This window comes from Lissotriton helveticus, chromosome 6 (genome assembly GCF_964261635.1).
Source record: "Lissotriton helveticus chromosome 6, aLisHel1.1, whole genome shotgun sequence".
Lineage (NCBI taxonomy): Eukaryota > Metazoa > Chordata > Amphibia > Caudata > Salamandridae > Lissotriton > Lissotriton helveticus.
The window spans coordinates 1,839,832,854-1,839,904,942 of NC_136067.1; the positions used below are offsets into that span (position 1 = coordinate 1,839,832,854).

General features: G+C 44.7%; 2 protein-coding genes across 3 annotated transcripts; both read left to right on the forward strand.

Moving 5' to 3' along the window:
• Nucleotides 1–6,018: 6,018 nt before the first annotated feature.
• Nucleotides 6,019–21,074, forward strand: ATF3 (activating transcription factor 3). 2 transcript variants are annotated; one of them, XM_078649750.1, is made up of 4 exons: nt 6,019–6,214; nt 14,481–14,724; nt 17,133–17,240; nt 18,729–21,074. In XM_078649750.1, the coding sequence occupies exons 2-4, from the start codon at nt 14,485–14,487 to the stop codon at nt 18,924–18,926; spliced, it is 546 nt and encodes a 181-aa protein (XP_078505876.1). In that variant the 5' UTR covers nt 6,019–6,214; nt 14,481–14,484; the 3' UTR covers nt 18,927–21,074. The 2 variants fall into 2 exon arrangements, with proteins under 2 accessions (XP_078505876.1, XP_078505877.1); XM_078649751.1 differs by having other exon boundaries at nt 14,481–14,604.
• A 10,677-nt stretch (nt 21,075–31,751) lies between these two features.
• LOC144763805 (uncharacterized) lies at nt 31,752–38,168 on the forward strand. Its single transcript, XM_078649752.1, has one exon. It carries the CDS (start codon nt 32,600–32,602, stop codon nt 36,608–36,610), a length of 4,011 nt encoding a protein of 1,336 aa, XP_078505878.1. The 5' UTR covers nt 31,752–32,599; the 3' UTR covers nt 36,611–38,168.
• Nucleotides 38,169–72,089: the final 33,921 nt, after the last annotated feature.

Here is a 72,089-nt window from a genome sequence, read left to right on the forward strand (position 1 = left end):
CCCTCTCTAAACCCCTCCTTACTCTTCACTAAACCAATCCCATTTAGTGGTAAGTGTGACTCTTTTTCCAGCCACTCCTCTTGGTCCTTTCAACACGTACTACTAAGTAACTTACTTGTGTGAGGAGCTCCCCACTGTAGAGTGGCAGAATAGGGGGTGTACCCACTCCAGGGCAGGGACCCCTTGGTCCCTGCCCTGTACCTACCTGTAACACCCCTAAATTTAGTATTTAGGGGCACCCTGAACCTTCCTTCCTCAGATCCAGCAACAACAAGAAAAGAAGAAAAGAAGGACGAGAAGCCTTGCAGAGCTAACAAGAGGATGACGCCCACTGACTTGGTCACAGCCCTACAGGCCTGTCTCCCCTCGAACCTGCTCCTGCGAAAAATCCGGCATGTCCAGCAGCCAGAAACCTCACAAACCCCGGAGGACTTGCCTGCCTTCACTTTCCAGACTGTTTCTCCCGAGAACACCGGACGTGTTTAAACTGCAGCTTCTGGTGCCAGCCAGACACCGCAAATCCAGCCCACTCTGCACCTGCAGAATCTGGCCCGAGCTCGAGTTGAAAAACACTACGAGGTCCCCCCGACGATCCTGACCCGAGATCCGGCGACCCATGACTTGCCTCAAGCATCCTGACAACGCCTGCAGACTCAATCCACAGTACCCCTCCGCGACCAGAGCGGGTAAGAAAATCCGACGTCCAAAGGCACCCCGGCACCCAACGCCCCACATCCTTGTGTGCCCCCAGGAGTGCCTAACCAACCCTCAACATCCCAACTTACTCCTCGAAGTGTCGAAGTGGTGGTCGCTCCTTGAAGATCCTTGTCCTTGAGCCTGCAGCGTTTATTTGTCCCGGAGAATCTCTATTAAAATCAACAGACCACCCGACCTCAAAACAGCCCCCTGCACCCGGCCATTCTAGTGCCGCTGAAGGTGCACCATTGGTGCTACTTTGGTCCCCAACTTGCCCTGAGCTAAACCCTACGACCTTTGCTCCCACAACCCTGTGGCCTGCTTGCCAGCAGCCACCAACCGGAGCCCCCTATCCTCTATAGGATAACACTGGGCCTCAACATTCTGCACCCGGCTGCCCTAGTGCCGCTGAGGGTGCAACAACAGTGCATCACTGACCCTGGGAGACCCCTGAATCAAACACCAGAACCCTAACTCCAAAGACCGAGTACTTACCTCGAGTACTTACCTCGAAACTGATAACCTATTTTTCCACATAGGATAACATTGACACTTTTTCTCCCAAAAAGTTTCTGTTGACTTTAGAAAATTAAGAATATTCTTTAAAATTCGCACAAATAACCTAAACGAATTTTCTCAACTATTTGCAGGAAAGGTTCCAGTGCTGAATCTAAGTATCCAGCACTGAGTAGGAAAAGTAACGTAAAAGTAACTTACCTGTGAATTGAATTTCCTTACATAGGATAACATTGGTGGTTCTTTGTGAAAAAGTTTCCAAGTGTCAACTTTTGAAATTCAAGAATATTCTTTAAAAATCGTACATCTAACTAAAACGCATTTCGCAACTGTTTTCAGGAAATATCCCAGTGCTGAATCATCACAGTGGCGGGCACATCCTGCATTTTTAGCATTGTGGCGGGCGGTGCAGAGAGCACCGCCCGCCACAATGCTAAAAATGCATTGATGCATTTGTTAATGCAAATATAGGGTGGTACCACAGGTACCCCCCGTGTGCACCCCCCACCCCTCCTTCACTCTGGGGGCCCGCAGGGGGCCCCTAGAGTGAAGACCGCATGCCTTTCCATGGCGGCAGTGCCACCGCGGAAAGGCACCTAAAGACGCCCATCATAAAATGGCTGGCGGTGTCTGATAGACACCGCCACCATATTATTCCTTTTCTGCCCCGGCCGCAAGGCGACCGGGGCGGAAAAGCAGAGGACGGTCTTTCCGTCCGCCGAGGTCCCCCCCGCCATACTAATATGGCAGGGGGGAAAACGAGTGTGGATGTCGGGTGGATTGCCCCCGCCAGGCTGGCGGTGGCTACCGCCAGCCTGGCGGGGGCAATCCGCCCGACATCATAATGGGCCCCAGAGTGTATGGTTCGATGGTGTTGGAGGAAAATACTCATAACCTATTGTCCGCCTTGCCAGAGAATGAAAATGAAAGTTTTCTGTCAGATGGTGATAAGGTAAACATGTCCAGTGATCCAGATATAGTACCAGGTATCCCATGGACTAAACTTGCCTTAGAAATAATTGGCCTTTTACACCAGTTAGGAGCCCAAATGAAATTCATGTTCTTGCTCGTCGATTACACTTCCAAGTGGATCAAGTACAAATTTGTATCTGATGCCACTACTGGCAACCTCATTGAATGTTTGAACGATTGTTTCACTTGTGAAGGGGTGCCAGAAACCATTGTCACTGAGAACAATGTGATTTTCTCTTCTAGCGAAGTGGGAGGGTTCATGGATAATTTAGGGATCAAACATGAAATAGCCAACAGGTGCTCCTCCATAGCCAAGGAGCTAATTGACAAGTCAACCCAAATAGTTATCAAACATATTTGTTTGGCTCTTGACAACAAGCTAGATGTGGATAAAACTATAAAGGATGGTTTATGGACATATCACACATCTCCCATTGAGGGAATGACAATCTCCCCTTTTTCCTCCATCAGAAGGAGAGATCCATGGTATCACAACAATCTTCTTGGCACAACTCCGTGTTAGTCCCCGGTTCCCTGCCAGGAGGGTGTTGTTATGGTTTTCCTTTGTTCATAGGGATGTTACAGACACTGTACATTATTTATTATTTCCTCGTCATTTAGGGTTAAGTTGTAAACCTTTTTTTTGCACCACCATTATAGGGTTATACATGTATCACATGACTTGTTTAATTTCTTTTCTATGCTGGTCGAAGGGAGATGTGTTGTAATCATCCTTCCTCTTGTTTTCCTCCACCCCTTTGGTATGTTCCTCACTGTTTCCCCCCTCCCCTAATGGGATGTTCCATTGGAGCTCACCTTAGAATGTTGGCATCCCTCAGTCAGTCTTGGAGAGTGGGTGACGGAATAAAGACTACTTCTCAACTTCTCTGCCTCAGACTTTTGTTCTTCACAACAGTTATGTTATGTTATGTTAGTAGAAATTTTTAAAGCGCCCGGTCACCAGGAAGTTTCATAGCGCTGATCAAGGCAAATGTCAAGACGGAGGCAGATTACGCATGTGCTTGCTCGAACAACCAGGTCTTAAGCAACTTTCTAAACCCCAGTAAGTTGTCACACATCCGAATTGCTAATGGTAGGGAATTCCAGAATTTTGGGGCAAGGTGGAAAAACCTGCACCCTCCCTGGCGTTTGAGATTAAAGGTGAGGATAGTCAGTAACTGAAGATGAGTGGATCGTAGGTTGCGGAGTGGAGCATGCCTTACTATCAAGCAGCTAATGAAATTGGGGCTCCTGCTGTGCATAGCTTTAAAAATTAAACACCCTGTCTTGAAGGCAGCACGTTGGGCAATAGGTAGCCGGTGAAGTTTGTCTAGCAAAGGTCTGGCAGACTGCCATCTAGGGTTGCTTCTGTAGGAATAGTGGTAGGCTGAGGTAGATAGAGTTGGAAACGTTGAGGCGAGAAAGTACCAGAGCTATCACAACCTGTATGAGGGCTGAGTGGGTCAGCAGGTGGGCAATTTTCCTGATCCTGCGTAGTTGGAAAAAACAGGTTGAGATCACTGCCCCCACTTGGCGTCTGAGTGGTAGATCTGTATTTATGATGACCGCAAGACTTTTCACAGAGGGAGAGGGAGTGGGGGAAAGTCCTAGTTCCCCTGGCCAGTAGTGTGGGCCCCAGGAAATCTCGCTCTTCCCTGCAGGATTAGTTCAGTCTTGCCTGGGTTGAGCTTGAGATGATTAAAGTCCATCCAACGCTGGATGTGTAGCATGGTAGCTTGAAATTGATGGACAGAGTCAGAGGAGTTGTCCAAGGTGAAGATGAGCTGAAGGTCTTCTGCATAATTGAAGGTGGTAACCTTCCTGTCTTTTAAGGAGTGGATCAAGGGCAGGAGGTAAAGATTGAACAGAAGTGGAGATAGGGACGAGCCCTGTCGGACTCCGCATTTAGTGGCGATCTTAGGGGCGGTGAAAGGAGCGAGTTGTACTGCTTAGGTTCGTCCTTCTAAAAAGGATTTGATCCAGTTGTAAGCGGAGCCCTGTATGCAGGCCTGCTAGACGGTCCAACAGAAATTTATGGTCGACCGTGTCGAAAGCAGCTGACAAATCCAGGAGCACCAAGGCCTGAGAGACATCCTTAGCATTTGCTCTCATAGTGTCCAATACCGCCCAAATTACAGACTCGGTAGAGTGGGCGGGCCAGAAGCCCGCCTGGTGCGGCTCTAGATATTCTGACTGTTCGATAAAGTTAGATAGACTCTTAGTGACGTGGACCTCTAAAACCTTAGCCAAGAAAGGGAGGAGGGAAATAGGCTAATTAGAAAGATTCACAGGGTCAGCCCCCGGTTTCTTTAGTAGAGGGACCACTATTGCGTTCTTAAAAGTGCTAGGGACCTTAACCTGCGTGAGACTCATTTAGGAAGGGAAGCACGCTATGTGGTAAGACAGAGAAAGCGTCCCTCATGATGTGCGGAGGGCAGCAATCATTAGGGGAACCGGATTTGACGCGAGTCAATAAGTCTGATAAAGTTTGAGGGCAGATGATATATATATATATATATATATGCACAATTGCAGTAAAAATAAAAAATGGCCCACTAACACCTTATTTGGATCAACTGCAGTAATACAAACACATTATTGTTACGGTGTTAAAATCTAGTTTGACTTTCTTTACAATACAGCAAACTGAACATGAGAAAATCACTTTTATTGATTCAACAATTGCATTTAAAAATTACTTTACACAAGGAAACAAATTACAAGATTTCTTCGGTGTGATTTTACCTCTTGCATCCTAGTTTTGGTTAAATACAGCTTGTTAAAAACAAGTACACATGAAAAATACCATAGAAAATCCATGTGCTGCAGATGAGCAGAATATGAAACGTTATTCCTTACCATTATTGAGCGAGGGGAAGGACATAATGACTCACTGTACACTTTGGTGAATCATGGCCCTTCGCACACTGAACAATAATAGTACTTAATGGCTTTATTTTAGCTTTCTCTCACCTGAAATTGCGGTTGCTTCAATAGAAGTCAATGGGGAATACAGTTCCCCCGATTTCTTTTTCAAAATCACCCACTTCCCAGTTCTAAAATGTTGCCACGTATGATTTTTGCAGGTCACCATTATAGCAAGAATATATATTAATCATTAAAACGAGCTGATATTCGCGAGCGTGGCTTCAGGTGGTATTCTTAGAATGTGGTTTTAAATTTCCTTGGTTTTTCCAGAGAACATTTTACATTGTTCGATGTGCAATGCCCGACATGCTGCAACTGCAGCCGGTAGAACCTGTTTGTAACTTCCACTTCATTACAAGTAACAGGTATCCAGTGGTAGTGTTTATTGCGTGTATTCTAGGTATCTAGAAGCTGTGTATGTCAAGTAGAACAATGGATTTCGTGAAGAAAAGCGGTTCGGACACGGTCAGTAGGGGTAGTGGTGGACCAGGATATATTTTTAGGAGGATGAGTTATAGAGGAAGACTCGGGGCGCGGAACGGGAGTGGGGCTGCATCAGCCAGGTGGGTACCCTACCAGTCCGGCCCGCGCGCGCTCCCCAACGGTCAGCGGGCGCCCCGGCAGGGCCTCTAGTGCCAGCTCTAATACGGTCATGGTCCCAACCGTCAACGCTGCCGCCTCAGAGCGTGGCCACGCAGGCCACGCCCCCCTCAGCCGTGCCCTCGTGCGCCTGTTATGGGGCGGGAGGCGGGGCGGGGCGCCCTTGCATCATCACCAGCAGCGGCCCCGCCCACGCCGGCTATTATTAGAATTACGTCAATGTTGAAAGTCTCATAGCGATCATTCCAGCAGTGGCCGCTCCGCCCCGCCCGGTATAAAAGGGGTGATGCAACCCGGGCAGGAAGCAAGTACGGCACAGACAGCAGGGGCAGCGCAGGGCACGAAGCGCAGAGCGGAGCCGGCAGCACAGAGCCCGCCGGGGAGGGAGAGCAGGGCACAGGCGGCAGCGCCCGGACGGCACACAGACGTCCCCCGCTTCCCGAGAGTTGCTGCTCACTTTCTCGTCGGTTTCAGCACGGAGTCCGCATTCCAGCGGCAGGAGGTGAGTGTCACGCGGCGCTGTAGTATACATTATCAAAGGTGGAGGGTGAGGATGCGCCGCTCTGGTCTCCGGGACAGGGGGACCCGGCGCGCGAGGGGCAGGAGGGATGGCTCTTATTTATTTTATTTATTTAATGCTTTTTTATATAGCGCGGACTTTACCCGAAGGTGTCAGAGCGCTTCACAATAGGAACAGTAGTGATACATAAGGACAACATTACAAGTGAGCATGTTACAAAAGCAAACGTTACGTTACATAAGGCAAAAGTGACAATTGTGCAAGGCTCTGTGCAACTCTGCTGTCACGGAGTCGCGGTGCACACTGGCATGCTCCGAGGAAGCTCTGGCCATTCATTACTTTTTGAACTCCAGAGTATTCCCGCTCCCAGCGGCGCTGCGAGGTCTATAATGCGAGCGCACCAGCAGCTCTCAGCAGCAAACTCTAAGCCGTCGGAATTCGTGTGTACTAACACTTTCTCATCATATAGTGATGTGATCGGAGTTGACAGGACACACACCCTCTGGTGTAGGGACATGTCCTGGAGATGATGTACTCCCTTTGTAGTAAAAGTAATTTAAGGGAAGTAATGTACGAAGAGACGCTGACTTTCTTGTGGGGTTTCTAAGGTCTCATGAGGCTGTGAGGTACTAATTGTTGCTATTAACAAAGTCTGATCGTCCTAGGGGGGCACCCGCGCTGTAACTGCCAGGCTCTCTCGTATGGCTGTGGGATTTTAGTTTGTTTATGTTTTATTTTATACGTTTTTATATAGCGCGGACTTTACCCGAAGGTGTCAGAGCGCTTCACAATGGGAACAGTAATGATACATGAGGAGAAAATGACAAGTGGGCATGTTACAAAAGCAAACAAAATACAAGAAGAGGGATACACACTGGTACTTCACGGGGGCTGTCAGCGGTACTTTGAAGGGTCCTGGAGATGGGTGGCGGGCGGTGCTCCCCACCATTTGTTAGCAGTAAATACTCCGGGCAGACGAGCGACCCCCAACATCCTCCATCACCCGGGACATCTCCGGGCACTGACCCCCGCCTCAGGAGCCAGAGCGGGCTCGGAGACCCGTGGTGCTGCTGTCAGCCGCCCCCGCTCCAGCGCCGGTCTGGAGGCGGCGGGGGCGGCTGATGAAACTGCTTAGTAACACTTCCTTCGAACTATTCATCCTGATCCCGGGTGGGGGCGCGGAGAGGAGGGCCGCCCTGACCCCTCCCGGAGGTGGGCTCCGTTGGCATACGTGACAGCAGCTTGCCCTTTATTTACTTCTTTCGGCTGCAGTTTTTGCCACATGGTAACTTTAGAAATAACACGTGCTACGCTCGCATGCCCAGCGTTGTGGTAGTCACAGCCGCCTTGGAAGGATGAAAAGCGGAGTCTCGCGACCCAGCAGCGAGGACCTAACTCACCGAGATATCTTATGCCTCTTCTGTTTCCAACTTTTAACCGTTCTTATTTTTGTATTGGGGGTATTTGGGGGGAAGGGTGCACTATTTATTGCGGAGATTTTATTGTTGGTACCCCCAGTCTAGAAGTAGTCTCCTCTGGTGACGCCACCGCCTCATCATTTTCTTTACCCGCCCAACGCCGCGTGCATCTCTGAGGATCCACGGTATGTTTTGTTTTGTAAAAGCTTTTAGCGTTGAGAGGCCAGGGGTAGGGTTCGGCCCTACTCCCAGCTCTTCCCTCTCCGTATTGTCCTGTCACGCAGTTTTCCCTTCAGTGCCAAGCTCGGCGAGCGCTGTTGCTAAATCATTGCCCAACGGAGCCGCTGACGCCAGAGTTAGTTCTCCCGCTGCACTTCCTGAAGGGGCCCCGAGGACTCCGAGAAGCGGGGCTCTGAACTCTCACCACACAGGGATATAGAGTCCGTGTTTAACCGAAGGTGGGCTCCAAAACCCGCTGCAGTACATGAACCGAAACAGGGTTCTGTGACCTCTCACCTGAGGGTCACGAACCTACAAGCCAGTGTCAGTAGGGCTTTGTGACTCCACCCAAGTAGGTATGAAGGGTGGAACGAGGGCACTCTGACATCCCAGGGCTTATGAAATCATTGACTCTCCGGGGCCATGAATACACAATCCAGAGTGAGACGGACTTTGTGTCCTCTGACCTCTACCCTCATGCACAATGGCACCAAAGTAAAGTAGGGCACTGTGACCTCCTCTCTGGGGTCCATGAACTCGTTGAACAGTGTGAAGTGGGATACTGCCACTTCACACACAGGCTCATGAACTCATTGATCTGAATACAGCCCAGCTCCCTGTCCTCTTAACCAGAAATAGCACTTGCATAAATGCTAGGGGTCTGCGAATATGATTTAGGAACTCAGACAATATGGCTTTTTAGATACAAGAGTTTTATTTATGTACATGACAGTTTTTAAATGAGTATATTTTTTTGTATTGCAATGGTTTTAATTCACTATGCAAATAAATTAAACTTGAAACTAGAAACTGTCCTCTTAACTCAGGATCATTAGTTCACAGATCGGGTTGAAGCCCAGTTCTTGTACCGCTGGCCCCAGGGTCCATGAACTCACTGCCAGAGTGAAGTAGTGGTCTTTGGCTCTCGCCCGGGGGCCATGAACCCGTAAACCAGTGTGAGGAGGGCTTTGTGATCTTTCACCCTTAAAACCATGATCGATTGAACCAGAGTGAATTAGGGCTCTGTGACCTCTGTCTAGGGCCCACCAACTGGGTCACCACTGTGAAGTCGAGTGCTGTCACCTCTCAACTCAGGGTAACAAAACTATTGACCTGAAAGTAGCACACCAGTGTCCCCTCAACTCGTTGTCATGAATTCATAAACCAGGTTGAAGCAGGGTCCTCATTCCTCTGCATCAAAGAGTCAATGGGGTCACTGGCTAGACCGAAACTGGGCTCGGTTATCCCTCCGCCCAGGGTCAAGTCCTCATTCCCCAGCAAGGAGCCTCCTGGCGCTACAGTAGAGATATGGTAATGTTCAAGGTGCAGGTTAACTTGTTCCTTGAACAGCCAGATGTTGAGCACTTTACTAAACTTTAACAGCAGAGGGATGCCCTGGTCTCAAGTGGGATAGAATTCCACAGATTGACCCCCAGGACGCCAAAAGCTCTTCCCCCTTATTTAGCAAGTTTAAGAGGAACCACCAACGTGACTTTAGAGCCGGATCTCAGAGAGAAACTATGTATTATCAGTGTGTGTCTCTGCAACTTGCAGCTCCTCTTGGTCAAGCATCACAAATAGTGTAGGTGAAATCAAACCTTTTCCTCATATGTGCCAAGAATGATCAACCACTCTCTACATCACACACTCACTGCATCACTCGAGCATTTAGGAATGCCCGTAAGCCCATTTGACCCACCTTCAAACGTAAGGACTGATCTCTTCTCCCAACCTTGACCGCACTTCTGTTCGTAACCTCACTGCTGCACCGATGACTTTCAAATGCAGTACTCTGGGACACTGTGCATGTACTAACCGGGAGACCTTTAGAGTGGTTTTACAGTGTTTTTGGCCGACTATGGCATGTGTTTCAGTCTACAAAGCAATACATCAAAAGGCGATGAGAAGAATGCTTGTGATAAGTCTAATCACTGGCAATAGCTTGGGGGAAAAACTCTTTATGATCCCGGGGTTGGGGGGGGGGGGATAATGTGTTCTGCTCCCCCCCCTGCACGAGACTAGTTAGCTGACAGGCAACTTACAGGACTGCATGGTAGGAGTTGGTTTAGAGTTGAGTTGCATCACTGGCAGAAGTCTTTGTCGGCCAGAGCATCCTTCGGTACTCTGTATGGCCAAACACTGGGCATGTTGCTGTTTTTATGTCTTCTCCTAGCCACTCCCCCATTCTAACTGTTGACTGATGTTTCAGCTACACAGGCGGTCTCTGTCATACCTGACCAGGAACTCCTCAATGACAAGTTCTGGCAAGAGACGCATCAATTCTCCATCCTCTAGTGCCGTCTGTCTAGACAAATAGCCTGTCTCCATCTTTTGGTTCGGCCAGCTGTCCATTTCTGAATTTTACTTGTTTGTATCAAACACACACAAAAGGTGATGAGAGGAATGCTTGCATAACTTTGCTGCACTGTCCCCCCGCAATTGTTTATGAGCGCCATGAAACCGTCTGGTGACCGAGCGCGGTATAGATATTTTTAACATAACATACGTCTGACTACTGGTAATCATTCGGGGTAGCATTCAAACCCATTGTTCTTTTGCCCACTATACCACCTTAGTTTGGGCCCAGCCATATTCGAATCAGTTCTTGACGCTGCTCCAATAGGGGACTTCAGCTCGAAGTGTCAGATCCGACATGCGTCCAATGCTCACTGTGCCACCGGTCCCAAGCTACACCCAACTGAAGATCCCCAGTCAGGGTGAAACCGGTCTTGGGGTGTGCTTGGTCTGACAGTTTAGGCTTGACTGTTCCTTCTGGAACAAGGTCGAGACTGTTTGCAAATGGCTGATCCAAACTAAGACGACTTGGTGGGCAAAGGAATGAAGTGCAAGAGTTTTTCCCCGAGCTATTGCCAGTGATTAGACTTATCACAAGCATTCTTCTCATCGCCTTTTGAGGTATTGCTTTGTAGACTGAAACACATGCCATGGTCGGTCTTAAACACTGTAAAACCACTCTAAAGGTCTCCCCAGTTACAACATGCACAGTGTCCCAGAGTACTGCGCTTGAAAGTCATCGGTGCAGCAGTGAGGTTGCAAACAGAAGCACGGTCGAGGTTGGGAGAAGAGATCAGTCTTTAGATTTGAAGGTGGCTCAAATGGGCTAAGGGGCATTCCTAAATGCTTGAGGGATGCAGTGAGTCTGTGATGTAGAGAGTGGTTGGTCAGTCTTGGCACATATGAGGAAAAGGTTTGATTTCATCTACAACCCCTTTTGATGCTTGGGGAAACCTGACCAAAAGGAGCTGCAATTTGCACAGACACACACTGATAATACATAGGTGCTCTCTGAGATCCGGCTCTAAAGTCACGTTGGTGGTTCCTCTTAAACTTTCTAAATAAGGGGGAAGAGCTTTCGGTGTCCTGGTGTTCATTCTGCAGAATTCTATCCCACTTGAGACCAGGGCATCCCTCTGCTGTTAAAGTTCAGGAAAGTGTTCAAAATGTGGCTGTTCAAGGAATAAGCTAACCTGCACCTTGAACATTACCATATCTCTACTGTAGTGCCAAGAGGCTCCTTTAGAGTGATAGTTGCACTCTAGAAATGCCCTAGAATAATGCAATGTTGTTGACAAGGTAATATAGCTTGTGTGAGGGTGGGTTCTTTTTCTGATATATGGACTACTCGACTCCATGACATGTAGACGGGTAGAAGGAAATTGCTTTCTCTGTCCGCCTAGAACCTTGTTCACTCGCTAGTAAGTGCTTTATGATTCATTCATTCACTCCACACCCATCCTTAACCAGCAGTAATCCTGTCAGATGGGGGTACAAAAGAATATCATATGCTGTTAGTTTTGGACTAACATTGCAAAATGCTGCAATCAAATCATCCAGATTAGAGTCTTAACATGAGAAGGTTGACTGTCCAAGCTCCAAAAAGAGTTAAAGAGGTTGTGCTTACCTTGTAAGTGTGTGATGCATGTTGAATCCATCCCTGATATGACAGAAAGGTGGCGGTTCTCTCACACCAGAGTCAATCTCTTTCCAGACTTGCACAGTGATGGGCAACGTTCCTCACACCACAGTGGAATTGGCATACCTGTGAATTCGGCACCTGAGTAACGTGAACTTTACCGTGTGGTTTAGTGGTATTGCAGAGAAAGTGGCATTGGAAACGTCCACCTGCCCCTAGCAATATTTTTAAGCCTGGGCGGAGTTCGCAGAGTTCCGTGTAAAAAAACTCTGCCGCGCTACACAGAGCTCCACAGGCAGCAGAGTGGGTTAGATGCATGCCGTTTGCAGTGATTTTCAGGGCCTGGTGTTTGCCCGCACTGTGCAATCATTGCGAACGGCACCATGCACAGCACAAGCAGGCGCTGCTTCCTTTCTGCCGCTCGAGTAGATGGATACTCGAGTGGCAGCTTTCTCAACGCGAACGGACGGTTTCTCAATGCGAGCGGTTGCGAGCATACGCGACCACTTGCAATGAGAACTGACCGCCCGCATTGAAAAATGTCGCCGGGAGGTGTATTTTCCTCACTAGCTAACTTGACGTTGACGACCGCGAGCAAGTACAAAAACTCAGCTCTGTGTAGCTGAGTTTTCTGGAACTCCGCAGAGTGTGGAAAACTCTGCAAACTCTGTGAGCGGAGTTCACCGCCCAGGGTTCAATTTTTGAGTTAGAGTCCATGGCAGCAAAAAGTGTGCTGTTGAGTGCAGGTGGGTTTTTTGGTCCACTCTAGAAGCTAATGATTCCCTTGCGAGATATTGTAAAAGCTTCCAACAAAACCTGAAATGGAAGTTGTGCTTGTGATTATTTCACGCCTATGTTGGTTTTAACACAGTGGCATCTGCTGAGTCACTTACCAATGGAAAGGCAACTTTACCAACCTTTGGCGTTCACAAACTTTTACTAACTTCAGGTGTCCACGATGCCTCTGCTCGTGGAGACTGTGACCTGTGACAAATAATTGTACCCAACCCTATGTGAGTTAATGGAATGGTGCCATCCAGCCTTAATACACTTGGATTGTCCAACACTTGCATAAGTGCACACTGCAGTTAGACACCGCTTGAATGCTTAGAAGTCCTTTTCTATGTTCCCTACAGCATACCATGGCGCTCCTAAATTAACCACAACAGTCACGTATCCACACATCAACAAACTGACCCGTCACACTTTCCCTGAAGGTGGCTTGCCTGTGTTTTTATGCCATTGAGCGCTCTACAAGAGAGTACATCAAATCTAATTTCTAACGGTAATGCAGGCAGTGCTTCTCTGTGAATGCAACCTATGTATGTGCACCTCAGTTACTACATGCCATGGATTAGGGCCGTCATAAGCTAGCTAGCAGGACCCCTCCCCCCTTCCCGTTCTGTAAAGGTAGAGTCCAGATTGAACCTAGCATGCACCCAGCAACAAAGTAAGGGTCATTCCTGGGGCAGGGGAGCCATCAGAAGTTCAGAGCACCATTTCGACATGTAAAAGCATGTCCTGCCTGCGAGTGCGGCTAGTCATGATGAAACCGACCGTCAAGTTGCGGTGAGTCACCGCCACGTGCGCACCCTTTCTGCTGACTCACTCGCGGGGTAAACATGCAGAGTCACCGCCGCCGTCTCCCGCAGCTGACCGAGGCCCGCACCTTCCAGAGGGAAACTCCACGCTGTCTGGGGCAGGGGAGAGGGTGATTCCAGGGCGGGGTGAGTCACAGCACGGCTGCGGGGCGCCCACAGAAACACTACCTGTCTACAGGCATGGCAGGCTGGAGCGTGAGCTCTGCTTGCCCCTACTCTCACCACAGTGGTTGTAATCTGTCTGTGGTGTTGCCCCGAGGATCCGAGCTGCCTCACAGTGCGATGCCACCACCGATAAAAGCTGAGCGCAGCTTTCACGGCCTACATCAACGATTAGCCGTACTCCAATCATTGCACCAAGCCAGACCCATTCCCTAAATCATAACTATCTCTCTCCTTACTCCTGCCATTGACCCCAGAACAAGCCCTTTGAAGCACCATGGACCTATTTATTTGTTTCTTTTTTTTAAAACTAATTTCGAAATAAAAAACTTTGTGTAATGTGTTTTGGTTTTCGTTGCCGCTAACATGTATTTATTTATTTATAAATTGTAGCAAAACAAAAACGTTACTAGCTTAAATGGAGCAAAGGTTAACTGGTCCCCATTCAGCTACAGGTTGCTTTATTCAAGTGTTTAACTGGTACTGTTTTTTTAACAGAATAATGTTGACGTGTGTTAAAATGGCATAAGTGTGAAATTATACTGCCACAGATTGTGTTCCATTGTGCGGTATATATGCCTTTTATTTCCACATAATATGATCCTCCATTGCCACATTATTCCACTTTCACATTTCATTGTCTGGCATCAAGGGTCTTTACTGCCTGAGAGTGCGTTGCCATTTGGGCATTATATTTCGGGGGGCATACGGTATATTGGTACAATGTGCCCTTTTGTGTGGACAGGCATGTCTGTCTCTTTCTAGCCCCTTGCTCAGTCCTTAGTGTAGTCTTTTAATTGGTTTCACTTCTCCACTGGAAGGAATGCCACAGACACTCCTCCTCAGCAAGTGAACAGATTGCAAATAAATCTACATGGAGGGCTTTCATTTACATTGTGTTTTTTGTCTTGCAGCAAAATGATGCTCCAGCATCCTGGCCAGAGTTCTGCAGCAGAAGTCAGTGCATCCGCCCTTGTGCCTTGTTTATCCCCCACCATGTCGTTTGGATTTGAGGATTTTACCAATCTAACACCCTTGGTAAGGGAAGAGCTGAGATTTGCAATCCAAAACCGGTGTCTGTACACTAGAGTCGAGTCCGCCCTGGATACGGTGACGGTATCAGAAAGCTCGATGGACACGCCCTTTCTAAAAACAGAGGTACATCAACACTCCTCATTGTGTCTGAATGATAAGAGATGTGGATTAGATTAGGCGTATTTGATTTATCTGACTCTAATCACCTGTTTCTTCTAAGCTTACTTCTTTAATGACCTTGAATATCTGTAGTGCACTGGATGGCACCTTTCAATAGAAGATCATTAACTTTTTTTTTTTTTTTTTTTAAACAAAAAGAGACTCGAGTGCTGGTGGAATAATTGGTTCACATTTCCCCAAGACCAAGAATCCTTTTGGATTCTCAGTCCCTAAATAGGATACATTTCCCCGAAGCACATGCGCTGTTTTGAGGAAAGTAGCATCTTGGGCTACCATTTCCTATGAGATGAAGAAGAGCCAATGACGGCAAAGTCCTCAGAAGGGCTGTATGCTATTGGGCCAGGATGGAAAATGTTGGGATTTGCCATCCTCTGAGATTCAGTAGAATCTTGAATTCGGATTCCCTTTGGGGTTCATTAGAATACTGTGCTTGACATGCCCAAGTTGTCTGGAATCTTCACCTATGGTATGCGGTGAGATTCAGAAGAATCCTGGGTTGTGCATGGCATCCCCTTGACTAGAAGCTTCAGACACATCATCTCCTGAGGGTCAGTAAAAACTTGACCCAGGATTTCCCAACAACCATTAGGATATTGGCTAATAAGTCCCAGCAATACATTAAAACTTTGCACTGCAAATTCCCCTGAGATGTAGTAACATATTGGGCTATAAAGCCCCCTGGTGTACACCAGAGCCTTGCATTAAGATTTTTCCAGAAGGTTCTGAACGTTAGACAAGGTTTAAGATTAGGTAGGATCTTGGTCAAGGTTCTTATATAATAGTAAATTGAAAAAGAACGTTGGTAATTGTACTTTTCCAAGTAGTGATAATTGGTGCTACTGCAACCCAGAACTTTCAAAGAAAGACCACCATATATAAATTAATATTACAAATTGCTTATTTCTCCAGTGTATTTTGTGAAGCCTGATGTAAACTCAGGAAAGCGATTTTTAGAAGGCCGCATCACAGGGGCTACGTTTTTAGAGACCTTCTCTCTACTTCTCAAATTGTGTATCAAACACATCAGTTGACTTAGCCCCCTCACTAACACAACTGTTTATTTCCTTCTACAAGAGAAAACATAACTGGTTCCTGAGTTTCAATGCTTCCCACCACTTAGCCCTTGTGGTACAATTTTCTGCGGGTAAAATGGATGCCAAAGCACATAGTCAGCAAAGGGACATAGAGATGGTGTCATCTTAATGAAACTAGGGGTCTATATGAAATATCACATATCTCCAGAGTAAGGATGGCGCTAGGAAATAAGAGGTCCAAAGGTTTGCATAATTAGGAACTACTGCCCTTATTTCGATGGCAGACGGACGAGCATCTGACTGCCATTGCCGCTGACAGGTGTCCGTCCGACAATAAGTTGGCAGTCCCATCTGCCCAATTATGATCGGACCATCCTGCACTCCTACTACGGCTTGCGCTGCGGCCCAGGAAAAGGGACGCAGCACAAACTGCAGTAGGAAAAGTCACTTTGTTCATATCCATGCACTGTGTGCCAGGTATGTGGTGCTTGGCACACAGTGCATGGATATGTGTGTGGGGCACTACATGTAGCCCATGGTGGACGGTGCTCCTGCTTGGGGCCCCTAAAGTCCCTTTCCGGATGCCTTTCCATGGTGGAGGGACCGCCATGAAAAGGCAGTTGGAAAGGGACATCCTAATCCCTACGAACCTCATGTTAGGGATCCTTGATCCTGTCAGAGGAGGCGGTCCGTCCCCTAGATCTCTGCGGTCCAACCCCAAGACCTCTGCGGTCCAACTATCCATATCATTTTGCTGTGTTCGAAGCAATGGCCTGGATGTTGGTGGGACAGCCATCGGCCTATCATTGGTGGTACCACCAACATCCAAATGAGGCTCTACATTTTAGATCAACTCCACAAGTGTTTAAAGGGTGCAGATTGTCTACTTGTTTACTAGCAAGACCTAAAGCTCTGTCCTAAGCAAAGTACCTGCTACTTGAATTTAAACTACTTTCTTAGATTAGATGAACTGTAATCTAGGAGCTTACTGTAATGAGTGAGCAAAAATTCCTATAGAGCATGAGTGTCTTACCTAGATTCGAGACATCTGTTTCCTTGCCAGAGGTTCAAGATATCCACATACAATATATGTATATACAGTTAATCTAAATAGAACTCATTTACATAGTGATTATCCTGAAGATCTGATATTGATCCAGCACTCCTAAGCTAATGATGGACTTTGCTGTACCACACAATAACCGTAGCCATTGTGGAGATTGGACATACTTAAAGAAGCATTAAAATACATTTTAACACAAGACAACCTGCAGTTTGAATTATACATATTAATATAATGTACATTCTTTCTGACAGTATGTGCCTGTAGAAGATGACAGGAAGAGGAGAAGACGAGAGAGGAACAAGGTGGCAGCTGCAAAATGCAGAAACAAAAAGAAAGAAAAGACGGACTGTTTGCAGAAAGTAAGTATCTGCTGTGAAATGCTCCTTTCCTATACTTTTCCTAGAATCAAGAGATCCCCAGCCATTGCTGGGTCCTTTTGACCCGTGCACCGGGCTTAACATAGGTGCAAATCGTATTTGCACCTCTTTCAACACTAGCGCCCATTTGAAGATGTTGGTAATTTTGCTCACTTATGTGTTTCCCTGGAAAATATCAGCCAGGTTCCACCTTGTAGTACTGATCATGCTGGGGTTACTAAAAGTCCCTTTTTGTTAAGTCTTCTAACCTTTACTTTGGACAGCCTGATGCAGTACAACTTTTCTGTAATGCCCTTCAGAGTCAAGGCATTTGCATCTGTAGGGACAGAGGATGAGTTTTTTTCATTGCTGTCAATAAAAGATCCAGTGATCAATGCTCAGTATGGCCCAGAGGATGGCAGAATAATAGAATAAACCTCATGGTATCTGAGTATCTAATAATAAAATAAACCTCACACTATTCGAGAAGACCTGAGATGAGCAAGGCTGCTGTGTCTTGCCTCAGAGAGAGCATCTGCTGATGTTGACTGCCTGAGCTCTACGCTTGATGCCATGGATGGCGTTTTACTTCAGTTTTTTGGGACATCCTCTGTGGTACAGCCCATGTCAATCGAGTGGGTGTGTAGTTAATCTATTGCAGTAACCCTAATTTCAAAAATATTAGTGAGAAGATAATGCTTGTCATCATGCCACATGTTTGTGTCTAACACTCCTGCTGGGGTATCGATTCAAAGTTTGCAAGGCCATATTGATGCTCCTTAGTGGCATGTTTATGGGGCGGAATAGGCTAGATCTCACCCTGGGAGGAAAACTTGAATACTCATGGACTTGATGCAGGTACAGCCTGCTGTCCCACTCTTAAACAGGTGTCCAAACCCTGCTCAGTGTACAGAAATTACATCTTCCTATCTATTTAAAGTAGATTAGGAAGTGTGGAATATCTTGGCTTTGTTATACTTTGGCACCAAGAATATGTGGGGTGGACTGGGGGTGTGTACAGACACCCAGTCCACCACACATATTCTCAACGCCCTCACATAAATACCTCTCATCATACGGCAAACAAAAAGATCTCTGCTACTAAACGATTCATGGGACCATATGGCATTGCAGCGCTGGCCCTACAAGGAGCATGTCCGATGATGAAGCATGACATCCCCAGGGATGTGTGAGGGCACCGAGAAATAATCCTTGGGATTTCCATTTCTCCATCCTCCCTGTTCTCTCTGCTTTCTGAGAGGATCAGTACCTCCACTGCTTGTTTTACACAAGATTGTACCTAGGCCAGGTTGCATGTGTTGGGGTTCATATATAGTAGAGCCACAAAGATTAAAAATGTTTTCCACAAAAATTGTCATGTAACAGAAGGGGAAGGTGAGCCGAGCTTTCCGACTAGGCATGAATTGAGTTGATTGTTGGATCATGCTAAACATACCTCTGAACTAAAATTCACTCTTCTTTGCCCAACAGGAGTCTGAAAAACTGGAATCCATCAATGCCGAATTGAAAGCCCAAATCGAAGAGTTAAAGAATGAGAAACAACATCTCATATACATGCTTAATCTTCACCGACCTACGTGCATTGTTCGCGCCCAGAACGGGCGGACACCGGAGGATGAGCGAAATCTTTTCATCCAGCAGATTAAAGAAGGCACATTGCAGAGTTAATCTGAAGGCTAGGAGAGTTTCTCAAAGTCCACTGTATGAAATGCACCAAAAAAGGGGCCTAGAGTCCTTAGGGTTGTGACTTGTAAGTGCAGCCTCCGCGCACTGCTTGTGGTGTAACATAGGACAGAGGAGCATCCATCGGGCATTCTAGATTGCCCTTGCTTGGAATTGACTTTGGAGCCCAACTGTTTGAACATCAAGCAGAAGTCCTTTTCCACTGGCACATGGTGGAGTAGATGTGCTTCTCTTGTTATCCACTGCCCAGGCTTTGGTTTAGGTCTTTACTTGTAAACTTCTACTGGTTGGGCCGTCTGTAGAAACACTGAGACTTACTTATGTACAGTTGACAAATGAGTGTGCCACGAGGCTTGGGAACCTTCGTAGGAGGCGAAAGCACACGGATGACGGTGTTTGATGCCACGTGTGTGGCAGAGAGGAGCGGCCTGGCAGAAACCTACTAATGCATTGCCAGGCATGTAGAGTACCACAAAACGCCTTTTCCTTAAAGTTATTCATTTTATGTGGTTTTAGAAATAGCCCACCTTGAGTCGTGAGTCCAGAAAGTTTTTGTTGGAGTAACATAAAGGCACATACCTTGATTGGTATTGCTGAGGACACACTGTGCTAAGAAAGTGCCATTTACCACGATGAAAAACACCTCTGTCTCCGCGTCTCTTTTATATACATGGACTACATGTAGTATAGACAATTGTGATTTGATGTGAACATTTATCACCAGTCTGTTTTTGAGCGACTGTGGTGTCTGAGGTTCCCTTTAAGGTTTTTCCCTCTGTAGATGTGTAGTCTGTAGGGGTTTCATAATGAAGGATGAAACATGCACTTAGCAAATGTGGATCGTGTAAACCACCAGTTTATCCGCCAAACACATTTTGAACACAGGTAACATTTATATGGCAAGAACTTCGACTGTTTAAATATTGATGTTTCTGTGAAATCCTCAGATTGCCAAGACATATACAAAGGTTTTTTTTAGTTTAGTTTTTTTTTACAGTTGTCTGTAAAAAAACAAATTTTCACTTAGATTCCAAAGAAGGTAGCTCAATAACTAATTGTGCAACCCAGAAAGCTGAAACTTTCATTTTTATTTTCCAGTGTTTGAATAATGGTATTAATCGTACGTCCTAAGCTACATTTCTTATGTTCTATTTAAATCGTAGACTTTAAACCTGGCTGCATCAGGCTCTGGTTCTCAGCAGTGTCTATATTATTCACTCTCCATGAGCAGGGACTCAGAATGTGAATAGACGTTTGTAATATATTGCACCTGCAAAGCAGTGCTTTACAATGCAATACAAGACTAAGGATTAAGCCAGAATTTACCTCAGAAAATGTATTATTTATTGTGCAAATACCAGAACAGTGTACCAACCAGGTATCTATGTAACCCAGTCCAATCTTTTAAAATTTTATATTCTGCAACAGAACATTCAAAATAGCCTTTTCACTGGGTCTGGATATGTGTGTGTGTGTGTTTTTTGTTGCCAGGCTAAAGTAACATTTGCTTCATGTTCTGGGGCCAGTGGCTCCCTGAATATATGATGATGCCTCGTGTTTTTCTGTAGGGGCCATAGGAATGTATAGTAAAATGGCACCGAATGCTGGTTGGTCTTTGTTTCATTTTGTCATTTTCCTGGTATCATGAATTACAGCCAAATCCCAGTTTCCTGGAATTGAACGCTGTCCTCTGGAACAAATACACTAGACATTGTTGCTGAACGCTAAGGGCACTGAAATGCCGGTTTCTGTTTCAAGTTAAATATATACTTGCATGATTGCCAATTAAATGTGTTTCTGGTGACGCAGGCGTCATTCAGTATGTGCTTTATTTTTTAGTCCAGAGTTATATATATGTTATTCACTAGCAGGCAAATGTCCATTGCCGTACTGCTACGGCTGCTGCGTGGCAGGGACCTGCTGGTTGGGTTCCTGCGTGAGTGTATGTGTGGGGGAAGTGTTTGTGCCGGGAGCTTCTCTTCCAGACCTACAGAGAGACGACAGTACTGTGAGGAACGCAGCGAGCTGCGTTTATATTTTCAAAGAAAGTTCTGCGAGTCGGAGAAAAGCCTTTGTGTTTTTTTAAATGCAACTTTATTATGTTTTTGATACTTTAATAAACATGTAAACTTATTCCTCAAGTTGTTTCATTTGTTCAATTAAAGCACTGACATAATCCTATGGTGATTCCAGGATGCAACACGTGTTCCAAAAAATCACGGTTCCCCGTGAACTTGGGGGAAATGGGACCGGCACAGACCACTGACACCAAAATAGTGTGTAAAAGGCTGCTTTTATTGAAACAGGTGCACATCACAATTAAAAGGCCCTTGGCCTAATGCCTTACAAAACTACAACCTCACTATACAAGCTGTTACCTATGTTACGCTACCCGCACCCCTAAGGTTCCCCCACACAACATTTAAAACCTGCAATTCAGTACCACCTACTGTGACCTTTTAGCTTTTGAACTTTTACCTTGAACTTTACCCGTTTACCCTTGGTGTGACCTTTTAACCTTTGCCTTTGAACTTTCAACCTTAACCTTTACGACTATTAACCTGTCACTAACCTATCTTCCTAAAGCACTTTAAATATCCTACCTCGTGAACTTGTCTACCCGTTCCCTTTCAGCCTGGATTGCCTCTGTCAATAACGAATAAACTTGGCTAAAACATGCCAACTTGACTGCCAATGGCCACCCAGAAAAAGGGGGGGGGGGTGAACTACCCCTTTTCTGCCCCCCAAAAACCTGGGTACCGACAGGGCTAGTGCACGCCGCCAATAATTCTGGGACTTCAAAATTGTTTTTCCAAACAAAGTCGTAGAATTTTGAGTGAAAAAGGGCAGCGATTGTGGTTTGGAAAAGATTGCATGAAGACATTTAGATGTCGCATAAGAGCGACAGAACATGGATGGCCCATCCATCCAATCAGGCTACTCCAGAGACATGTTAAGGTATGGGCAAAGTGGACAATTCCCCCGGCTAGACATTCTGGGGCCCACAACCTTCTAAGGGCCCTCCGTGGGAGAGGGAACTCTCTATCTCACCTCTGTATGTGAACCTTTCGACTCTCTATATCTCTGCTTCTATGTCCAATGAATTTTAAGGATTTTTTTAGCCCTAGCCTGGCTAGGCATATTTTAGCATTTTTTTGATTCCTCACCCCAATTTCTGAAAGTTATTTTTGCACCATACAGGCTAGAGTTAGCAGAAAATGAGTTATAAAATGCAAAGTAGTTTCAAACAAGGGTCTCCAAAATGTCTTGCCCAGAACCCCAAAAATGCTTAATATGACATTGCCACTGCAGGTTTTTAGATTGCACTAAAGGCTGAGTGGGGACATACTCCTGAAGGGTCAGGGCCTCGTCACTGTACGTGTTCCTATTCCTTCTCATTGTAATCTCTAAAGGTAAAAACCTCTTGCAATGCTGCGTTGTACAGGAAATCTTCCATGCTGCAGCAAACTCCCTCATAGGCACCTTCGCAGCTCTCGTTAAGTGTGCAGGGCAGTTGCCCTCTCAAACCATTGGTCGATTGAACTGCCATTCACAGTTTTCTTCAATCCACCACAGCATGGAGTAATTGGTTACCTTACATATTAGCTGTCTCGCACTGCGAGTGATCAAATATTTTACATCACATGCAAAGTTTTTTTTTTTATTTACAATTTATTATTTCACGCTGCACCACATTCAGACAGCAATGGTTTCTTACTCTGATTTTTATTTTTGTAGCATATGCTTGTAATAAAAAAAAGTACAATCCGCCATCACATTAGTTTGCAAAGGCGAAGGCGAGAGCTATGGCTTTGCTAGTGGGTATGCAAAACCAGTGAGAATTTGAGAGATTGTGTGATGGTTTTACTGAGTTCCCCTGTAATAAACATTGTAAACTGGACAATAACACGGAAAACCCCTATATTCACCCCACCACACACACACACACACACACACCCGCCCAACACCATAAAAATGGCAAATTAAAGGAATTTTTGGGAATAAAATCAATGAATTGCCTTTAAACCTGCTCGTGGTCTGCTATTTTTAAAGAGTTTGAATGAGAAATGTTAAGTGATTGTTACTATAGCTAGAAAGCAGTCAATAGGGCGACTGCATGGTCGTCGCAAGGTTACAAGCGCAAGAGGGCGGAGTCAATAGGAAGGAAAGTGAGCTCGACTCCGACGTCACATAAAATGAAGACATTTAGGAGAAAATGCCATAACGCATGACTGCTGAAGGAAATGCATTGAAGGCACCATCCAGCAGTTATTTGTTTCTTGGTATTGAGTAAACTACCCTTCTGAGCATGTTATGTGCAACAGAAATATAGCAATGGGACAGAAAAATAGCTTCGATCCATACAAAGTACCATACAGTGTTAGCACTAAAATAGTCACATTCGATTGTTAAACACAAGGAGCATCACAGGCGCAGTGTAGGAGAATACAAGCTGGAATTTGACCGATGTGTGGTTAGGCTAGAGGAATTACTTGAAGTGGTTGACTTAAGATGTGTTTCAGTCTGAGGAAAAGCTTGATGTGTGCCAGGTCATCTTTCCAAAATCCATGGTCAGGGAGAGGTTGATAATGCCTGCCTTTGTAAAGTGAGGGGTTTCCATACATATACTCCATTGCTTAACTGTCAGCTCTCACATGGACAGCTTTGTATCTGGCAGAATTGACCAGTGCAAATATTAAGCAATCTTCAGGCATCCCTTTTCCAAGTTCTCTTGACGTGCTCATGGTTCAAGAAGATTAGACGCACAAGAGTGAAGAACGCTGGAAGGAGAAATGCAATGCGAACAACCGCCAAGCTTCAAGCAGATCACAACTGGAAAACAACAACCAAAGTGTGGTAAGTGAGGAAGTCCTCAGGTAAGTATCCCTCACGTTTATTCAGGTGCGATATCTATAAGACCATAGATGATGAAAGCTTTCTCCATGCTCCTGTCGCTCTTCTTGCTTCCTCACACAACGGACAGTTCTTCACCTCAATCCTAAATGGCCTGAAACATCAATGGGGTAGTAAGGGAAGAACCAATGCAGGGAGAATGGGGAGGGAGAGACCGGAAGCAGGGAAAGTGGGAGAAGACAAATACTACCCAAGGCAATCTAACACATCTGGGAATCTGCAGATATTATACAGTCAGTCAGTCAGTCTAACCACTTTTATTCGATTATTTAAAATCACAAAAAGTACAATACACATTTAAAAATTAGCACAATCATATCAAATATATAAAACATAATGGGCGTAAGTAAATATTTCATTACAGTTAAAAACAGTCAAGTACATATCAAATTCAATCTGTGGAAAAATAAATGATTTCAAACAGGATTTATCAGAGAAAGTCTCTTTTTTTACAGATATTATACATTGGATAAGTATTGTTCCAGACTGCAATATACATATTTTCTGAGAGAAATATGAAATGCAATGGAAAAAAAATCTGAATTCAAGTCTGCAACACCTTTATGAGTAGGAGCAAGAGATTAACCAGTCCTGAGATAGGAGCAATAGTGCAGCTGAGCACACAAGACAACCGTAGTCTCATTACAAAGAGGCGGAGACATTAACACTGTGTACCTCCTTCGGACCGCCTTAGCACGATTATAACCCTCCCTTGTTTAGTTCACTTATTGTCCAAACTCTTTCTAGTTCTCCCTCTCTTACACTCAACAGTGAGCCAACAGATACCATTTATCCCATTTGAAAGGGTCACTATTGTCCCTTGTTAAATCTGATGTCTACCCTTGCATGTTTGTATATTGTAGCAATACACTCTCTAGTCTCACATGCCAATTTTACTATAAACATTTATTACAAATATGTTATTTCTCATAATAAATACATATAGAAAACCGTTTTTGAAACCAAGTCACTCATTTTTATATATATTTACATATATATATATTCTCAACTGTAGTCATTGTTCTAAACCATTCCTTGTCTAACTCATCCTGCCTCTCATGTCTGTTTCAGAATTGAACACACTCGTTATAATCACTGAAACAAAATGAACATTAGTTTAATGTAACAAAAATAGTTCAGGTCGCACATGTATCACTCACAATAGATAATGTCCTGGCAGTATTTTTTCTTTAAGTAACTTATGTAAGACTTTTATTATACAGTAACATGCTCAGTAACTTTAAGTAGTTTTAAGACATCATAATTCTCTTCTGTACATCTCAAGTTACTTTAAAGCTCTTCTGGACTCAGCAAGGGGAGTGTCTCATGGAGTCAGGTGGCCTTTGCAGATGGTGTAAGCTAGGGGAATAGCTAGGAAAATAAATGTCCCCTCATTTTGACCCATATTGCAAAAAACACTGAGCAAGCAATTGATGTCAGCGTTGCCTGGCACTGGTTTGTGGTGTTGCTTCCCCATAAGTACATCTGAAAACAATGTCACCAAATGGTGCTCTGCACCTCAATTCTCAAATTTGATCATAAGGTAGAGCATTTCCAGGAAAATCTGTATGGATACGCATTACATGATCTAGTGGAGAAAGACTGCATCAGACCTTCCCAAGAGATTTTGAATTGGTCAGTACTGCCACAGCAACTTTGGAAAAATGGGGCCATAGTTTTCATTTTATGGAACAATTTTCCAATAAATTGGCCAAAAAGCTACTAACAGGATTTCCAGGCAGTTGTGAAGCTGCTCTCATGCCAACGACACAGCTTATAATATTCACTCCAGTGATCTAGAGTAGTAAGTCGGGATACCACTCATCAAAAATTCCTGGTCGCAAAAGTGACATGTCTGGTCGCAAAAGGCTGGTCGCAATTTTGACAGCTTTTGACATGTCTGGTCTTAAACTCCTGGTCTCAATTTTGACAGTTTAAGACCAGGACTGTTTAAGACCAGGGTTTGATCTGGCCTTAAACAGTCTGGTCTTAAACTTCTGGCCTTAAATTTAACAGCTAGGGCAGCAAAAACATGTGGTAATTGTGTATGTGTTTAAAAGTGCATAGAAAAACTGCCTGGTTGCAGGCTGGAATGTCTGGGCACTTTTAAAACTGGGGGTTTGCAGCCTGCTGCTGTTTGAACAGCTGCTGGGGCAGGCCTGAGTTCCCCAGCCCAGGGCCTGGGAAGAAGAATGTGTCATGTAGGTGTCAAAGCTGTAAAGGGTCCTCACAGTCTTAAACTCCTGGTCTCAATTTTGACAGTTTAAGACCAGGACTGTTTAAGACCAGGGTTTGATCTGGCCTTAAACAGTCCTGGCCTTAAACTTATGGCCTTAAATTTAACAGCTAGGGCAGCAAAAACATGTGGTAATTGTGTATGTGTTTAAAAGTGCATAGAAAAAAACTGCATGGTTGTAGGCTGGAAATGTCTGTGCATTTTTTAAACTGGGGGTTTGCAGCCAGCTGATGTTTGAACAGCTGCTAGGGTAGTCCTGAGTTCCCCAGCCCAGGGCCTGGGAAGAAGAATGTGTCATGTAGGTGTCAAAGCTGTAAAGGGTCCTCACAAACCTACCTGTGGTTATTCTCTCTAAAACCCACACAGCCACCCCTGAGCTTTGAGATAAGATAAAAGACAGGAGACCTGTAGATCAAAGCTTCCAATGAGACCCTGAAACAGGGTGTCAGCTGTTAGGATGTAATAAACACATCACAAAGCCTCTGGTCCCAAATTTTGGCAGGTTAGTTCCAACTTGACGTGGCTGGCAGGAAATTTGACATATGAGTCCCAAGGTAGATTCTGTTCCCGGGCTCCCTAATTCCCAGGAGAAGGGGTCACGTAGGGGTGAAGAGTTTTACACCGGCCCCCATTGTCTAACCCCACTCTTCCCAGGATAGGCCTTGAGTTTGAGTAACAGGTGTCAAAGTAAACAATGTTGTACTGTTTATACTGTACAAGGATAGAAAAAAAAGGTTCCCATCCAAAGGCCACCATGACATTGTTCTAAACACCCCTCAAGTCATAAAGGGGTGTGGGGGGCTTCTAATTAGCATGCTAGGACAGGTATAAAAAGGCCCCTCATGGAACACTGCCAAACACCCATTCAAAAAACCCCCTTTGAGGAGCGACTGGCGTGGATTGTTCTGCTGTACCTGGAGGACTCCTGCATCTACAACCCAGTCAGAAAACCTTTGTGGATTTCTACACCATCAAGCCCTTCAAAACCTTGGGGAGTGACTGGCCTGGATTGTTTTGGAGCCAACCCAAGGAACTTAAGGCAAGAATGGACCGGAGCAACTTTTCCCAGATTGACACCGCCTGTCAACATGTAGAGAAGGTAAATAATGGATGGCGCAATGGTGTATTAGGGTGTACATGTAGTTTGGAAAAAAGTTGCACTTTTAAAAAATAGTACTATGTAGTGTGGATTGTAAACTGTTAATCTTTAAGGCGATGTGCTGTGTTTAATGTGAATAAAGGTTTTGTTGAAGGATGGAGTTTAAAAAGACCTGAATTGTAATGTAAAGGTGTTTAAAATGAATAAAGGTTTTGTTGAGTTTAAAAAGCTATGTGTGTAGGTATTTAGTGTTAATGGGGTGGTGACGTAGGGTAGAGTTTGCAGGCTATGTATTTAAGGGGCATAATGTTGTAGGCCTTAGGAGGGTACATGCAGAGTGGAACAGGGTATTTTACAGCTCATAGAAACATTTAACTACACTGTAACGGTACCATAGGGGCTTTAAATAATATACATGGCATATAATAAAAAAATTAATAATGCCTGGTTGCACTCACCAAACCGCTGTAGAGAGTTGGAGGGGTCCATGGAGGGCTCCGGGGTCCTTGCTGCTCCTTGGGGGGTCCTGAGGGCCTTGTATTTAAAAAATAAATAAACCCTGGGGCCAGTTGTCCAGGGGGGCTCCTGGTGGGGCGCCATAGTCCCTTGGGGTGTCCTGGGGGCTCTGGGTCCCTAGTGCAGCGTTATTTTTAAAAATATGCCCCCAGAGCCCGCTTGCCTCGGGCGCTGCTCGGGGGGGTGGGGGTCTCGGTGTCTCTGGGCCTCCGCGGCCGTTCCTTGTGTAAATAAAATGCCCCCAGAGCCCGCTTGCCTCGGGCGCTGCTCTGGGGGTGGGGGTCGCGGTGTCTCTGGGCCTCCGCGGCCGTTCCTTGTGTAAATAAAATGCCCCCAGAGCCCGCTTGCCTCGGGCGCTGCTCTGGGGGTGGGGGTCGCGGTGTCTCTGGGCCTCCGCGGCCGTTCCTTGTGTAAATAAAATGCCCCCAGAGCCCGCTTGCCTCGGGCGCTGCTCTGGGGGTGGGGGTCGCGGTGTCTCTGGGCCTCCGCGGCCGTTCCTTGTGTAAATAAAATGCCCCCAGAGCCCGCTTGCCTCGGGCGCTGCTCTGGGGGTGGGGGTCGCGGTGTCTCTGGGCCTCCGCGGCCGTTCCTTGTGTAAATAAAATGCCCCCAGAGCCCGCTTGCCTCGGGCGCTGCTCTGGGGGTGGGGGTCGCGGTGTCTCTGGGCCTCCGCGGCCGTTCCTTGTGTAAATAAAATGCCCCCAGAGCCCGCTTGCCTCGGGCGCTGCTCTGGGGGTGGGGGTCGCGGTGTCTCTGGGCCTCCGCGGCCGTTCTTTTTAAAAAATAATCCCCCACGAGCCCGCTTGCCTCGGGCGCTGCCCTGGGGCTCTGGTGCAGGACTCCGGTGTCCTTGGGAGCTGTGAGGGTTCTGGGGGCAATTCCCCACGGCTCCACGTGGATCCAGCAGCAGGCAGCATGGCGGCTTGAGCTTCTCCGGGGTTGCAGCAGGGTTAGGGCCGCCCCCACCAGTGATGAGCTGGTGACATCACTGAAGGGGCTGGCCAAGCCCCTGCAGGCCCGGTGTGTGTGTTTTTTTTTTTTTTTAAATTTATTGAGAGATAGCGCGAACACGAAGGTGTCCGGGCGCTTCACAATAGGAACAGAACTGATACATGAGAACATTACAAAAGAACAGATTACAAAAGCATACGTTACAATAATGAAGCAAAATTACAATTGTGCGCCAACAAAGTATAAGAGGTAGTAAACGGTGCATTACAAAAGTGACAATCGTGAGTCAACAAAATACAAGAGGTAGCAAACGATGCATTGCAGGAGGAAAAAGTGACGTGTGCAGGTTACAAAAAGCGTACAAAATAAATATAGAGGTATAATACTGCAATATATGTGAGACTGAGAGTTAGCGCTGGAATGTGTCAAAGCGCTTTACACAAGAGCCTTATGCAAAACATAAGGTCTAAGAATTACAGGTGTTACATAAAAGATACAAACTGAAAAAATACTGGTTGTTAGCGCAAATTACAAGAGCAGGCGATAAGTTACATGGGCAAAAATCTCAATGGTGAGCAAAGTACAACAGCATACGTTAAGTTACATGAGGAAAAAAGTGCAATGTGTGCAGGTTACAGGTAGAGGTAAAATACTGCAATACATGGTAGACAATGGGAGGCAATACAAGAGGTAGCAAACTGTGTTTTACAAGAGAAAACAAAGTACAGTTAGAGCTATAATACTGTAATATAAGGCAGACACTCAAGCACAAGAATAAGCTTTATGTAGGCAATTGTGGCAATGGCGCAACTATTTAAAGCACTCAAAATGTGAGAGTTATTAAACAATGTGTTACAAGAGAAAAGTGGCATGTACATGTTACAAAAGAGTAACCGGTATATAGGGTAGTGGTTAAATGTCAGAAGGGCCAGGTGTACCTAAAGTGGTTTACCCCATAAGCAAAGGATATGGCGCAGGTTGTTTTTTAACATATGTTTTAGCGCGGCACATGCAAAGCTTTTTTAAAAATGTGTGTTGGTGCACCCCGCTTATCAGGTTTTAAATGTATACAGGAATTGTTTGAAGTTGTGATACTTTTGTTTAAGAAAGGCGTTTACTAAAACCGCTGCTTTTTTTTTTTTTTTTTAATGTTTAATACAGGTGCAAGACCCTGCAAATGCAACCGTCACCAATGTGTCCCCTGCGCTGGCCCCAGCTGTAATAAATAGCAACGCTGGGCACTTGTCAGCCCCGCAGCCAGGTATATATATATATTTAGAGTTATGTAGTTCTACGTAGTTTTGTACACCAGTCTCTCAGAAGTTCTCTTTTTTCTAATGGGCTCTCATGTATGTATGCTTTTACAGCTTATGACCCTGACCTACAACAAGCTTTTGACGATTTTATGGAGTACATCGAGGCTCAAGACGCTCTGAACACTGTGCAAAACACTTCAGTTCCTACAGGTAAATAAAAAGACAGCTGTTATTTAAACTGTCTAAGACGCTGGGTAGTTGGTGGGGTAGGCCAGAGTCCTGACCCTGAGGATGTATAGAGGTAATCATCAGAAAAGATGTCTAATGTTGGGTATTATTTTTTCTTTACAGATGTCCCTACGTTATGCCAGGACGTCGTCAAGGTCCAAGAGGCGGCGCAAGTTTCAAAAGAAATCCCTTTGAAGAGGAAAGCTTCAACTTCTAAAGTGGGACCATTGTCAAAGAAAGGAGCTGCAAAAAGACCTCTTTCAGGTGTGTTTTTTTTTTACAAAAGGGTGTGAGAAGTACTAGAGGTGTTACAGACTCTCAAGCAGAAGGCTACAGCTGGTTGTAGCAAAGCCTATATCAAAAAAAGGTGGCTGTGTAGGACGTAGCCCGATGGTGCTTGTATGTGTATTTTTTTTTAATGCTTTCTCTAATATATATATTTTCTGTTTATATTTTAGAAGCGGCTCAGAAACATGCTGCTGAAGAGAGGTCGGTGGCGCCCTTAACGGACATAACAACATCCGTCCAGAACAACGGAAGCGGCGCGAAAGGCGTGAGTAGGCGTGTACGCCAGGAAAAACTCTCTACCTACTACACACCAACCAACACGCTGAACAACCAACTACAGCAATCTATTCTGCACAGGGGTGGGGTCAACACTGGAGGCCTGCCTACAAACCAGGCCTCCCTTAAGAAGAAACAGCGGGACTCAGAGAACCTCCCCAACCCTTTAAAACGTGTGAAGGCCTGTAAGGTATTCACAGATCCCCAAACAGAACAGTTAAACATGAAGAAGAAGACACCGGAGGTGCTCCAAGAGGGTCAGGCAAAGCTCTTAAGTCCTGAGAAGAAAAGCCCTAGCACCCCTGAGCCCCAAGCTAGCCCCTTAGATTTATCTATAAAAAAGGATGCTAAGCCCTTGAATGAGACCTATACAACCTTGAGCCCCAAGGAGGTGTTAGTTGCACCTGTGGGTGTAGAAGAGGCGTCGCCACCACAACCCCCTAAAACATCGCGCCTCTCAAGGAAACATCTGAAGCTGAAACCGGGGGTCCCTAAGCTACAGTTAGCAGAGACCCTCAGCAACCCTAAGGCAACGCCGGATCCACCAAGCGTCCTGAAACCCCAGACAGTGCCAAATAGAATAACTGTACATGTAGAGGTGCACGCCCCTGAACAGCCCCCAAAACCGGTTGTAAGTGTTCAGGCACAGCCTAGGGTCTCAACAGGTGATACTGCGCAACCCCTAGAAGGTCCTTCTACCACGATTAGCAACTCTCTTGAGGCGTTGAGGGGGTTGGTAGACAACATAGGTAGAACCCCAGAAGCGGTGTACCAAGGGTCTTTGAGCACAGAGGGTTTACAGAACACAGGTAACCAGGCACCACACCCTACCACCGACATTTCAACTAGGCCCCAGGATTACAACGACACCTCCTCACAATCCTCATACCCTTTGTCCCCGAGTACCCCTCCAGGAGCATACGACCCTACCAGCCCCACGGCCATTCACATGTACACCCCCGTGTCCAGCCCCTCTGCCAACCCCGTGTACAGTCCTGTGTCCAGCCCAGCTGCCAATCCCATGTACAGTCCTGTGTCCAGTCCCATGGCCAGCACCTCTGCCAACCCTGTGTACAGTCCCGTGTCCAGCCCCGTGGCCAGCACCTCTGCCAATCCTGTGTACAGTACCGTGTCCAAACCCGAGGCCAGCACCTCTGCCAGCCGCGTGTACAGGTCCGTGTCCATCCCATGGGACATGCCCGTGTACAGACCCGTGTCCAACCCCGCCTTTGAGGGTTGCAGTATAGATGGGACTGGGGGGTTGCCTCCATTTATAAGACCTCGCAAGGTGTGCCCCCCTAAGCAGGAACAAGATGGGTCTGTAAACACAGAAGATGTATTGAAGACACACGTAAGAGAGATACAGATGGCGGTTCGAAAATTAAAACGGCAGGCGAACCGTGCACTCATAAGAATGGATATGGGGTATTCCAATCTCATCAACAAGAGGGAGGCCCAACATCTGGTCGTGGCCAGGGTTGGGGTTTGTAAAAAAGACATCATACAGATGTGTCAGGCGGCTGTGGCCGACATACAAGGTACACATTCATGACTATGTAAGCACCAACCCCTAAAGACCCCCACAACCACTGGTGCTCATAAGAGACCCTCAAAATATAGCCGTACGGTCCAGAGGTTAGTGACAAAGTCTGGACGCTTTTTAAAACTGCTCAAGCAACGCCCAGTTGGTACCCCACAAACCTTCAAACAAGACCCCAATGTTTCCATAGAACCCTTCAAACAAGACACCCCTGTTTCCCTAGACCCTTTCAACCACGGTACCACAGCTTCAAGATCAACGCCTGAAGCATATAAGCCAGCACTTCACCACCGACAATACATAGGGGCAGGGTCTAACATACCTAGGGTCGGCCATTTAAAGGGGGTAGGGGGGATGGCAAAACTCCAAACAACGCAACATTCAGAAGGACCCAGGGGTGGAACTGTAGCGGGGGCCTCCATGAACAAGACATCCAACGACAGCGACCTACCTGTTCAGATAGGCTGGGGCTTGGTATCTAGAAAAGCCTGGGCCCGTAAAAAAAAACAAAAGTGGCTTAATAGTACAAAGCAACGCCGGCTTTTAATAAATAAGCTCAAGAAGGCTAGAATATGCGCTACCCGCAGGTTTACAAGGACCTCTGAGACAGGGACCACCCTGACCTCCCAAAGTGACACATCAGAGAACACCTCCACAAATCACACTCCTACTGATGAGGGCCCAGAGCCCTTGTTTTTAGAGAGTGTTAGGAGTTACACTCGCAATGTAGAGAGGTTTAGGGCCGTAGAACACTATGAGGAGTTTAGATTTGTTAACCTACATCAAATAACATCAACCACTCATGGTGTTCTGGCTATACATCAGGCTGTGCAGGAGCTCATAGAAAGGTTGTTACACGATGTGGGGCCTAATGACTTTTTCCAACTCCGCTTCCAGGGGCAGGGTTTTGACACACCGTTGTTCACCAGGCGGAAGACCCGAGATGTTTTTGATGCTGTGCAATTTTTAGAAAACCTCTCAAGGCTTTTACAGAGTAAGGCTGAACTAGTCGCCTATGGCACGTTTAGAGTCATAGCCCTCATTGTACGGGGGCGTGAGGGGGGTGTTTCCAGACCCTTAAAGAGCGTACTATACAGTAAAATAATTGGCAAGAAACAGAGGTGGCTGCTCAACTTTAGCAACGCCACTGCCAATACATGTCTGGCGGCCAGCATCGTGGGTCTGTTGATGACTCGCAAGACCCCTGACGCTGTCATCATGTCTAGAGCTGCTGAAGCCCATGAGGTTCTTGAAATACCTCCTGACCGAATGGTCGGCTTTGGTGATATAGGTCTTTTTGAGAACTATTTCGCCGTGACGGTGAAAGTTCTCTATCACAGCGGTTCCTGGAAGTACTTTACAACCGGGGAACCTGTGAGAAACAAGACCGTATATGTCCTCCACATGGAAAATCATTTTTACGGTATCTTGAACCTTAAAGGTTTTCTGGGGGCCAAATATGTGTGCGCCCACTGCGATCATATATACAACAATAAAACATACCACCAGTGTGAAATGTGTTGTAAGATGTGTCAGAGGGACGGCTGCATAGAAGACGCTACCCTAAAGGTGAGGTGCGGCATCTGTAGGTTGTTTTGTCGCTCGCAAAACTGTTTGAGCATACACGAGCAATCTTACAGCTGCGTCCCTAAAAAGGACTGTAGCGAGTGTGGGCGGTATGTGGCAGTGAATCACAAGTGCAAAGGTATGATATGTCCCCGTTGCCATGTATCTTACAAAGCCGGTACCAACCATCAGTGTTATATGGTTAAAGGTCCATCTCAGACCAAGACCGAAGACTATATAGTGTTTGATATAGAGTGCACACAAGAGACGGGGGTACACCAGCCTAACTACATTTACGCGCACCATCTAACTTCCGACGACAGTTGGGAGTTTGAGGGACGAACGTGCGTTGGTGATTTCCTGAGCACTTTCATTCAGGCCAAATTCCAAGGATATACCATGCTAGCCCACAACTCGAAAGCCTATGACTCCTTCTTTATTCTACGAGACATGATTCGTGAAAAGATACAGGTGGAACTCATAACCCAGGGGTCTAAACTGATGCTGATGACGGTATGTCCTTTAAAAATACGCTTCATAGACACCCTGAATTTCCTACCCATGAAATTGAGCAAGCTGCCAAAGGCCTTTGGGTTCCCAGGGTGTAAAGGGTATTTTCCACACTTTTTCAACACCTGGGCTAACCAGAATTATGTGGGACCCATGCCGCCTCCTGACAGCTACGGGGTTGAATACATGATGCCTGATGAGAAAGTGAGCTTTCTAGAGTGGTACTCTGAAAACCGTGAAAAGGAGTTTCACTTTCAAACAGAGTTGAAAGCTTATTGTCAGGCTGATGTAATGATCCTCCGGCAAGCTTGTAACCTTTTCAGAGATGTTGTGGTGTCTATGACTAAAGAAGTCAAGGCCTTGAAACCTAAGACATTGACTAAGAAAGTCAAGGCCTCGACATCCAAAACCCCTGAAATACAGCATGCGGTCGAATACATAGACCCATTTCAAAACGTCACTCTGGCATCCATGTGTATGTCCATCTACAAACACATGTTTTTGAGGCCAGAAACTATCGCTCTAGTACCGCCAGACCTCTATAACGGTAAACAGAAACGTTATTCAACCCCCTCTATCCAGTGGCTCATGTACGTCTCTGAGAAGGAAGACATCCAGATTCAACATGCATTACAGGCTGGTGAATTCCGCCTGGGCCCCTATTACCTGGACGGGTACTCTGTAATTAAGGGTGTGCCGACAGCCTTTGAATTCAACGGCTGTTTTTACCACGGCTGCCCCAAGTGTTACAAGCCCCACGAATATAACAAAATGCTGGGTGCCAAATTTGAACACTTATACAGACGTACTCTGACAAAGGCCCAGTATGTTGAAAACAGTGGCTTTGCTATGAGAGTTCTTTGGGAGCACGAGTGGTTAGACATGTTAAAAACCGACACAGACCTCTGCTCTTTTCTTAAGACTCATGATTTACCCACACCTTTGGAGCCCCGAGATGCCTTATTTGGGGGGCGTACAAATGCCATACAACTGTACAAGGCCGTTGGTGAGGGTGAGAAAATACACTACTATGATTTCACCAGTCTGTACCCTTTTGTGAACAAGATGAAGTTGTACCCGGTGGGTCATCCCACCATCATCTATAGAGATTTTAAGCCCCTAGACGAATACTTTGGGCTTATCAAATGTGAAATATATCCTCCTAAGCAGCTTTACTTCCCGGTGTTACCATGCAGAGTCGATGGCAAGCTAATGTTCCCCCTCTGCCGAACCTGTGCGATGCTTAAAGAGGTTGACGGCTGCACACACACCGAGGAACAAAGGATGCTCACAGGGACCTGGTGTAGCATCGAGGTACAAGCTGCCTTAGAGAAAGGGTACAGGCTAGGTAGAGTACACGAAGTGTGGCATTTTAAGAGCACTACAACACAACTCTTTGCCCCCTACATTAATTTGTTTCTCAGAGACAAGCAGGAGGCCTCAGGGTATCCTGAATGGTGTACTAGTCAGGATGCAAAACAGAAATACATCGATGACTACTACGCTCACGAGGGTATCCGTTTACGATCCCATCTGATAGAGGTCAATCCTGCACGCCGACAGTTAGCCAAACTCTGTCTCAACTCCTTATGGGGAAAATTTGCACAGCGCACAAACCTTTCAAATACTACCTTAATATCAGATCCTGATGAACTGTTCAAGTACCTGTTTGCCCCATGCTACGAGGTGTCCAGCTGCGAGTTTATCGATGACGATACCGCGGCTTTGTGTTGGAAATATGCCCAAGAGTACCCCACATCGAGTAACAACATAAACATTTTCATAGCCTGCTTCACGACAGCCCACGCTCGTCTAGAGCTTTACGGGGTTATGGATAAGCTCCAGGATCGCTGCTTGTATCACGATACAGATTCTGTGATTTTTCTGAGCAAGCCGGGGGATGAAGACCCTCCTCTAGGAGATTATCTGGGTAACCTAACCAGTGAGCTAGATAAGGACGAGTATATAAAAGAATATACTTCCTCAGGGCCTAAAACATACAGCTACCGTACCAACAAGAACAAGGTGTGTATGAAGGTCAAAGGGATAACATTAAATGTCAGCAACACCCTAAAAATCAATTTTGATAGCTTGAAGAATCTGGTGCACGAATACGTTACAGCAGACGATTCTGAGAATGCTAAAACCATAGTCGTGAACCAACCCTGCATAGTCAGATCCAAAAAGAAGTGGGAAATCACAACCGAGCCTCTACATAAAACATTGCGAGTTGTTTTTGATAAAAGGGTCCTGACCACCGACTATAAAACACTGCCTTATGGTTATTAGGCCCATTAGAGAGACAGCCGCCACAGCATGGACACCAGGTTACAGCATCCATTCTCCTGCGTGCTAGCAGGACCCTCAAACTGTGGTAAAAGCTACTTTATAAAAAAGCTCTTAGAAAATGCCAACTCTGCTTTATCACAAACCCCTAACAACATTGTGTGGCTTTATTCATGCTGGCAGCCTCTTTATACAGACTTGGGCAGTCGGTTCCCACATATCAAATTTATAGAGGATATACCGAATAACCTCAACGATGATGAACTACTACCACCAACCCTTGTAAATATGATAATTGTTGATGATCTGATGCGTGAAGGTGGTGATCATCCAGAGTTAGAGAGAGCTTTTACTCAATATTCACATCATCGCAATCTAAGCATCTGCTACATTGTGCAGAACTTGTTTTACAAAGGCAAGAACAGTAGGTCTATAGCTCTCAACGCTTCATACCTTGTTTTATTTAAAAACCCTCGGGACAAACAACAAATAGCTGTCATAGCTAAACAGATGTACCCCGGAAACACACACTTCTTCATGGAGGCCTTTAACGACGCTACATCAAAACCCCACGGGTACCTGTTGGTAGACTTAAAAAACGAAACTCTAGAAGACTATAGACTAAGGGCTGATATTTTTCCCCCAGAGCTACCTGTAGTTTACACACCAAAGCCCAAGACCAGGCCCTATAAAAAGCAGCGGTGAAGTCTTTTAGAACCATTTACAGGCCAGCCCTTATAACGCTCAGTGGTGACCATGTCTACACACCTACGCCGCAATTTAGCTCTCCTGAAAATGCTTGTTACAGCCAGCCCCCAACACCGAAAGGCCATCCTGGGCACCGCTTCTGACGATTTAGTGGCCGCCATTTCAGAAATAGCCCTAAACACCCTAAAAGGCAACGTCCCTATATCAAAGCGTCAGTTACAGGTTCTGAAGAAGAAGAAGGGGCTCATCAAGAAGCTCAGTAATAAAAGGGGCTCACTCATAACAAAGAAGAAACTGGTGAAACAGTCTGGAGGTTTTATAGGTAACTTGCTGGGCATAGCTATACCTGTAATTACAAGCCTCCTCTCGGGTCAGTGATGGATCATGCCACAAAAATGTATCTGGTTCCTAGGCAGCAAATGGCGCAGCTGGGGTCCACCACGGACAATGCCTGGGATATCCGTAGAAATGAGACTCTACGCCTGGATACTGAAATTAAGGACATTTTGAGCAGGACTGATCTAAACCCCTACGACAAGGCTAACCTTTACAACAGCACTCTAAAAAAATTCTTAAATTACTACACCCAGTGGAATACTGAGAAGAACAAGTTGACTCTATATACCCCAGACTCTGAACAACCAGCTGCTCAGGCCCCCGACCCTCAGCCCCTACAACCGCCTCCCGATGGGGCGACAGCTTCAGATACCTTTGCTGGAGACCTCCTAAAAAATATAGGTCAAAGGCACAGAGGGGCTGCGCAGATGCTGATGAGTAAACTAGCCGCTTCTAAAGACCTAGCCTCTTGGAATGAACGCGGCGAGTTTCTCTACAAGGGCCAACCTGTTGCAGGGTCGCATATGTACAATCTAGTCAAAGGTCTGACACACCCCAAAATCCTAACGCCTCAAAATGCACCGAGAGGCTGGGAGCAGTTTCTGAGGGCCGCTGCTGAACTCAATATACCCTCCACGCTTGTTGGTAATAATGAACACCGGCGCCTGCTAGACAATTTGAAGAGTCCCCTACTGCCATCGCCTACAGGTTCTGAAGGCCCTAGACTATCTCCTACTTGGTCTACCCCTACCCAGCCGACGACATCTCGAAAAAAAAAAAAGACATTGACCCAGCCATCCATCGCTTGGATTTTTGATTAATTGTGTGTGATTTTTTATTCCTAGGTTTCTGCAGTAAAGTTTTGTCAACTAAATATTTGTAATAAACACCTTGTTATAATTTTACAAGCCGTCTCAGTCGTCTTTCAAAAAATCATTTCATGTTGCATGTATATTGAAATAACGAGTCTGAAGGCATGTTTTTAAAAAAAATATAATGTCTTTTATTTTAAACGTTCAACTTTAGACATACAACTGTTATAAACCCTTACAGTTTTGACAAGGTACATATTCTGTTTTCACAGGTCTGACCGACACCCAGGTGTTTTCTTTTACATATTTCGCAACTATACGGTCATTGTTAACAAGATCCCCCGGATATAGATTTAAGAAATTTCTAAACGAAAGACCCTGTGACATTTTACTGATAAAATAAATACAATGTTCCCCGCATGTGATGGCCATGGAATCCTGCACCCTTAGTTTGTTATACTCCACCACAGCTGCAGCTTTTTTCACAAACTTGAATATAGGAGTTGTATAGAGTCTGTGCTCAGGGAACTCTGCGGTACTGTCAAACACTATAACCTTATCAACATCTATAAACATGGCCGCCCAATGTGTCCCAGCCTGGTCATGCGGGTCTGTGTTAAAGACTAGGGTGCAGGGCCTTTCTGCCCCTATTTCGCCTGGTAACCCATCGCTAGGGAAAACACCCAAAAAGTATTTCCTGGCGTATTTATGTCTGCTTAAGAAGTCACGTATCTGCACCGTATCCATTTCACCAATGTTTTTAAAGATAGTCAAACAAAATCTGCCTTGCGTGGTTGATCTGAATGATGCTGTCGAATACAGAGAATACGACCATGTTCACATTAGTCTGTAGTGGAGCTGCGAATCGTATTTCAGCTTTTAGATTCCCATTTTTGACCAGGTTGTAGTGATCACCATCTTCCATGTCCGGTGTCAGGTCGAATGCGAACAGTGTGTATCCACGGCCATAGCCTTCTCTTGACACGGCTACACCGCAGTCCCTTTGATGCTTTCCTGTTATCGAAACCAGTCCTTGATATTCCCTGATGTAATGCCTTGCTTCAAAACTGGGGGTGTAGGGTTTTGCAGGAATCACATTGCCCTCGTGGACCAGCGCTGCGTAGTTGATGTTGTAGTGTTTAAAATTGAAGGGGTTTGAGCCATAGGTGCCACTAAAAGCTGTATTGTCCACAAACCCTATGATGATGAGTTTTGGTAGCTGTCCCAGAAATAAATTCTGCTGTTGTGTTAAGCGGGTACCTGCAGGGATGCTGAATACCTTCAGAGCTACTCTTTCCACAGCGTACTTGGCGTTGGATATTTGCAAAGCTTCGGCGTGCGCTAACCTGACGCTCGGGGACACTTTCACTCTCTTTACAAACAGACTCGCAGACAGTATGTTCAGCTTGTACTGTTCAGCATCCCCGTTGATGAGGCAGAATGAGTCCTTGTTGCGATTGAGCTTGATCTTAAGATCAATTCCGTTGATGAGCAGTTTATCTTGGAAGAAGAGGTCCGAATGTATGCGCCCCAGGAGGTCAAAGGTACGGCTGGCTGCAGCATGCCCCGCTCTTTTTATAAAGCCCTTATTATCACCATCCAGAGCTGTGATTTCAAACTGACCGTGTGTATCCCTGTGAAAGAGACCCGCTGAAAGTTGTGTGTCAAGGGCTTCGCTACTGTAATTTAGAATGCTTTCTATGTAGGCTCTGTAGGCGTACATGTTATCGTTCTGGGTGATAAGTCGGTCGCCCAGGGTGATGTCCACTTGATTAAACATGGTAGCTAGAGGGTAAGCGATCGGTGCCACTTTAGCGTCGTCGGCAATGTCGGACCCATCCGCTTTTACAATTTTACACATAAGATGCAGCAGAGTGTTGTTGAGATCCAAATACATATCCGTGGCCCCTGACACATAAAACTCTATAGGTGCCAGAGGTGTCAATGCTGCTAAAGGTGACACCTCCATGAAGAAGCTGTTTTCGATGCTTGTCTGCGTAGGTTTTAGACTAAACAAGTCTAACTCTGATTTGGCGCACTCTCCAGATCCACAATGTACGAAGGCCATGGCTGTGTTTACAAGTCTTTAAAAAATATTTACTTTAGAGCCGGTTCGCTTCTTCACAGCTCTCTTCCGTCTTGGAGCTCTTCTTTTCTGAGGACGTTTTGAAGAGGTCCTCCTTTTTTTATAGGGGGCTGGGGGACCCCTGCGTCTGGAAACACGCCGTTTCCTTTTGACACTAGCGCGTGGCTTATACATCAAACCAGCTCCTTCTTGAGGTTGCTTGTTCATGCGCTCTGCAACCGCCGATGTAACAGACCCCACCACCTCCTGGGCAATGTTCGTGGCAGCAGCCTTAACATGAGGCTTTGCAATTTCATAGCCTCTTCTCAGGAAAGGCATAGCTCTTCTAAACAGACTCCTAAAGAATCCCCCTAATCCAGCCCCGTACATAACAGGTGAACCTTGAAAGTACGGTGGTCCTCCATAACCGGCTTGACTTCTGTAATAGTCTCTGTACATAGACGGATCTCCGTAGGTTTTCATAACCACCATGATGGCTGCTTAATACCCTCTGTCGTGTCTAGGCCTTAAATGAAGCTTGACAATAACTTTCCCGTATTTAAAGGCCACCGGCTCAGACTGATCATCGTAGATCATAATTGAAATAGTGTCAAAATGGTTTTTAGAAACTGCGACGTAGTCGGGTTTGTTAAATTGTATGTTGACCATGGTGTTATTATCACCCTGTACATGCACCCACCTTAACAACGGCGAGTAACTATCACCTATCCTCTGAGACTCTACAATATCGCTGTACACATAGAGCGTGTAGAACCCCCCATTAATATCGGGGCACGTGTGATCTTGTTCCACGGGGCTTTTCACATGTTGTACTGTCCCTAAAATCCTTCTTAATTTACCTGAACAGTTAAACAGGGTGTTTCGATTTATGGATTTAAGAAACACCTTCCTTCTCACATTATCTAGCACCAGATGAATATTCGGATGTGGTTCTATACTGGCTATGGATTTGTTGATGGCTTCGATAATGCTTGTTACGTGTGGGTAGTAGCCTGGTGGGAAGGATGTGTGTATGCCCATGGGGTCCTGGTCCCTCTTGATGTAAAACTTGGTTTCAGCCGCTGTAAATGTATTCCATGTTCTAGGGTATTGTATTTCTGTTAGGGCGACCTCCCAGTCCCCCTTCAGGTCCACAGCCTTAGCCAATTTGACGGTGTAATTAGAAATCTGATTGTTGGGGAACATGTCCTTAGAAGCGTTGGATGGTAAGGTTATATAAAAGGGTGTAGTCTCCATCGTCGCAGCGGCTTTTAGTTCACACACCCTTCAGGGAGCTGGCCAACACCCAACTGTTAAATTTCTCAGGCCATCCGCGCCATTTGACATATGCCTGGCTCTTAGCACCGGTACCTTTCCTTTTCAGAACCTTTTCAACCCTATACACGCGGTTTGGATCATCGGGCACCTTTTGTAACTCTTCCTTGTAAAAGGATCCTGACACCGTTTCCCCATCGTAGTCCTTTAGCCTGTAAATATACACCCCTTCCTTAAGCTCCACACTTTCCACTATAAATATTTCATCACTAAAGGTCTGTTGGTAACCCTTCGTGAAGACTCCTTTCAGTTTTGAAATCCTGACGTGATCACCATTTTTAAAAACAGACTTCTTCACCTTTGTACCAAAGTTAGACCCATACACGTTTCTCCAGGCAGTTAACGAATTATCAGTTGTTACCTCTTCAGGTGCCATTTTGATGGTCCTATGATAACTGGCATTATATACAGCTATAAAAGCCTGTAGAACATCCACGTATCTGTATGTATTGTTGGCCGTAAAATACCGCCACATCTTAGACTTTAAAGTTCTGTTAAACCTTTCTACAACCGCTGCTTTTACCTCCGTGTGTGTTACAAAATGTTGAACATTATGCTGCTTTAATAATTTCTGAAATGACTTGTTTAAGAATTCTTTTCCTGCGTCTGTTTGTAGTTTTTGAGGAATACGCCCCTTATCGAAGATGGCTTTAAAAGCGTCTGTGACGCTAGCTCCACTTTTATCACGCATCGCCTCTGCATACGCATACTTGGACAACACATCTATGACTGTTAATATATAACACACACCGTCGTTATGTTTTGCTATATCTTGAAGGCTGATTATGTCCGCTTGCCACTGATAATCTATACACGCATTAACGATTGTGGGTCGCCTCTTAAAACGTCTTCTGGCAGGTTTATGTAGTGAATATGCCTCCTCTCCTGATAACCATGTCTTCACAGCTTCTCTGCTTACAGACTCCTTTTCAGCCACAGCCCTTCTATATAGAGCTGCGCCGCTTCCAAAGCTGCCAACCCCTCTTGTATCATAATAAAGTTTTCTTAACAGGCCCTCCGACATGTTAGCGGGCATTACAGTACAGGAAATGAAAGACGCTTGTTTTGTGTAAGAACATTTTATTAAAAAAGAATGAGTATTACCATATCACAGACATTTTACATTATTACATAGCAAGTATGGTTTACATAAAGGTATCTTGAGGGTGTAACATTCTACTACATTACTTTAAATGCACGCTATAAGGTCACAATACATCAGGCCTTATCTATTATAAAACAGCCTTTGTGGTGCCAAGGATACCACTTTTCTGTTTTTTAGATACAGATTACACATGCGCCTTTCTATAAGTCTCTGTGCCATCTTTTTGTCACAACACACACCTGTGCCTGGCATACTTCTTAGTTTTGCGTAGGGGTCGTTGGCATAGCGTATCTCCTTGACTGTCGCTATCATGATCTTCAGCATGTTCGGATGGACAAAACTATTTTCAGCGCTCAGGCCGTGCACCACCCTTAGCAGTTTATGCATCTTGTACGGGTCTAGCATACTACATATGTACCGGATTACACGGTCTCTGTATGATCCGGATAGACACTCGTGCGCCCCCTGTTCAGGGTCGTTAATACGATGGCCGAAACACAGGCTGTAATAGTCCCTTTTGACGCATGTGTATACAACCACAGCTGCGAAACCTTTAACACTTGATATGTCATCAGTGGTGAACCCAACTCTGGTGAACCCTGGCGTTGGTTTTTCAGAGTCGTCGTTCTTAGAACACTCTTCACACTCCTTAGACATAGGTGTCCCCAGATTTGTGGAACTCCCCGTCTGGTTTGCACAGCATATACAAGACAGATTCAAGCTGCGACCTTTTGCAGTCTGCCCCTGGGCATCAGTTCTTTTCGGTGTTTCATCCTAGGTTCAAAAGATAAATATTGACAACCCGTTAGCGTTAGAAAGACAACAAACGTTCATGTAAAGGGTCTACTCCTAACATTTTTTTTTTTTTGACTTACCACCACATTTTCACCATCCTCTGCAGCGCCTCTGAAATCTTGAGAGTCGGTAATATCCATTGGGGACCCTTCATCTTCCACGCTTGTACCAGGCTGTTGCACAACTACTTCCTGAGGACTCGTCATGTGAACATCCGGGGTTTCATAGATGGGTGTGTTAGGAGCTGGTGCTCTCTAGAGGGGCCAAAAGTAAGATTAACGTTTGGTAGTTGAAGAAATAAAATACATCCTTATGCAAAATAGTTGCTCCTAACATTTTAACTCACCTCCACATTTTCAAACCCCGCGTCGGCTACTCTGACATCTTGAGAGTCGGTAATATCCATTGGTGAGCCCTCATCTTCCACGCTTGTACCAGGCTGTTGCACACCTACTTCCTGAGGACTCGTCATGTGAACATCCATGGTTTCATAGACGGGTGTATTAGGAGGAACTATGGATTCTTCCTCATCCTCCAACTCCAAGAGCATGCTTTGCTCAGACGCCAAACCGTCACTCGAACACTCGCTAGAGCTGCTGTAACGCTTAATCGGGTCCACCCGGCTCGGCCATTGTTTAGCAAACCCACAGCCATAAGGTTCTCCTGGTTGAGCATTATGTTCCATTACCGCAGGTCTGGTTCTGTAAAAGCTACTGACGGGGATCTCTGAGCCACCAAACCAATGTTTTCTCTCAAATGGTTTGTAGCTCTTCCTTTCTGCCATGGTGACCCTTCACGTTGTCCAGCCGCTGCTTGCTACCCCAGGCTCCTGACAAAGGCTTATATGTATTCAAAGAAATCACCACCCCTAAAAGAGGCGTATACCTCTACACCACAACAGGGACACATGGCCATAGGGCTGCTTTGCCACGCCTCTACCTCCAAAAAACAACCCGCCCCCCTGTGACTCATACGCCCCTTCCGGGGCACCTGTCGGTCCTTGTCAACACACGGGCCACCTGTCACTTGTTTGAGACCAGCAGTTTAAGGCCAGGACTGTTTAAGACCAAGCCTGAGCACTCCTGGGCATGTCCATTTTTGCAGCCCTAGCTGTTAAATTTAAGGCCAGAAGTTTAAGACCAGACTGTTTAAGGCCAGATCAAACCCTGGTCTTAAACAGTCCTGGTCTTAAACTGTCAAAATTGAGACCAGGAGTTTAAGACCAGACATGTCAAAAGCTGTCAAAATTGCGACCAGCCTTTTGCGACCAGACATGTCACTTTTGCGACCAGGAATTTTTGATGAGTGGTATCCCGACTTACTACTATCTAGTGAGTGGGGTTTCCCACAACCAATCTTTCCATCATTCTCACATCTTTGTTTCATCTTTCGTTCCATATGTTTTTCATTGTGTCCCTTGTTGTTACTTATTTTCATCTTTCAATTTTTGTTTCTATCCTTGTTTCCTTTTTTATCTTTATTTTTTTACATTTTCTTTCCATTATTTTCTTTGTATATTTCTGTACTTTTTCAATATGTCATTTCTTCATTTTAATTTATGTCCAGCTTTTTCTTTTTTACTTCTTACAACATGCTTTATAAAATGTTCTTTCTTCTTCCCTACTTTTTCCACCTTCCCTTCTTTCCATCTACCCTTCCTTTCTTCATATTTTCATTAATCAATCCTTTTCCTCTATTTTCTTCTCCTTATAGATCTAGAACAATTACCAGTGATCTGTGGGGCAAGACACGGTTAACCACTGTAGTGCCAGACTTGGGGCCCTTATTAGATCTCAGCAGATGGATTACTCAGTCACAACAATGACGGATATCCCATCCGTAAACATATAAATCTCATAGGATGTAATGGGATTTATATAAATCACATAGGATGTAATGGGATTTATATTAATCACATAGGATGTAATGGGATTTCTATAAATCACATAGGATGTATCGGGATTTCTATAAATCACATAGGATGTAATGGGATTTCTATAAATCTCATAGTATGTAATGGGATTTATATAAATCACATAGGATGTAATGGATTTATATTTTGGTGGACGGGACTTTCATCACCGTTATGATGGAGTAACCCATCCGCCAGGATCTAAATAAGGCCCTTAGGTGTGATCGCAGGAGCTCTGGGTACCACAGACATCTTTGTTTCGCACTGCTAATGCAAAGAGATTGGCAGGTGGTGGTCAATGGGCCCAGGATGGCTCTTGGGGTCAGAGCAGATGACGTGCCACCAAGGCAAGTTGCCACCAGCGGGTCTCACTCATCGGTCTTGCATCCGTGATCATTCTTGTTCTTTACTATGCCAGTGAAGAGGATCAGCTTCTGTGAGCCAGGCTGAGCGGCAATGCAGAGACTCTGGTCTCAGCCCAACTAAGGGAGGCTAAGCACATAATGCAGGACCTGAGGTTTTCACAATGCAGTGGCGGGCTCTCAACACTCCAGGCAATCTGCCCCCTTCCCCGGTATGGCTAAGCAGTTTAAATATCGGTCTTATGGGTGCTGTCCTTGCCCATCAAAGAGAGTGATTCAAGGATTCTTCCTCTGGTTCTTGCCTTCGTCTGCGCAAGTCTGCAGAGCATCTTAAAGTCCAAGGCCCTATGCATTTCGCATAAAATATTGCAAGGCAAAGGCCCCCCGATTCTGAGGCCGTTTGTTAAACCCTACCACTCTAACAAACAGATTAGATCTGACTCTCTCTCCCTTGCCAACGTTCCCAGAATAAAAAGGTCCCGATCCGGAGGGCGTCGGTTCGCTTACAACGCCCCAAAACTGTGGAACTCCCTCCCTCTGGTCATGCAGAAGGAACACAACCTCCTGGCCTTTTGGAGGCAATTAAAACATGACTCTTCCCAGAACCCTAAACATCTATGCTCTCCACTCCGGAACTTGGTCATGCCAGCACTGGGACGCCCTAGGGTAGCTATGCGCTTTCGAAATCCCTACTCAAACTCAAACTCAAACTCAAGGTGAAGAGTGGGCATGCCCAAAGGTGATGTCCCACCCAACCTTGGAGAAAGTAGTCTGAAATCCACTATCTACTGACATTCATAGCTAACCCCACACCTTCAGGTGAACCAGTCCTGATAAAGGGCACTTTCTTTTCAGGAACCAACCACAGGAAAGCTGTAATTCTTGTATTAACTTCCATTCTGCTCTCTGGCCAAACAGATGCTGTAGCTGTAGTCTTCTGACTCCAACAAGCAGACACACCATCTAGTTTGCATTATGTGTGCAGCCTTGGCCATGCCGTTGGTCATTTCATTGTTTATTTCAGGTCTCAGGCTGACCTACTGTAACTCTTTTCACCCAGGCCATGTGAGAACCAAGGAAACCCTTCCTGCATCTTTCACTGAATGTGTATCTGAAATAAGAAACATACACTTGTCTTCACATGAATTCTACGTGGGCAGGGAGGGAAAGAAGAGCATAATAGGGGGCATGCAGAGAGAAAGGGAGACACAACACTGACTGTCCCTAAACCCAACAAAATACCATATAACGTAATGGCCTCCAAACTTTCAGCTTGCCCAGTTCAGGGGTGAACAACATCTCATGTCAAATCACCCTCAAACGTACAATACAATTAATGGGAAATAAAGATGTCAAAGTCATGACATACTATATGGAGTTACTAGGGAGCCAGCCATCTCTATTTGGTAAGATGCATGTAAAAGGGCCTACAGTTGCGCCCACTACTATGATAACCTGCCACCAGCTGTTATAAGTATTATGACATGATCATGGGAAAAGAAACCACACTTCTCAAAAGGAGGACAACTTAGGGCCAGATGTAGGTAGCCAAATACCGGTCGGTAACGGCCGAATTCGGCCGTTACTCACCGGTATTTGGCTTTTGAGATGTAGGTGCCTGAAAACAGGCCATTTCGGTAATTTTACCGAATCTGTAAATATACCGGTCGGTAAATTTACCGACCGGTATATTTACAGAATCGGTAAAATCGAGATGTAGGTGGGACTCTTCTGAGTCCCACAAGCCCTACAAAATCGGTATTTTACCATCAAATACAAGTTGATGGTAAAATACCGATTCAGGTGTGCATGCACATGTGTGCATGCACACCTATGCCATATGACAGGCAGACCTGCCCTTAGGGCAGGTCTGCCTGCCACATGGCACCTGAACCCGTTTTGGGGGTGCTAGAGGGTGTCAAAGTGACACCCCCTGCACCCTTGTGAAATTCGGTATTTACCGATTCGGTAAATACCGACCGGTAAATGCCCAATCATTCCTATGGGCTTCTAAGCCCATAGGAATGAATGGGCATTTACCGGTCGGTATTTACCGAATCGGTAAATACCGAATTTTACCGATTCGGTAAATGCACATCTGTATTTACCTACATCTCGGTACTTATATTTTACCCCTTCTTAAATACCGAATCGGTATGATTCGGTATTTAAGAGGTGGTAAAATAATTTTACCTACATCTGGCCCTTAGAGTTTTATTAGTGAAATGACATGGTCAGGGGGAAGTAACCACCCTTCTTAAAAGGAGCACAACTTAGAGTTTTACAAGTGATATTACATGGTCAGGGGGAAAGTAACCACCCTTCTCAAAAGGAGGACAACTTAGAGTTTTATTAGTGAAATGACATGGTCAGGGGGAAAGTAACCACCCTTCTTAAAAGGAGGACAACTTAGAGTTTTACAAGTGATATTACATGGTCAGGGGGAAAGTAACCACCCTTCTCAAAAGGAGGACAACTTAGAGTTTTATAAGTGTTATGACATGGTCCTGGGGAAAAGTAACCACCCTTCTCAAAAGGAGGACAACTTAGAGTTTTTCATGTGATATGACATGGTCATGGGGAAAGTAACCACCCTTCTCAAAAGGAGGACAACTTAGAGTTTTATTAGTGTTAAGACATGGTCCTGGGGAAAAGTAACCACCCTTCTCAAAAGGAGGACAACTTAGAGTTTTACAAGTGTTATGATATGGTCAGGGGGAAAGTAACCACTCTTCTCAAAAGGAGGACAACTTAGAGTTTTAAAAGTGTTGTGACATGCTCCTGGGGAAAGTAACCAAACTTCTCAAAAGGAGGACAACTTAGAGTTTTATAAGTGTTATGACATGGTCCTGGGGAAAAGTAACCACCCTTCTCAAAAGGAGGACAACTTCGAGTTTTACAAGTGTTATGATATGGTCAGGGGGAAAGTAACCACTCTTCTCAAAAGGAGGACAACTTAGAGTTTTAAAAGTGTTGTGACATGCTCCTGGGGAAAGTAACCACACTTCTCAAAAGGAGGACAACTTAGAGTTTTATTAGTGAAATGACATGGTCAGGGGGAAGTAACCACCCTTCTTAAAAGGAGCACAACTTAGAGTTTTACAAGTGATATTACATGGTCAGGGGGAAAGTAACCACCCTTCTCAAAAGGAGGACAACTTAGAGTTTTATAAGTGTTATGACATGGTCCTGGGGAAAAGTAACCACCCTTCTCAAAAGGAGGACAACTTAGAGTTTTACAAGTGTTATGACATGCTCCTGGGGAAAGTAACCAAACTTCTCAAAAGGAGGACAACTTAGAGTTTTATAAGTGTTATGACATGGTCCTGGGGAAAAGTAACCACCCTTCTCAAAAGGAGGACAACTTAGAGTTTTACAAGTGTTATGACATGCTCCTGGGGAAAGTAACCAAACTTCTCAAAAGGAGGACAACTTAGAGTTTTATAAGTGTTATGACATGGTCCTGGGGAAAAGTAACCACCCTTCTCAAAAGGAGGACAACTTAGAGTTTTACAAGTGTTATGACATGCTTCTGGGGAAAGTAACCAAACTTCTCAAAAGGAGGACAACTTAGAGTTTTACAAGTGTTATGACATGGTCAGGGGGAAAGTAACCACCCTTCTCACAAGGAGGACAGCTTAGAGTTTTACAAGTGTTATGACATGCTCCTGGGGAAAGTAACCAAACTTCTCAAAAGGAGGACAACTTAGAGTTTTACAAGTGTTATGACATGGTCAGGGGGAAAGTAACCACCCTTCTCAAAAGGAGGACAACTTAGAGTTTTATTAGTGAAATTACATGCTCCTGGGGAAAGTAACCACCCTTCTCAAAAGGAGGACAACTTAGAGTTTTACAAGTGTTATGACATGCTCCTGGGGAAAGTAACCAAACTTCTCAAAAGGAGGACAACTTAGAGTTTTACAAGTGTTATGACATGGTCAGGGGGAAAGTAACCACCCTTCTCAAAAGGAGGACAACTTAGAGTTTTTCATGTGATATGACATGGTCAGGGGGAAAGTAACCACCCTTCTCAAAAGGAGGACAACTTAGAGTTTTACATGTAATATGACATGGGCAGGGGAAAAGTAACCACCCTTCTCAAAAGGAGGACAATCTTAGAGTGTATCCCTCATACTACCACCCATCGATGTCTAGTGCTCTGTAAGTGAGCAACATGCAAACTCATTGCAGCGCACTTGTCAGGAGACTTGGGAAACTGGTCTCCTGCACCAGAACTCATATCCATTTTTCCAGATGATAAAATGAGGAGCAGGTTCGCACGCGGACACAGCACCAGAGACTTTCAACCCCACAAACTTCCAAGACCAAATCTTTGGTAGGGTCTCACTCCGAGGATCATCCCCCTGCCAGCTTATTTTAGGAAGGTTCCCTCGACATGAAGCATGTGTGTACAGCCTGGAACCCCAGGAATGGCCTCTATGTTTGCTTCAAAGCCTTGAAAACAACTTTTGGCAGCAAGCTATGGGCACTTTCTCAGCTGACTCTTTCCAGACACATGATCAAGTCTTCACTAGTTCTTCTACAGGGTTTACCGCCAACACGCGTGGATAATGGATTCCACCAGATCATTGGGTACTTCCATTGACTGCCTAGTAATGATCTTGATAGAGCCATCTGACCCTAAGAACGCTTACCACGTTCCGCTTGCAGCACGCTGCAATAAACAAATAAATAAAATAAAAAAGCGCTCTCCATGAAGAGAGCGCAAGAGATCGACACATTCTAAAAATGAAGCCAGGTCTCGGTTGGGTCGAGACAGCTCAACAATTGTCAATCAAACGTTCCATCTACGTCATTCATCATGCAGCACGACAAGGAGAGGTTTTGACAAAAACTCTTCCCATCTCGCCGCTGGAAGCCTTTTCTGGAAGATCTGTGCTGAGACTATTTTATTCGAATTTAAAAAGCATTAAGCAGTCGGACAGAGTAGGATGTGGTCTCCTGGCACATGTTAAAACGCACATTATTAATAGTCTATTAAAATGGCATCCGAGCGCAAGGGGAAGCTTGATTTGCGTTTCCTAGGACATCACATTACACATCTGACGGGGGCCACTGCTCCATTTTCCAACATTGTTCTAGGCTCAGTGGAGAAAGATATTAAGGGGCAGATTTACAAACCCCTTACAACACTTTTATGCTGCAGTTGCGTCACTTTTGTGACGCAGCGGCGGCGTAAACCATGCATTACGTTGCGCCTTATTTACAATGTGATGCATTTAGGGAGATGCGTCACGTTGTAAAGCCTTGCGCCACATGAAACCTGCGTGAGGTTTCATGTGGGCGTTCCGGCGCAGGGTGGGCGTTCCGGCGCCGGAACGCCACGTAAAAGTGAAGCATTGAAATCTACAAGATTTTACTGAGTCACTTTTACGGCCATGTTGAGTCAAAACCCTGCGCCTGCTTGAAGCAGGCTTAAGGAGTGACGCACCATGATGTGGATAGGCCAGGTTGGAAAAGTGCTGGAGTTGCGTTGCGCCCGCGACACAAGCATTGAGCCAACCTTACGCTGGCAGATGCGACACGCTTCTGTTTATCCATGCGCCATGATGCGCCGCATTTTAAATGCGGCGCATTTGTGGTGGCGCAAGGGTAAACTTGCGTCGCGCAACTTTCCTGGCACATCCCTGCTGATTTGCAGGGATGCGCCAGAAGTTGTAAATCTGCCCCTTAGTTCCCTTCTGGTACATTTCAGTAGCTTGGTTCTCTGTAAGAAACATTTGACTATTCCAGAGGAGCCTATACCGACTCAGGGAAGTAAAAAGGATGTCCATGAGAAGGCTGCGAATCCCGGGGAGCTCACAGAAACATGGTCTGAAAATTGTGTCCGTCTAGCGAGCAGGCTCAAGATTTTCTATCTCTGGACTCCTATGAATGTCAGGCTCCTAATCAAGCGTATGGGGCCAGCGCCACCTTCTGGTCATGGCAGAAAGTCCGTCCGTGAAGCCGCATTGAAAAGAAGGTAGATGACACTGACCTATTTTGCTCATGCGTTTGTTTTTATTGTTCTCTCCCTCACTGTCTCTCGGGGCTCCCTCCTAGTTTTTCGAAATATTGAGAAATCGAACATTTATTGGAGCCGTGTGTGTTGTTGCCTCGCAACGCCATGAGTCGGCATATATTTCCTCCCAGTATGTTGGGGTTTCATTTGAATTCGTGTTTTTGAATTTTACGTTTCAAATTTCCTCTGTATCCAAAAGAAAACATATTTTATTGAGACTTCTGTGAGTAAAGGAAATGGCCAATATGAAATAAAAACATCAGTAGGAATTGCGGGAAACCTGAAGGAAAGAAGGCGGAGTGTCCAGGAGTACACTAGTCTGTGACTGCCAGCCGAAGGTGCTAAGGCCTGCTTTTCACTGGCAGGAGTTGGGTGGAAACAGTGTGGAAATGGAAAAAATAGACTCCGGAAATGAAAAGTTGACGGTGACGGTGTGGCAATGGAATGGGGGCGGAATCAGAAGGGGCAGAGTCATGAACAGCAAAGTTTGATAGTCAACCTCTGCATTTAGCCTTACCCCCCTGCTACTTTGTATCGCCATCACCACCTCTTCTTCCGTAATCACCTTGTCTAGAGATGCACTTTGATCGGGAGATAGCGATGGTAATGAGATACCATTTAGCCACTCTTTTATATTCTCGGGAGAGATGTTCTTGTCCTCCTGATAAATGTTCTGGAAAAAATCTTTAAAGGCCAATCTTATTTCTAGATCCGAAGATACGGTCCCAGCACTAGTTATTATAGAATCGATATTATTGCGTGTCCGATACGTTCTAGATTTCCAGGCCAGCAGTTTGCCTGCCCCTTCTCCAAATTCGAAATGGGCTAGCTTACTAGCTTCCCATCTCTGGAGGATGCGCTGATTAAGCACAGAAGCCAATTGCCCCTTAAGTTCCAGCAGCTTCTCCTGGTTAGCCAATGTAATAGGATTGAGTACATTACTACAGGCATCTAGTTCGTTTTGGCATTAATGCCAAGTTGGTCTCTATAGATGCGACTTCTTGAGTGTACTGCCTCCTACGAAATACAGTTTTATTCTTAATACCCCCCCGCAGGGAACACTTAAAAGCGTCCCACACAGTACTAGAGCCCGCTGAGCCGATATTGATTCGCAAAAATTCTTGTGCTTCTAATCTAATATATATGATGTCATCCGACGATGAAAGAAGGGAACGATCAAAAGACCATGACCTTGCCGGGGATTGGATCGAGACAACAAGATCTAAAGAGACTGAGGAGTGGTCCGACAGGTGCGAAGGTAAGTAACTGAAATTTTTTACCGAATCAAGCAAAGCTCTACTTATTAGAAAAAAATCAATCCTGGCTCGATGGTGGTACTTAAAATTCCGGAAAGAAAAACCCATTTTCTGACCCGCCCTTACTCTCCAGATATCCAAATAGCCGTATTGACACATACATTTGAGTAGGAAAGCTCTGGATTTAGACGACGTTTGTTGTCGACTAGACGGAGTCTTATCTAGCGAGGGGTCAAGGACGATGTTAAAATCCCCTGCTATTATGACTGGTTCTGGGAAGTGCAAAAGTTCGGAAAATAGTGATTCTAAGGCTGAGGGATCATCTCGATTAGGCCCATAGTATCCAGCTATAGTCAAACATGAGCCACCTATAATCACTGTGGCGATTGCCCACCTTCCTGCGGAGTCTACCTTCTGCATAATTAGTCTTGTAGTAAGTACTTTTTTTAAAAGGATAGTCACTCCCCTAGTATTAATTGTTTGGGAGGTAGAAACAGACAGATCTATCCATCTGTTTTTTTTTTACCAGATCAAGCAGCTCCGCCTCAACTAGATGAGTCTCCTGAAGTATAATGACCTGCGCATCAGAATCCCGTAGGTATTGAAGAGTCCTATTTGCTCTAGGTTTGGTGTGCAGGCCATTAATATTCCAGGAGAGGATCCTAAGGTTACTCATGACTAGTCTGACTGGTACGGCTGGATACAGAAGGCATGCAGCCCTTAACCCCTATCAAAAATGCAATCTTTGTCCATACTTTAGATATAGAAATAAAATTGTCAACAGCCAAAACGGAAATGAGGAATATTTTATGCTTTTTTGCCCCCCCCCACACCCTGGTGAGCCCCGCCCCCCCACCCTTGAGGAACCCTTGTAGTGTCTAACCGGAGCATGTCCGGTTTGTGGTACCCCTAACCCATTCTGAGCCCCTACAGAGCGCTTCAACTGAAAAGTTGAGAACTGGATAGTAATTCCAATATAGTTAACCTGATGTAACCCCACATGATTGAGAAGGAAAAGAGAAATAACCAAATCCCTCAAGGTACAAGGTAGCTACTTTTGTGATTTTCACCTCTATTATTATTTTTTTTATAGCCTGCATATTCACCCTCCCCTTTGTGATTTTTTTTTTTGTTCTTATTATTTCTGGGTTTTTTCTTTTTTTTCTTTTCGAGAAAAAGCCCCTTCCCTCTTAATTATTTGTTGTGTTATTCAACTCCTTGCTTCATCGTTTTTTTTTTATATATATGTACACATTTGTTTCATTTAACCATATCACCATGTGGAAGAGGAAAGGAAGTGGACAGAAAGGAGGAAGGAGACAGAGCAGCTGGGAGAGTCGGGAGAGTCGGGGAAAGTCAGAAGTTGTAAAATCCTAACCTCATGAGCTTAAGCAATCATAGTCTCAGCCGGAACCCCCCTCGGCGCCCTTGGCCCCGCCAAGGGTCATCAGTAGCTCATCAGCAGCCTGAACTGAGTGAATGTTGTGCATTTTATTGTTGAGCATAATCTTCAAAGCTGCAGGAAAACTCAGCTGCACTGTTGCACCTAGTTTCCTAAAAGCCTCCATCCTCCTGCCCAGCTCCCATTGTCCATCTAAGGTAGCCCTTGATAGATCCGATCTTATTTGAAAAGGGAAACCTACACCTGTCAGGGATTTTTGCTTGAGAGCTAGGTTCAAGATGTGATCCTTTAGCGAATAGGTGTGAAAGTTCACTAGGATCTTTTGTGGCTTAGTCCTCTGAGGGCTCTGCCTGAAGGGGTCCCTGTGTATCCGCTGGATGTCGGTGGCTAGCTCCTCTTCAGAGTGATTTAAATTAAGAGACTTCTTTAGGAGCTGGATAATGTAGGCCTTGATGTCTGATCCTTCACTGCCTTCTGGTATGTTCAAAATGCGAATATTGCTACGCCTCGCATTGTTCTCCAAAATCTCCATCCTGTCCGCAAGAGCTGTGTCTTCCTTTTTTAATTTGACAATTTCCTCTTTAGCATTATTCAATTCCAGAGACATCCCGCAACTGTTTCTTCCAACACTCCAGTTCTAGAAAAAAGACCGTCAATCTTGCTGTCTAAAGATTCACAATAGGATCTGATTTCTCTCTGGATTATCGCCGACTCTTCGAACCCCCGTTTGATGTCAACTGACAGGTTGGAGAACATAAGCAATAATGAAGAGACTGAGAGATCTGGAGGCATGCTAGAGGTGGAGGTAGAGAGGGCAGGAGAGGCAACGCAGGTGGAAGAAGAGTTGGAAACAGTCAGCTGCTGGATATTTAGATTTGGGTGTCCCTCTAGGCTTTGGAAACCCAGGTCTGGCTCACGGTCCGTGGCTTCTTCATGGCATACATCATTGCTATTGCTATGCTCATCTACTTCAACGGAACTACTTAGAGTATCAGAATTTGCTATCTCATCCCCTGGTGCAGTACTGAGCTCCAAGGTGGGTTCCCCCGAGGAACCACTTACACTGATATTTGATTCTACTGAAGGTTTGATAGGTGGAATAATATTCAAGGTAGAATTAACCGTTAGCGAAAGGCCAGTGGGTGTACCCCCCACCCCAGGTTGAAGCTCATTGCAAGCCTTCTCCATGTTAACAGATATAGAATCAACCAAGCAGTCTAACTGAGACGTACTTGTGGATAGACCTGGAGGGATAGGCACTAGAGGAGGATAGTTCTGAGCCAAGTCTAACACCTGAGGAGTAACCTTGAAATAGGAGCGCAAAGTCGGCGTTATCCTAGAGCTGGAATCAAGGACTGACTTAGCGAACATTTTTTAGACTTTTTTGCGCGTTTAGCTTTCACCTCAGTAGAAAGATATGAAGAGGTTTTAGAGGGTGACTTAGAAGGTGTTTTAGAGGGGTTTTAGTAATTTTAGTCAGCTCATAGCCCCCTTCCGCACCGCCCTGGGTCGTTATCCCAGATTACAGCCTTGGTAGAGTCTGTGCTCCCAAAACGGGAGGCCCCCTCCTATCCTCCTTCCTCTCACTGAATTTACCCCCCTTGCTTTGGACTTGGCTGCCTCTATTACCTCTATTACCTCTACTGCCTCTACTACCTCTACGACCCCTGCTAGCTATCAGCGGCTGTAGGTTAGGGGGGGCTTCAGTTGGATAACGGCTGGAGCTACGGAGGGAGATTACTGGTGGGGTGGTTGATATGCTGTACCCCCCCTGCTCCGTGCCAGAACCCAATCCCAAGTCAAGCAGCCCTGCTACAGGAGACTGGAACAGCTTACTGTTAGCTGGACCCCCCCCTCCTAGCTTCCCCTTCACCTCCTTTTGATGAAAACGAAGATGTCGCTGAGGGTGCTGTGTCTGCTGTAGCTGCTGTAGAGGCTGCTGCTGTAATGTCCTCCTCAGTCACAACCGGTGATCCCTTCTGCCTCGTGAGCATGCTAGGTCAAAAATCTTTATGGAGAAACCGCAAGCGTCGCCCTACGCGGAGCTCCAGAGCGGCCTGATGCCACGGCCTCAACACCGGCAACGACAGCAGCGATGTCGGATGAAGCAGCTGGGTTACCGGGAGTCCCTCCGGAGCCTCCGGAGCAAGCTAGAGCACGCCCCTCTCCAGACACATAGACAGAGAGGAAAGACCGCGGTCGCAGGGGGGGTAAGGCGGCGGGGCCTGACGGCTTGCCGTCCGAGATATATAAGCACCTTGCGTGGGAAATTGCGCCCTTCCTCGCTGGGTTATTCAACCAAATTCTGCAGGAAGGAGCACTACCTCCAATTTCCTGGAATAACGCATCCATCACTCTTATTCTAAAACCAGGTAAGGTTGCCACCGACTGTGGTTCATACCGCCCTATTTCAATTCATAACGCCGATTATAAAATCTTTGCGTCACTCCTGGCTAAGAGGTTGGGCCAGGTTGCTCCTGCAGTCCTGCATTCTAATCATTAGGGCTTTGTTAAGGGTCGCCAGCTCTTTGAGCTGACGTATGACCTTATAGGAGCAATAGACATGGCGACCAATTCCTCTATACCTTTGGCTATCCTCACGCTGGATGCCACCAAGGCCTTCGACAGGGTCAATTGGTTGTACCTGTCGGGGGCCTTGGAAAAATTCGGCGTGGGTGGGGCTTTCCGCAGAGCGGTGGAGCTCCTATATCATAATCCATCCGCATCTGTCCTGGTTAACGGAGGTCTGTCTGAACCATTCACTATTATAAGGGGAACACGGCAGGGTTGCCCTTTATCCCCTCTGCTTTTCGATCTTTATATAGAGCCGTTTGCTCAATTAATTTGGGAGGACAACAACATCAAGCCTTTTAAATACAGCGATTGGGAAAAAAGGGTGTCTCTGTATACAGACGACATCTTGATCATGACGTCAGAGATTAGCATTGCGTTCCCGGCAGTAATAAACCTAGCCCTGGAATTTGGGAAAATCTCAGAGTATGAGGTAAATGCCTCCAAAACCGAAATTATGGCGTGGAATAGTGATGTAACAGGTTTTAACGAGCAACTAATTAAGAACTTGAGATATCTTGGATTAAGAATTGTTAAAGACATCAATCTGATTGCCTCCACCAATTTTGCCAGAGTTGCTAAAGACTGCAGAAAGTTAATGGGGTCTTGGGGCCATCTCCCTCTGACGGTTCTGGGTCATGCAAACTTAGTGAAAATGTCCATTCTACCTAAGTTAACTTTTATTTTTAATACCATACCACTTTATTTTGACACATCTCTGATAGCGAAGTTGCAGAGTGACATCTCTTCATTTATTTGGAAAAACAAAAGCGTAAGAATAGCATGGAAGAAAATAAGGCGTCGTAGGGAGAAAGGCGGTTTGGCTGGTCCGGACTTTCAAATATATGCGTGGACCTTTCAGATGACACATGCACAAATGTTGCTAAAAATCCCATCAGACCAAGGCATAGGGACGATGTTTTCGGCTCTGCTACAGGGTGAAGGAGTTGGGCAGTCGGGTTTTCTTTTCAAGTTTGGTGACCCTAAATTCTTTAAAAAGGTTAAATTGAAGGTGCTGCAGGGCCTAGCAAGAACTTGGTCCAATCTCAGAGCTGCAACCAAACTAGGATACTACTCGAACAGATCTCCTATATGGGATCTCCCTGCTGCCCCGGGTTGGGTGAACGATACTCTGGTAATCCCACTCAAAGACGCTGGAATTTTAACATGGGGGACCTGTTTGTGGAAGGGGCTATGCTTTCTTGGCAACATCTAGCGAGCAAGGTGGGCCCTAACTTTTCTAGATTGAAATATCTGCAAATATCAAGTTGGGCTCAAGCACAGCCGGCTAGAACCCCACGTTGCTATAACATGCCTCTAGGGGGAGGCAGTCAATTGGAATCCTCCTTGCTTGACAAACCACCTGTACCTAAAGAAGTTTCCCTATGATACAACTTAATCTTGGAAGAGATTGACAGGGAATTCCATCTCCCAGACCTATTGTGGGGTTCCTTGATGCCTACCCTGAATTTGAACGATTTATGGCAAATGTCCTGGAATGTCTTGTGGGATCTAGTCAAACCAGCTTGGCTCAGTAGAAACCACCTTTTCACCATCCATAGGGCCTACTACTCTCCTCAGAGGTTGTCTAAATTTTCAACAGGGGACCCGGTGGCATGCGCCAGGTGTGGTCTAGTGGCGGCTTCTGACGCACATATGTTCTACGATTGCCCTCACTTGTCATCTTTTTGGGATTCAATTAGCACTATACTTACAACTTCTATTGGCTTCACAGTGGTTATGGACCTTCGGCTAGTAATCTTCGGTGTAGTGGATCAGAAGCGAAGTCCAGCCAACAATCTCTTGTTTCACTCTATCTTGGTAGCCCGTAGAGAAATCTGCAAGTGATGGAAAGAGGCTTCTCCTCCTTCTCTACATGCCTGGCGTACCTCAATGCTACAAATATCAAAATTAGATATCGCCAGGACTGGGAATCCAGATAAAAGAGCTTTTTGGCATATATTCGACTGGTCTCACTAGCCGTACTGGGTTTTATTTATTTATTTATTTATTTATTTATTTATTTATTTATTTCCCCAGGTCCGATGATTAACCAGCCATGATCATTTCTCCCTGCTAAACCACTTCGCCTTTTTTCTCGGCGCACCGGTGGATATAAGCAATGGTGGATATTGGCTTATGGTTAGTTACTGTCTAATTAACTACAAGGTGGTAAGATTGTCATGGTGACGGACATAGCTTTAGGGTCATGGCAGTTCCATCCTCCGTTTGTACCCTTTATACACTTACCAGTCTTTGACTGAGACAGCATGCCAGCACCGCGATATGCTTTTCTTCCTTCAGAGGTTTGGCAGATCTCAACCATGGTGGAGATGAGGACAAAAAAAAAAAAAAATAAGAACCTCTACATTTAGGGGCACATTTATAAAAAAGTCTAGAAACACATCAAGCCACCTTGCTGTCCTGAGCTGCGCTGCGTGATTGGGAAAGGGCAAGAATGTGCATTACTTTACATTATACAGCACATGTCTGTCATATCTCAGCACTGGCGCACAATGTGCCGATGAAGGCACCCCTGCACTAGGGCGCAAGGGTGCCTGCATTGTAAGCAGGATTGTTTTTTTCGAGGAAGGGGCACTTTCTTGCACAAAAACAATCGCCTGAGGCCTTTTTGTCTTTCTATGTGTGCTGCTGAATACAGCACACGTAGAAAAAGAAAAAAACAAGGAGAAATAAAGATATTTGTGTTTGTTTTGCCTCTCCTGGGGAAGCAAAGCGTGTTGACGCACTCCAAGGTCTACCAGTAATGGTAATGCACCAAAATCCATGGGTGGTGCATGGGAAAATCAACACTTCAACCTTGGAACACCTCCCTGGCGCACAGTAGCGCCATGCAATGAGTTGTACTGCGCTGTGTTACTCTAGATTCATCAAGGCACGTATGGCCGCGCAAGGTGGCCTTACGTGGCTTGATAAATGTAACTTAAGAGTTTTGGCGCTCTTGCGTGGCACAAGGGAGGTGCAACTCTTTAATAAATATTCCCCTTGTCTTCGAAAAACTGCTGCAAAAAAACTTAATCGGCCACAAACAGGCTGCATTTTAAAATATCCTACATGGTTAATGTACCTGCTTATGAGATCTTTGTGTGCCCAGCAACTTTCAGGGTAAGATATCTCTGGTGGTCTGTGCAATTCCTGGAGAGATCTGTGTTTTGCCTAATCACAGTTTTGATTCATACAGTAGCATAGAGGATGCATGTGCCTGCAGCAAAGCACATTTTGTAACATGCATATCACAGCCTTGTATACTATGTAGATAGCTGAGTGAGTTACTGCTTTTGACAACAGTGATCCTTATCACTAAGGCAACCCCAACCACTGCATTACACTTTCAATCCCGACTCTGTACCAAGCACCCTTAACTTATAATGCCTACCAGGATTGATGATATGTCTGCTACTCCTACAGCTTTTAACCCTAATTGCCTCTTGTAATATTTCCTGCACATTGATTACATACATGTATGTATAATTTGTGTGTATTATAAAGGGCATTGACACCTTGAATTGGGATGAATAGCACTATAAAATAATTAAATAAGAAAATGAATTGGTAAGTGTTATTTAAAGCGTTATTTGTGTAATTACTCATACAGACTAATACAACTGGCATTCTAAGAGCGCGTGCATATCTATTAAATACAAGACTTGAACAAAAAGTAAAAAACTTGCCTCCAAATCAAAGTTTCACTTATGTTCTTGTGAAGGGATAACAGCATGTGTGGCTTTGTTTCCCTGTTTTACATTGGCATCTAGATCTACAGAAATCAGGCAACATGTGGGCACTGCTGCATGTCTCCTGGTGTTGGCAAATTTCATCAGGAGAAATTCTACATATTTCACTGTGTCCGGCTCAGATCCCGGATCCACCCCAATCATAGCTACCAGATCTAGGATCAGGTTGAATCCCTCTCATTTCCTTCACTGGGTGGAAATGAAACACTATTTGCTTTGTGGAGGAAGCGGTAAATCATTTTCCAGATCATTCTCTAATGCTGGAATGCTGTTTGCTCCTCTTGGCTCAGAAGTAACAGTAAGCACGAGTTTACTCAGCCCTGCAACTGCAATCTCCTGCCTCATCAAGCAAAGATACTTCATCAGTTTTATCAGTTTTACCTTTTCCTATTCCATAGCGGTGGAGAGGGCGCGTAGTGGCCGGTCATCCTCAGCATGAGAGACTACACACCCCCATTTTGGGAACACATAAGATGGCCGCGGGGGATTTTAATTCCCAATTAACTTGCATTAAAATGGAGGAAGTCTGAAGCTGAGAAAGCTAAAATGTTGGTGATCTTAGCTTAAAAATTCAGAGTCTCCCACCTATATCAGGAGTGTTGGCGTGCATGACAGATCCATCAAATGGAAGCCCCTGCTTGAATGCCCCTGAAAGTCCTAAACATTACAGAGCAAGTTAAAATACCCCATATTTGAACTATACCTCTATAAGGAGCAGGCACAGTGAACAAACCTGACCTTATGTATGGGGGTTCCCTTTACCCTGTTATCCTCCTTCCATCTATCTATTTATCAATCCTTTAACCTTTCTGTCTATCATTCATTCATCTGTCATTTCCTTCCCCTTTCATCCATCCAACCATTCATTCATCCGTTTATCTCACAGTCCTTTCACTCTTTCATCCATCCTTTTTTCCTTCCACCTCTCCATTGTTGCACTTGTTGCGTTGGCTGCTGTCCTATGTTTAATGCCACTCATCAGAAAAACAGCACCAAATCAATTCTAAAGATTCCTGGACTTCCTGTGTTCTTGGATTGAAGAGACTTTACTACTGTTTTTGTTGCCCCTACATTTTGTATGACACCTATCTTGGATATTATAAAAGTGAAACAATACATTCATATAACAGATGGCACAACTTTTACTTAAGCCCTGCCAAGTGTCACTCATCAAGGGTTAGACTAACCAGTTTGGGCACCTGTCCCCATATCACCGCACTAGAATAAAATGTCACCCAAATTCAAAGCGGTCGCTTATGATGTGCCAGCCCAATAAATTGCCAGAGACTGAGGGCCTCATTTAAAGGTTGGAAGACAGAGTATTCTGTCACAAATGATGGAGCACCCTGTCTGCCACACCCTCTGTCTGCCAGCTCCATTCAGGCACAAGCGGACCCTATGTTTTCCACAGGCCTTTCCACTACTGGCTCTGCCTTATGAAAACTTACTCCGAGAGCCTGTCGGAGGAGGGAACATCGGAGCAATGACTTCAGACTGCCCATCCAATTTACGGTGTGCCGTCTGATGTCTTTTTTTTGTGTCTGGGACTGCCAGGAAAAAACTGTTAGTCTAGGACAGAAAAAAAGAATGAACCACCACACCCTGAAAGACAACTCCCAGAGTGTTAAGTTTTTTTATTTATTTTCCAGAAACAAACTCTTTGAGAGTTTGTTTCTAAAAAAAACAAAAAAGGTCAGTGAGCAGCTGCCTAACAGACTGTAGCCGTCCACCAAATTTGTAGCGCCTTTAGGGGAACAGCCATGCAATGGTTCCTCTGAAGGCACGGGGATCACCGTTAGGCCAGCAGTGATCTGTCAATTTGGGTATTAGTAGTCCATCAGGATCGCACACATACTGTCCTCCATAAACAGGTGAGCTGTTCGCCAAACTCTAAATCAGCCTTTGAGTCTCTATGCTGTGACAGCCGCTGTATCTTTCCTGGGCTCAAGGAAGGTTACTGTAAGGGGTTACAAGCTATGTGCATGTTGCCCCCTTCCTGCACTTTGAAACTCAATCGGCCAGACCCTTCAGCTGCAAATTGAGTTAGGAGCTTATACCAGCTTGGAAAACTGGTGAGTGACCATAGGCCCCACTACACAATTGTTGGTGGACTGGAGTTTAGAGTCAAGAAGATAAGGAGACTGATGGGAAACAGCTGTGCAGTGATGTAGAAAGAACCCTGTGCTGATCTCCTGACGTGCTAAATCCCTGGATTGATATTTTGGTTTGCAGTAGGTGGGCTGAAGCTAATTGCTCTTGAGTCAGACTTTGAGATGTTTCTTGTTGTTTTAGTTTTTCAAGGCGTCACCTCCACCAAATATCAACTCAAGAATATTGTTCAACTATATTATCATAATCAAAACATCTACAAAAATATTGTGGACACAAATATCGAATGTAAGTATATAATTGGGTTTTTTAAATGAAGTTTGCTATAAAATAATTGTTTTATTTTGTTGTTTCATTGTATTGTATTGTATTTTTTCAATATTTATGTTGTGAATGTTATTTCTAATTATTTTTAAATAATATAGTAATGTAAATTTGTTCAGGTTTTTGGATTTATTGGGGCATGAGTGGGTAGAGTTTCATTTACATCATTTATTAACTGATGTTCATTATTTTTAATTGCTATTTATTTGATTACTTGTTCAATAAAGTTTTACATTATTTGAACCATTTTAGTTGTGGTGATAGGGTTTATTGGGGCTTTGGGTGGGTAATGGTTTAGTAAAATACATTTAAATAGCTAATTATTGATTACTAAATGTATGTTTTTTTATTTTTACATTTTTTATCTATATGTTTGGATTGTTCTATTTTATAGGGATGTATTTATGTTTTTGTAAACTGTTATGTTAAGTATTTTTTTACAGTGTTTTGAATTTGTGTTTGAGTGGGTATTGTTATTTGGTAAAGTGCATATTAATTATTATTACTTGTTTAATATTGTAAAATGTTAATGTTTGCTTTTTTATTTTATATTTCTTTGATTTGTGAGGCATATTGAAGGAGTGAGTGGATGGTTTTGTTATTAAAAAATGTTAAATTATAATGAAATACAAATGAAAAAATTTTGTTATGATGTGAGGTTTTATTACTATCATTGTATGACTGTGTGCTATGCTTGGGTGGTTCAGGGATACTGTTTAGTTTAAATATTATTTATGTATTAAAAGAAAAAATTTGCAATTGTGATATATTTGTTAATTTGAATATTTATGCTAATTCCCTTTTAATTGGTACTACAATTAGAATTTTAAAATTATTTACTTTTCTGAAATAATTTCGAGTGTTTTATTTATTTGTTTGTGTTGTATTTGAATCTCCCCTAATATATGCACTTTCCCCAATGTCTATTAGAATGGAATTAGAGTAGTAAATCTGACCCCAATCCTGCTTTTTATGCCTCTACTCAAGTGTTGCATATACAGGAGTTTGAATAGGAGACCAAATTCACTATACCTCTCATGTATCCATTTTCCCTAATGTTTGTTAAAGTGGAGTTAGAGTGTTAGAATTGTAAATATCCAATGAATTCACCTCTCTCTAATGTATGCACTTTCCCCAAAGTTTGCTAGACAGGAGTTAGAATAGCAAATCTCAACACCCCAGCCCCAATGCATGAACTTTCTCCAATAAAATCTGACTCCTCAATGTGGGCATACAGCCCAATGTTTGTTCGACTTGAGTTAGAATAGTAAATCTGACCCCCCTCCCTCATGTATGTAATTTCCCCATTGTTTCTCATATTGGTACTGATACTCTACAGTTCACTGTCCCTCTCCCAATGTATGGACTTTCCCCAAAATGTTTGACTACAGTTACAATAGTAAATCACACCCTCTGAATCTATGCACTTTCCCCAGTGTTTGTTATCGTGGAGATAGAATAGTAAATCTGCCCTCCATGTATGGATTTTCCCTAGTCTTTGTTAGATTGGTATGAGAGCAGTACCGTTCTTCTCCCTAATATATGTGTGTCCCCCAGTTTTGTAGAATGTTAGTTAGAATAGTGTATTTGGGCTTTTTTTATTTTTATAATTATGTATTTGAGTTAAGTTAGTACATATTACTTTATCCTGGAATTATTATAAGATATTTTGAGCATTTAAATTGTAGTTTAAAATTATATAATTTTAAAACATTTGATTTATTAATTCACTTTGTGCTTTATTTTTAGTTTTTTAGTATTGTGACCAGCCAATTAAGTTTATTTCAGGGCTAATCCTCATAAAACTTACAATAAAAATGTGTACTATCATCAGTAAAATCTATTTACACATGAGACGTAAAATGCAAAGTACCATTTATGCACAATATAAAATAGCTATCATGATTAATGTGTTAAAACACATCACTATGGTAAAACGGCTGTACAGGTCAAGTCTATGATCAAATGTATTTCAATAGCTAGTCTCTAAGGTCTAGATATTGTATCATTTATAATGTTATCCAATACAAGATGATCTTTTGTCTTTTAGTTGGCAAAGATAGAGTTGAAGCACCCTGCCGAGTATAAAAATGTAGTCAAGCCAAAGACAATGACATCTCTAGTATCTACTGTGGAACACTGTCGAACTCCCAGTAATCAACAAATTAGGAGGCACCATTCCTTTCTGGCATTGTTGTTTGCATTACAAACAAAAGGAAATATGTGTCTGATTCAGAAACTAGTTTGCACACTGGGCATACGTTGAGTTTATTTCTGCATGATGGTCATCATGAGCAAAAACTGTTAACAGGGAATATGGAATATCCTAAGCCGGAAATTCACATATAGCGATTTTGCTCTTAAAGGTGCAATATTATTTAAGTAAGCCTCGAACCATGGGACGCTCTTATGTGTGAGAAATGTATCTGTATGTGTACCCTTGTTTTACGGTTGTGCACCAATTGTCTAAAACATGGAACCAGAACCTTTTTTTAGCAATTTTGCAGCAGCATCAATGGAGGAAATGGGTTAAATAGAAGATAGGTCATCCCACAGTGTTTCCAAGCTTAGAGAGTGCACCCAGTCCTTCACAGACTTAAACCAAACAACACTGACATGTTTGTCCAGGGCCCACAGCTCTGGAAATGTGTCCTTATCAGCTGTCAGTTCAGGTGTTGACCAAATTCTTACCTAGTAAAGTAAAGGTCTAAGATTGACTACATGAGAAACTTTCCTAATGCCTGTACCAAAAAGCGATGAAAGTATTGAAGTACTTGGAAGTCATTTAATCAGTGACCTCACTAATAAAATAGCTACGTTGCAATAACCTCAAATTTCGATCCGTAAAGTGCAGCTCTTTGAGCCTTTGCTCGATAGATATGTAGAACTGGTGACACAGGTTTAAAGTTTGAGTAATTGTACATTTTCAGAATGGCAACTTCCATATGCTGCACTGTCCAGGAGAATAGAGTTTGGAGCCCAGGCAATCCACATTCCAACACAGGATGCTTATCTAAGATGTGCCCCTGTCTGCAATACCATCTTCATCATCATTTCCATTGTCAGGGGTATTCGTTTCAGGAGTTAGATTGTGATAGATCCTGCTACCAGTCACAGCAAATATTCTGCCAACTGTTCTCGACCTGCTGAACGCCTCAATCTCCACTGGAGTGGTCCTCCCAGCATGGAAACATACCATGGTAAAGGCCCACCTAAAAAAGCCTAATCTTGACCAGAACAACCTGAGCAACTATCGGCCAATCTACCTACTCCCCTGGCTCGGTAAGATCTTAGAGAAACATATCAACTCAGTGTTGGTAGAATTTCTAGAAAGCAACAATCTACTCCATCCCTCACAGACTGGCTTCCATCCCCAACACAGGACGGAAACAGCGCTCCTTGCTGTAACGGAGGAGGCAAGGAGGATCTTCTTCTCGACCTCAGTGCCACGATCGACACTGTAAACCACAATATACTGATCCAGAGACTAAGGGACCTGGGTATATCAGACAATGCCATCGCCTGCCTACAATCCTTCTTAGGTGAACAATCCTTCCAAGTCTTTGAAGGCGATGCTGTATCCAAATGGATGCCCCTCAGCTGTGGTGTGCCTCAGGGCTCTGCCCTAAGCCCCACACTGTTCAATATTTACATGAGTTCCCTGGCAGAGACTGTTCTTCCCTTTGGCATAAAAATCATCACCTACACTGATGACACTCAGCTTCTGGTGGCATTGAACCATCCCGAGAATTCACCAAGTAATCTTGCAAGCTGTCTCGAAGAGGTAGCCAAATGGATGAAACTCTCCTGCCTAAAAACTCAACTGGGGCAAAACCGAGATTATGTTTTTCGGAAACTCGCCCCCCCCACAGCTCGGAGCATCTCTGGCCGGAGTGCCTTGGCCCCGCTCCAGTACCCAAAGAGCGGATCAAAAGCCTTGGTATTTGGCTGGACTGCTCCCTCAGCTTTAACCACCATGCGGCAAAACTCTTGTCCGCTTTCTTTGGACTGCTAAGGATGCTACGTAAAATACTCCCACTTCTCCCATTTCAAGCGAGGAGAATCATGGTACAAGGTCTTATCCTATCCCGCCTGGATTATGGGAACGCCCTGTACCTAGGAGCTCCACAATCCACCATCTGCAAGCTTCAAATAAACCAAAACTGTGCAGCCCGCACGCTTCTCCAGGCCCTCCACCGACAATCCACAGCCCCTCCGCTGAGGAGCCTTCACTGCCTACCGATCAGGGAAAGAATCCAATTTAAAGCCATGTCCATCGCGCACAAGGCGTTTTGGAAGATGGACTCTTTAACCAGCCAGCCCCTGATAACCCCCTATCAGCCCAACAGGCACCTCCACTCAACATCCTCCCTCCTCGCCCTACTGCCAAGAATAAAAAGAGCCAGGAGCAGTGGGCGCTCCTTTTCCTACAATTCTGCCAAGCTCTAGAACGCTCTTCCCATCTGCTTGCGGTCGGAGCCCCAACGCCTACCCTTCCGCAAACTCCTAAAAATCTTACTGTTTAACTAACACCTATAACCGCTGACTCCTTCCTCTGTCTGCGTCTGTCCACAGCGCTGGGATGCCTTAGGGTAGCTATCACGCTCTATAAATGTTCTTTTCATTTCATTTAATCGTTAATTCCCTGTGGCTGCCAGGACTTATCAGATAGTCAGTCCAATTCATTCAGATCTGATTCAATTGTGTGCGGTCTCAAGACCCGGTCTGTGGCAGCCCTACCTTAATTTCCATTCAGGGGTTTGGGTGATAGTGATATAGGTGGGTTGGGTTTAGACTGGATTTCTCAAGGATTGCTTGAGGCAGTGTGTTGATCAATGGCAACTAAACATTCAGCTAGTAATTTTTGTAATATATTTTTAATAATATTTATAGTGGTTAAATAAATTTAAAATCTATTTTAATTCTGTTACTATAAATCAAAATGATTATATCTTTTATTTATGCATTATTTTTATGTGCATATTAAATATTGCAATGCATTATTTAATTTTAGAAATGGTTAAATTAATTATAAATGCCTTTACAAAGTTGCATGAATTTTACATTTTTTTTAAAAACTTTTTATTTGACTTATTAAGAAAGATTCGGTACATCAATATATGCATGACATAAATACAGATCAAAACAAGCATTTGCAATGCAATAGGTCTCGCATTTGCGAGATTTTGAGCTATTGGCATTGTAAATTACAATGCCTTTTATATATGTGTTTAAAAAACCTGCAATAATAAAAGGCATTTTCATTTACAATACCAATAGGTCAAAGTTTCTAAAATGCAAGACCTATTGCATTGTAAATTCTTGTTTTGTTAGGCACGGGGAGATTAAGTGATTTGCCCAGAATCACAGGATGTTCAGCGTCATTGCGGAGACTCGAACCCGGTTCCCGAGGTTGGAGGTCGACCGCCCTAGCCGTTAGGCAACTCCTTTGATGCAATACACATTTTTTCTTTGTCAAATGAGAACTTCCATTGGTCTGTATGAACCACAAAGTATCTTTTCAGTGAAGTGATGTTGTAGAAAACCAAGTTCTTAAACCATGAGGAAAAAAGGCCTCAGTCTTGACATGAGATGAGGCTGATCTGCGACAAATAAAAAAATAAAAAACTAGCACCCAGAGGTAAAATTGGTTTCTGTGAATAAACCAGAGTTGACCCTTGCCAGCCAGACACAAGCAGAAAAACCTTTTCCCAATAAAACTGCATGTGGTAAACGAATAGCAATAACAACCCAACACAGCAGTTAAAAAACCAAGCATTGGAAATGCAATAGGTCTCGCATTAGAAAAGTTGGAGCTATTGGTCTTGTAAATGACAATTATTTTATTTATGTGTTGGTTTTTAAAATAGCTAAATTGATAGCTGTGTCATTTACAATGCCAATAGTTATAACTTTCGCGAATGTGACACCTATAGCATTTGTAATTTTAAAGCCAAACAAACCTACAATTAAAACAAGCCTCTACAGCTTAAAGGTAAAGAGGTATTTGCCTACAGGAGAGAGTAGAGCACTAAAAATCTGTTTACAGTGAAAGGGCAGTAGGAATGTAAATATGTGCAACACGTATTAAAGGTGAAACTGAAGCTACTTTTAAGTGGCCTGTGCATTAGTGTTTCTTTAAAGTGAAATGAGGCACTTTAGTGAACATGACTGTATAAGATCAGCTTTGTGTTCCTTTTGTGAGTGACATGTCCCTCAGCCAATGCCATTGCTACGTTATCTTATGTAGCGTATGTACGTAGCGCAGCTGGAAATTCCCACATAGTAAACCGCGTAGTTCCTAGAAGGAGTGTAGCGTCTGCTGTTCGTTTCCAGCCTCGTGTGACAGGTAATAAAAAAAAGCAATCTTTTAATTTGTTTGTAATGTTAGTGCTCTTTACATGGTATGGTGGGTGGGGGTGGCTTGTAGGTGATGGTTGGTGAATGTGAAGTTTTTTTCCGTAATTAAGGACATAAGGTCAAGGGCTTTAACTTTTAAATGGAGCGGAGTGGGCTTTGTAATTTGGGTGGGTGAGGGACGTGGGAGATCTCATTGTTTGGGAGGAGACGGAAAGAAGATAGATGCAGGAAGTGCACAAGTGGGGGAAGGGGTGGCGTATTGGAATGCGGTTGTTAATGGAGGTAGGGAAATGGGAGGAGGGGGAGGTCAGCTGCGCACATGAGGACGGAGGAGTTGTTGGTGCAAAATTGAGATTGTATTAAGGGGCGCAGCAGGGGCCTTTTATTTTTATGAGGTAATTTGTCGTGAATGTAATTTGTTTGTGGTGTGCAAGAGCTTTAAATGGTATGGTGGGTGGGGGTGGCTTGTAAGTGCTAGTTAGTGATGGTGGAGTTATTTTTTGCTGTAGTCGATATGCTGGGGGGCTAATTAAGGACAGAGGATCAAAAGATTAAAGTTTTGAATGGGGCAGAGTTGGCTTTCTAACTTGGGTGGATGAGGGAGGTCGGAAGTTCTATTGTTTAGAAGGACATAGAAAAGGGATAGGTGCAGAAAGTGCACAAGTGAGGGGGTGGCGTATTGCAATACGGTAGTGATAAAGGAAGGGGAATGGAGGGGGAAGGTCAGCAGCGCACAGGAGGGGGGGGGAGTTGTTGTCGCAGGAAAGAGAATACATTAAAAGGGTTGGCGCAGCAGGAACGTTTTACCCTTATTTACTTGTTTGTGCATTTTTATATAGCTGGGACTTTACCTTAAGATGGCAGAGCTGTTCACAATAGGAAATAAACTGATACATGAGAACATTAAAAGTGAGCAAATTACAAAAGCAAATTACAATACGGAGGGCATTGCTGTGGGGAGGGGGGAGGAGAAATGCGACACGGCCGCAGCAGGAGGCGGAGCGGGGAGAGTGGCGATGAGGGTGAAGCAGCTGGGGCCTTTAAAGTGAAGCTAAGCTTCACTTCAAAGGTGTGGGAGGAGTGCGGCTGAGGCAGAGCGCACACTGGGGGAAGCTTATGGGGCGGAGCGGGAAGAGCTGCTGGGGAACAGATGGCTGGCGATTTGATGCTGTGCACGTGCATTTTAGGTCAATGCGCTTGCGCATTGACCTAAAAGCGCACGGGCACAGCACCAAATCGCCAGTCTAGGTAAAGTCTGTTTAAGCCCCTAGTCTCGCTCCGCTCAATGCGCATGCGCATGCGCATTGAGAGGCGAGACCTAAAACGACTTTATACAGTCTCATCAGCTCAGATTCTGAGTTTGCTGAAGCATAATCAATCACACTGCATTCTGGGCCCGAGGAATGCATGCTGGAGAGTAGATTAGCTCTCCCGTTTTAAGGGTTCATCAGCATGCAAGTTAATCATTATGGCCTCCGGTGTGGTTGTTCCTCCACAAATGACACACTTCCCAGGGTGGATCAAAGAACCGTATTCTTGACCTCCCATGTATTTGAGATGATGCACGTTTGAAAGCTTTTGCTCCATGCTGTGCTACATACAGCCCATGCTCCAGTTCCTGCTATGGTATCACTGATCAGTCCTCACATCTATAAACAGAAGGAAGTACCAACAGTTCACTAAAAACAATACACTGTGCAATGCAAGTTCAAAGATGATTCTAGAAACAGGTGCAGAGTTATAGCCAAAATATCCTTATTCCTATATAACCACAAGGATGCTTGCTTATCCCAACAATTCCTTGAATACAAGGCCCGAATTTGCAATTTGATTGCAGGAGAGGACATCCAGGGAACAGAATAACAGCAGGCGGGAATTTTCACCTATTTTGAATTTTCTCCCCACAAGCAGGTACATTGCTTGATGAGCAGTGGCTTGATAGCTTAAGTAATACGAAGGCAGAACCAGAGGTAACCGTTTATGAAGTGTGCCCAATTACTTTTTGGCAAGTTTCGAATGTCATGAGATCATAGGCCAGACATGCCAATTCACTGGACCGGAATTTCAAATATTTACACACAGATTCTTCAAATCTTATCAAAATGATGCCCTCGTCTATCCTTAAGATCTTCTACTAAATATTTAACTTTTAATATTAGGTACCTTCTAAGCAAATGCATTGCTACAATAATCGCAAGTGAAAGATTACCTCATATGCAGATAATCCCTTTTCAATGATCCAGACACTCTTCA

Excerpts from the sequence above, each read along its gene's own strand:
- ATF3 (XM_078649750.1), top strand. The coding sequence starts at position 14,485 with ATGATGCTCCAGCATCCTGGCCAGAGTTCTGCAGCAGAAGTCAGTGCA. Across the intron at positions 14,725-17,132 it reads CGCCCTTTCTAAAAACAGAG|TATGTGCCTGTAGAAGATGA; the intron begins GTACATCAACAC and ends TCTTTCTGACAG. Across the intron at positions 17,241-18,728 it reads AGACGGACTGTTTGCAGAAA|GAGTCTGAAAAACTGGAATC; the intron begins GTAAGTATCTGC and ends TTTGCCCAACAG.
- LOC144763805 (XM_078649752.1), top strand. The coding sequence starts at position 32,600 with ATGGCAAAACTCCAAACAACGCAACATTCAGAAGGACCCAGGGGTGGA.